This window comes from Lithobates pipiens, unplaced genomic scaffold (genome assembly GCF_037356315.1).
Source record: "Lithobates pipiens isolate NorthernLeopardFrog02 unplaced genomic scaffold, aLitPip1_a1.2 Scaffold_27, whole genome shotgun sequence".
NCBI lineage: Eukaryota > Metazoa > Chordata > Amphibia > Anura > Ranidae > Lithobates > Lithobates pipiens.
The window spans coordinates 127,898,265-127,970,353 of record NW_027507788.1 but is presented as its reverse complement, the minus strand read 5'-3'; positions in this window follow the sequence as shown (position 1 = coordinate 127,970,353).

Sequence of the window (72,089 nt, the reverse complement as noted above, 5' to 3'; positions counted from 1 at the left end):
ACATTCATCCGCCATTGTCGTCTTCCCCGTGGAGCGTTAAGAACTAGTGTAACCTCCTGTCAGAAACCATGAAACAGGCTGAAACAGAAGTACAATTAAATCACACTTGTTTATTAATAAAAAGGTTAATAGAAAGCATAGTCAGGCATAGCCAGAGTCCAGTAACCAGATCGGGTAGTCAGCCAGGGCAGAAGTCAGGGATCCAAGTAGAGCACAGCAAGCAGGATAGGAAGCCAGAAGGGATGTCAGCAAGCCAGTCTTTAAACAAAGGAGATGCTTTCAGTGATGTGACTAAGGCGAAGTGAGCTGGAAGGCTTTACGTAGGCAGGTCAGACGAGCATCATCAGGAACAGCTGGTAACTGTGGAGAGAGTAGAGAGCTGGCAATTGCCCGACAGCTGAGCGGCCAGCCCAGAGAAGAAAGGGCTAAGCCAGCCCTGACACCTCCAAAGGAGAATGATCTGGTATAGCTCCAGGGAGATATCTGACATCAGATATATACGGGAGACCATCTACAGAGGATAGTACTAAGTCTATTCTAGAGAGCTTCTTGTAGGTCTCAGAGTGACAGGAGTATTCTCTAACTCCAGGGTTTCTCTGTCTCCATACTTCTGTGGGAGCATAACTCTCCAGCCTGGAGGATAGGATATGGCGAGAGTCAGATACACTACCATGTCTGTCTAGAGCCCCATCTAACAAGGCATTAAAATCTCCCAGAGGAGGGTATTATGGCGCTCGCTGGGGATCCCAAAAAATATATTGTAATATGATCACAAAATGTTAATATAAAGATTGTATGTATTGGTCGTCTTTATATAGCCAAAGTATATCGATTTTTGTGTGAGTTTTGGGTATATCCACACACCAGTATCCTCGAAGAGAAGTTCAGGGTCTTTGTAGATCATCAAAGTGGTCCATAAGGAGGATCAGCAGTACAGGCTGTACCTTAAAGGGCTGCCAGTCTTAAAGCAAGAAGTAGCTCTAGGAAACAATGGAATAGAGAAAGAGACGGCGCCCTCTAAGTGCAGCAATAAAGTTGCTAAAATTTATTAAAAATGGTTAAAAAACACTCACATTAAATTAGTGGTGTACAGGCACATCAGGGATGTAATGTTTCATCCGTATGTCCATGGGGGCGACTCGCAGGGCTGTAAGGCAGGGTTTCAGGCATCTGACTTTATGACCGATGGTTGGTGTTTTGGTCTATTCCTTGTGTTCCTCGGAATGGTCAGAGCAGACAGGGTAGTGCTGGTAGCTGTAGTGCCTTTAGTCCGATGTTCAAGGAGTCGGTGTCCTCAGGAGACGGGCTGGGCAAAGCGGCGCTTCGGAGCATGCATGCTCCTTCATCAGGCTTTAGGTGATGTGTGTGTGGTGGAGGCGAATTTGAAGAATAAGTGGGAGGGGCAAAAAAAAGGGCGGGTAGTAACAGAGCTAATATATATCGGATAAGTGGAATCATACAGAGAATCAGTGTAATAACAGTGTAAATTATAAAACAGCAGAGCGTGCAGGGAGGTATGTCAGACATGCCGAAATGCGGCGTGTCTATAGCAGTGGCGCGCCGAGTGAAGGGGGGTTGTCATGGTGACGCGTTGTGTGCACTGGCTGGCGGGGATTCCCTGTGCGGCGTGCGCGTCATTGGGTGACGTAGGAGAGAGGGGAGAGGGTTGTCATGGGAGCGGAGCATGCGCAGTAGCGGGAGAACCAGTGAGACTGACAGAGAGGGGACGGGGAAAAGTCCGTCCGTGCGGGACATGCGCAGTAACGGCGGAAGAGGTAGAAGATGTGACAGGGAAAAGAAAAATAGAGAAAAAGAAAAAAGGGGGAATAAATAAAAGATAAATAATGAACGGAGCTAAAAGTAAAGATGGAAAAGTAATAAAACATAATAAATAATGAGGAATTAAATAATAAGCAAAATGATAATAGAAAAGAAGAATTTATAAAAATATATATAAAAGTATATAAACGTAATAAATAATAAAATATAATAAGATAATGATTAAACAATGAAAAATAAGAAAAAAAAAAAAAAAAAAAGAAGAAGAATAAGAGAAAAAAAAAAAAATATATATATATATATATATATATATATATATATATATATATATATATACACATATATATATATACATATATATATATATACATACATACATAAAGTGGTAGATAATAAATAAGTAACAAAAAATAATAATTAATAATAAGTGATAGAATAATGCGTAATAGGGGAGAGAAGGGGGGAAAGGGGGGGAGGGGAAGAAAAGTAGGGGCATGAGGTATCGGGGTGAGAGTGCGCATGTGACGCCATAGAAGAGTGGGAGGAGATATCAATACAATGGACATTAAAATCTCCCAGCAGTAGTAGTGGGCCCTGTGCAATTAATACAGCTTCCTTCAGAATATTATCTAGTATTTGGAAGGAGAAGGGGGGGGGGGATATATACACACACCAGCATTAAGCACACATTAAACTGACCGGTACAATGTGTGCTGCAGCCTTTTTGGTGACCAAAAAAGCAACTGCTCTAGAGTATGTGGAATATTCAGCGTGAAGTACTCTCAGGGTGTAAGCTTTTTTTAATGCCATAACTTTAGACCCTTGTAGATGTGTTTCTTACAATAGAATGAAATATGGTTTATACCTCTTAATAAAATCAAATATGAGAGATCTCTTAACCTTTGAATTTATACCACGTACATTCCATGACATTCATTTTATCTTACCCTCCGTTTATGTGTAGATGAGATAAATGCAGTATGTCTGGGGGAACCTCCTTTGAGCAAGGTCTGTTATTCATCTTGCGGAGAACAGAGCAAAGCACACCAGCAGCACACAGCACAAACCAGCATATAACATTAACCCCTCGGGTCCCACCCTGCACACAACCCCAACCTGTTGTGTGCCTGAATCCTATAACCAGAAGAAATGTAAGTGACCTGGGGGGGTCACAGGTCCCTAGTAATATCTAATACACTGAATAGCTATAGGCAGTGCATCTTGAAGGAGCTGGATAGAGTCCAAAACAGTATGGTGATAAGGAGAAAAGCAAAAATAAAAAATAACAAGTCTGTTCTCCTTCCCTTTCCCTCCCCCCTCTCAGTAGGAGACCATAAGTTAAAAGGGAAACTTTCTCTCAGGCAGTAAGTCAATAGGTAGTCTAACCAGGAACCAGCAGGAGAGAAAGAAAAAAAAGGAAAAAATCCGAGAGAGAAGAAAAAAAGGGGAATCCCAAACAGTTCTTTACTCTTTCTCTTCCTCTCCTATTTCTGTAACAGTTCAGAAGGTTGTTGTTTTAATTCTTGCATAGAACCAGGCGGGACAATTCACCAGATTAATGTAGTACCAGATAATATAACATGTATGACTAAGACCATGGGATGACACAAGTGTCTATGTTGCTAACTTTGCATGTGTACAGCAGTAAACTCCTTGTCCAATTAATGGTGCGCAACTGGGCTGCGGCGCCCCCTAGTATCCAACCATCATGAGGCCACCGTGGCGGTATTAAAGAAGGATACTTTTCCTCTATCAGCCACTCTCAATTTTGCCGTGTACAGCATACTATATGCTAGTTGTAAGTCTCTACGTCTTTTTTTACATGAATGAAGCTGGCTCTTTGCTTTTGTGTGGCTGCAGAGAAGTCTGGATATATGGAAATGCAGTTCCCATTGAATTGTAGTTCGCCACCTGTACGGGCTGCTCTGAGTATGCTTTCATGGTCCCTGAAGCGCAAAATACGGGCAATAATTGGGCACGGATGTGCTCCAGGGGAAGGGGATTTAGAAGGCATCCTGTGTGCTTTTTCTATGGTGAATACGCGTGAAAAGGTGGTGTCGGCCATATTATCTTTAAGCCATAGCTCCAAAAATTCCTCTGGTTGTTTACACTCTTTTTCATGGAAACCTACAAAGCGGACGTTGTTCCTCCTTTGTCTTCCATGTCTCCCAGCTTATCTGTATGGGCATTTACTTCTCTGTGCAGATTTTGTACTTTATCTTCCATACGGCGTACCACATCATCCAAGTCAGTAATCCTTTGTTCCGCTTCTGAGGCCCTTTCCCTAATGGTCTGTACATCCTGCTTCAGGAAAGACATTTCAGCCCTCATCCCATCAATGTATTCAGTCAAAGTAGTTTGGCAGGTGTAAATGGCATCTGTGATTTGTTTTAGTGAAGGTTCCTCTTCCCCCTCTGCTAGCACTATACCTTTGCATCTTTGTGGGGTATTCTGTCTACAGACAATCCTCTTCTCCTTCCTATCAGCTCCGCTCCACTGTGTACTGCTGGGGCCTTGGTCTGCTGCCTTGTGTTTGCCGCCATCTTGGAATCCTCATGCATAGTCTGACAGGCAGTCCGAGGCTGGTTCCATGAGTGCTGGCCCGTATTTAACCATATGATCTGCAAGGTCCAGCCAGTATAGGGGTATCGGTGCGGTGTAGGATCCATGTCTCTGACACTCAGGATGATAGCAGGATACGATGTCCCGGCCAGAGCTCCTGTACAGCGCTGCTCACTAGACATGTGCAGAGTAAAATATTTTGTTTCGGAATTTCGTTTTCGTCCGAAAACTTAATTTATTTAGTTACTCCAGAAATTCGTTTTTATTTATTTAGTTTTTCGTTCAAAAATTGCATTCGTCCGAAAATCCACATGAGTTACGGTCGAATCTGTCTTTAAGGCTTATGGTGTCTGTCGAATGTATAAAGAAGATTCGACGGAGCTAGTATGCTATATACTTTAGAACCCCTGTTAAAGTCTATGGGACGCCAACATTCAAAATCTAAAGTGCTAATTTTAAAGACTAATTTGCAAGTTACTGTCCTAAAAAGTGTTTGGGGACCCGGGTCCTGCCCCAGGGGACATGTATCAATGCAAAAAAAAGTTTTAAAAACGGCCGTTTTTTCAGGAGCAGTGATTTTAATAATGATTAAAGTGAAACAATAAAAGTGTAATATTCCTTTAAATTTCGTAGGGGGGGGTTGTCTATAGTATGCCTGTGAATGGGGCGCATGTTTCTGGTGCTTAGAACTGTCCCTGCACAAAGTGTCATTTATGCAGGAAAAAAAGTCCTTTAAAATCACTCGCAGCTATTATGAATTGTCGGCTCCCGTAATACAGAGAACACTCATTGAAAGTCATTGATAAAATAAATAAATTAATTAATTAATTTAAAAAAAGCGTGGGGGTCCCCCAAATTCAATTACCAGGCCCTTCAGGTCTGGTATGGATATTAAGGGGAACCCTGCATCAAATTTAAAAAAAAATTGACGTGGGGGTCCCCCTAAAAATCCATACCAGACCCTTTATCCGAGCACGCAACCTGGCAGGCCGCACGGATTCCGGCGGCCTGATGTTTCTTATATACGAAGGGCGGGGCCACCCGTCACCTGACCCCGCCCCCCTCTGACGCAAGGGGAAACCCGGGGTTCCCTGTGACATATGGGTGACCCCGCACCCCTCTGATGTAACACAGGCAGGTTTCCGTTACATCAGAGGGGGCGGAGTCACCCATATGTCACGGGGAACCCCGGGTTTCCCCTTGCGTCAGAGGGGAGCGGGGTCAGGTGACGGGTGGCCCCGCCCTCCGTATATATGAAACGTCAGGCCGCCGGAATCCTTGCAGTGTCTTCTCAGCGGAGACAGAAGAAGGATGGATTCGCTGCGCTGGATGAGATGAGACATCGCTGGAGAGATGACCATCCGTCGCTGGATAGCAAGAGTGGATTACCGCCGCTGGAACCTTTTTTTTATTTTTTTTATTTTTAATAAAGATATTTTTCAAAAGTGTGTTTGTCTTATTTAACTATTTTTTACACTTTCTTTGTGAAATGGTAGGGGTACTTTTGTACCCCCTTACCATTTCAAACAGGGGGGGGGGGGCGGGATCTGTGGGTCCCCTTGTTAAAGGGGGCTTCCAGATTCTGATAAGCCCCCCGCCCGCAGACCTCCACAACCACCGGCCACGGTTGTGGGGATGAGGCCCTTGTCCTCATCAACATGGGGACAAGGTGCTTTGAGGGGTCACAGACCCCAAAAGCATCCTCCCAATGTTGAGGGCATGTGGCCTGGTACAGTTCAGGAGGGAGGGGGGGCCGCTCTCTCATCTCCCCCTCTTTTCCTGCGGCCTGCCAGGTTGCGTGCTCGGATAAAGGGTCTGGTATAGATTTTTAGGGGGACCCCCACGTCAATTTTTTCTTAAATTTGAGGCAGGGTTCCCCTTAATATCCATACCAGACCTGAAGGGCCTAGTAATTGAATTTGGGGGACCCCCACGCTTTTTTTAAATTTATTTATTTATTTATTTTATCAATGACTTTCAATGAGTGTTCTCTGTATTACGGAGCCGACAATTCATAATAGCTGCGAGTGATTTTAAAGGACTTTTTTTCCTGCATAAATGACACTTTGTGCAGGGACAGTTCTAAGCACCAGAAACATGCGCCCCTTCACAGGCATACTATAGACAACCCCCCCCCCTACAAAATTTAAAGGACTATTACACTTTTATTGTTTCACTTTAATCATTATTAAAATCACTGCTCCCGAAAAAACGGCCGTTTTTAAAACTTTTTTTTGCATTGATCCATGTCCCCTGGGGCAGGACCCGGGTCCCCAAACACTTTTTAGGACAGTAACTTGCAGAATCTTTTCTCTCTGTCAAATATTTTTTCTCTGTCGAATATTTTCTCTATATAATCTTGGACTAATAGAGGTAAGGTTAGGCACATTCGACCACAGGTTCTATAGACAGATTGTTATTGTCAGAGTCATGTCGAATCTCCTATTCTATATCGAACTGTTGTAACAATGAAAACAAAAATAAAGCATTTATTTATGTCGGATCTTTCGTTTTTCGGATTTTGTGCTTTCGTTCTCGTTTGTCAAAACGAAAACGAAAATAGCTGAAATTCAGACGAAAATGCATTCGGACGAAAACGAATGCACATGTCTACTGCTCACATGTCTGCTGCTAGCTCCGCCCCCCCCCCCCTGTGTGCTCCTTTTTAAAGTGGATGTAAACCCGATTCATGAAATTTGAGCTGGGCACATATATCTTTAGTGTTTTTTATCTCTCTTAAAAGAACTATGTCCCGTAGCTGTTGTCTTCTCCGTTCTCCTGTTATCAGCCTGATAACTTCTGACAACCTCTCTGAGATGAATCCGTCGGATATTACAATCGTGTATGGGCTCCAGTGGACTTTTTTTTCCCAAAAAGCCCAAAGGAACTAGAAATAAAAGTTGTTTCAAATCTTTCCGATGGACTGGAGTCCAGTCTAAAAATCAGTTCATCTGTATGCTAGTCCGACAGACAAAAACCAACGCTAGGACAGCTATTGGCTACTGGCTATGAACGTCCGGTCGTACGTCATCACTTTCAAATCCATTTGACTTTGGTGTGCTTGTGTGTGGCTAAGTCCGTTCGTTCGGAATGTCTGTTGGAATCTGCCGAACGTCCATCGGAAACACCGTCGGACCTAGTCTGTCGAAAAGTCCGGTCGTGTATATGCGGCATAAGCCTGTCAACCATGGTCTAAAGGCCATGCAATGCATTATGGCTTTAAAAATATGGATTAAACACAAAAATATATCTTGCATAAACCTTAAACTCATTACTACCTGAGATACACAACACATTTTCAGGTGATTTGATTCTTCAGAATTTATGAAAATAGTCTTGACTCAATTAAGTTTACAGGAAGCCATAAATAGTGAATGGCATTCAATATATGCAAAGGATGAGATAGCCAAAGAGCTTTTCTTTCTACATACAGTAAAGATGCTTAAGTGTACCTAAACTCAAGAAAAAAATGTACTATATTGCAGATTTCTAAATGTAGTAGCTGCATTTATTTTCCTATTTAGGCTGGGAGTAAGACACTTCACGTCCTAGGGTGAAAATGCTCACTCTGAAGAACAGTGCACAGCAATTAGGGACTAGAGTTGGGTGTATGGTTTGGGCTCAGCAAAACTTTGTCAAACAACCAAATTTGCAATGCGCTCGGGGAGTGTTTGACCCCCCAAATGCCCTGCAATGCACTGTGCACTGCACAGTGCATTCTAAGCCCTAATTGGGCAAAGCTTTGCCCAATAAGGGTGCAGTGAATAGCTGTTTGTTAATGAGCAGGCTTTGAAGTCGGCTGCAGCTCCCTTAACAAAGGATGAATCATCAGCCATCAATAGGTTTTCCCGCTGACAGCTGAATTCAAAATAAAAAAAATGGCATGGGGCCCCCCAAAATCCATACCAGACCCTTATCTGAGCATGCAGCCTGACAGGCCAGGAAAGGGGGTGGGGCGATCAAGTGCCTGAACCATACCAGGCCACAGGCCTTCAACATGGGTGGATGTGTGCTTCACCATCAACTAAGGCAAACCGCCAAATCCTGGCATGCCATTTGACAGTTGTTATATAGGTAAGGGGCATGGCCACATAGTAACGTCACCTGGTGGCAATGCCCCCTTGTGACATCCTTGACCCGTGCATGCTTATTTTTAAAATGTTTCTATTGCCAGCAGTTTAAATACCATTTTATTCATTTTATTTGTACTTTAGAAATGTCAGTTTTGCTGTAGTAGGTTCTATCCACAGTACAGATGCGCCACTTTACAGCCAGACTAAGGGGACCACCCAGACACTATATTTAAATAAATAAAAGAAGGTAACAACGCTAAAATAACACACAAAAATTAATAGATAAACACTAGCAGCTAGCACAGTTCATTGATCATCAAACTTGAAAAAATATATAGTCCAGGGTGCAGCGCTTATGCAAATTCAATTATTAAAAAATTTAGAAAAATGCTTTAAGATAGTGAGAAGACATCCACCATTTCCAAGGAGTGCTGGAAAGCTCACACGACACCCATGTGTATCAAATCACAACTAGAGAAGAGCATCAATAAATTGTTAACACAATTTCCACTTTCTCTCGGATGGAAGGTTGATCACCAGGATACGGTCAATTTCAATTGATGTCGATCTCTTTCAATCACCATACATTAATCAATATGCAGCAATCAAAGCATTTCAGTAAACTTCAAGCGCCAGCAATCCAAATAGTTTACACATACTGTAGATAACCGCCTTCCGGCGGTGCAGCCTCTGCCGTGAGATGTCTGACATTCACACAGTGACATAACCACAAGGGGAGAACCGGAGAAGATTTGGTGCCGCTGATTCTACCGTTGACTCATCCGCCTCAGCCTGCCAACACGGCCGCTCTCACCATTCAAATTCCCCAACACGCAAGCAAGTGGGCAGTACTAGTGATTGCAGCCTAGAACACGCCTACACCCGTGTTGGCCGGGGCTTTCTGCGGGTGTAGGCATGTCCTAGGCTGCAATCACTAGTACAGTGGGGATCGAAAGTTTGGGCACCCCAGGTAAAAATGTGTATTATTGTGCATAACGAAGCCAAGGAAAGATGGAAAAATCTCCAAATGGCATCAAATTACAGATTAGACATTCTTATAATATGTCTAAAAAATTTTGATTGTATTTCCATCATTTACTGTACACTTTCAAAATTACAGAAAACAAAAAAATGGCGTCTGCAAAAGTTTGGGCACCCTGCAGAATTTATAGCATGCACTGCCCCCTTTGCAAAGCTGAGACCTGCCAGTGTCATGGATTGTTCTCAGTCATTGTCTGGGAAGACCAGGTGATGTCACTCTCAAAGGTTTTAAATGGCCAGACTCATCTGACCTTGCCACAACAATCAGCACCATGGGTTCTTCTAAGCAATTGCCTAGAAAACTGAAACTGAAAATAGTTGACGCTCACAAAGCTGGAGAAGGCTATAAGAAGATAGCAAAGCATTTTCAGATGTCAATATCCTCTGTTCGGAATGTAATTAAGAAATGGCAGTCATCAGGAACAGTGGATGTTAAAGCAAGATCTGAAAGACTAAGAAAAATATCAGACAGAACAGCTCGCAGGATTGCGAGAAAAGCAATTCAAAACCCATATTTGACTGCACGATCACTCCAGAAAGATCTGGCAGACACTGTAGTTGTGGTACACTATTCCACTATAATGAGATACTTGTACAAATATGGTCTTCATGAAAGAGTCATCAGAAGAAAACCTCTTCTATGTCCTCACCACAAAAATCAGCATTAGAACTTTGCAAATGAACTTATAGACAAGCCTGAGGCATTTTGGAAACAAGTTCTGTGGACCAATGAGGTTAAAATAGAACTTTTTGGCCAGAATGAGCAAAGGTACCTTTGGAGAAGAAAGGGCACAGAATTTAATGAAAAGAACCTCTGTCCAACTGTTAAGCATGGGGGTGGATCAATTATACTTTGGGGTTATATTGCAGCCAGTGGGACAGGGAACATTTCACGAGTAGAAGGAAAAATTGATTCAATAAAATTTCAGCAAATTTTGGATGGTAACTTGCCATCTGTGAAAAAGCTGAAGTTAAAGAGAGGATGGCTTCTACAAATGGATAATGATCCTAAACACACCTCAAAATCCATGGGGATTACATCAAGAGGCGTAAACTGAAGGTTTTGCCATGGCCTTCACAATCTCCTGACCTCAACATTATTGAAACTCTATGGATAGACCTTAAAAAGAGCAGTGCGTGACAGACAACCCAGAAACCTCAAAGAACTGGAACACTTTTGTAAGGAAGAATGGGCAAAGTACCTCAAACAAGAATTGAAAGACTCTTGGCTGGCTACTAAAAGCTTTTACAAGCTGTGATACTTGCCAAAGGGGGCAGTACAAGATATTAACTCTGCAGGGTGCCCAAACTTTTGCAGATGCCATTTTTTTGTTTTCTGTAATTTTGAAAGTGTAAATAATGGAAATAAAATCTTTTTGTGACATATTATAAGAATGTATAATCTGTAATTTGATGCCATTTGGAGATTTTTCCATCTTTCCTTGGCTTCGTTATGCACATTAATACACATTTTTACCTGAGGTGCCCAAACTTTCGATCCCCACTGTAGTGCCCACTTTCTTGCGTGTCAGGGAATTTGAATGGTGAGAGCGGCCGTGTCGGGAAGGCTTAGGCGGATGAGGTAACGGCACCAAATCTTCTCCAGTTCTCCCCTCGTGGTTACATCACTGTGTGAACGTCAGACATCTCACGTCAGAGGCTGCACCGCTGGAAGGCGGTTATCTGTCATCTCCATCTTACATTATGTGTAAACGATTTGGATTGCTGGAGCTTAAAGTTTACTGAAATGCTTTGATTGCTGCATATTGATTAATGTATGGTGATTGAAAGAGATTGACATCAATTGAAATTGACCGCATCCTGGTGATCAACCTTCCATCCGAGAGAAAGTGGAAATTGTGTTAACAATTTAATGATGCTCTTCTCTAGTTGTGATCTGGTAAGGAGATTTGATACACATGTGTGTCATGTGAGCTTTCCTGCACTCCTTGGAAATGGTGGATGTCTTCTCACTATATTTAAAAGCATTTTTCATCTTCATTGTTGCACTTTAAGTGCCATTAAAATCACTGCTCCTGTAAAAAGGATCTTTTTGTGAAAAAAAATGTTTTGCATTGATACATGTCCACCAGGGCAGTAGCCAGATACCCATACCCTTTTTATGGCCAATTACTTGCATGTAAGGCTTCAAAATGGGGACTCTTAATTTTTCAAGTTTGGGTCCCATAGACTTTAATAGGGTTCGCCATTCAGTTCAGAACTTTTTCTCTGTTCAGGAGTACTGGTGCAAACCAAATAGGGGGGTGCTCTATTAGGGATAGACTGAATACATCTGGGTTTGGGTGGAGTTGGTGCCTTTTGTTGTCAAACGCGGCGACTATGATCTTCTAATGCCATGTACACACGGCCAGAGTTTTCGACAGCAAAGGTCCGACGGAACTAATCTGTCGGACAATTCAACTATGTGTGTGATTCATCGGACCTTTGCTGTCAAAAAATCAGCCGGACTTTAGATTTAGAACACGTTTCAAATCTTTCCGAAGGACTCGAGTTTGGTCGAAAAATCCATTCGTCTGTATGCTAGTCTGATGAACGAAAACCGACCCTAGGGCAACTACTGGTTACTGGCTATGAATTTCCTTATTCTAGTCTGGTCGTACATCATCACAGTTGAATCTGTTGGACTTGTGTGATTGTGTGTAGACAAGTCAGTTTCGGCAGAATTCCGTCGGAACTCCGTCGGAACTCCGTCGAGAAGTCCTTCGGAGTTCAGTCCGACGAAAAGTCTGCCCGTGTGTACACGGCATAAGTGTTTTTTCCACTTTTATACACTTTTACTGATGTGGTTTTAATAAATAAACATTTAATACTACACTCAAAGGACTTCTTTCTCTGTCCTGTCTGTTGTACAGTATTGCTTTAAAACTGAGATTCTCTTCTCGGGGTGGACTGGAGGGGAGTTAGCTGTGCAGGGAGTGGAACAGGAAGAGATTCATCCAGCTCAGGATCGTTCATATATGCTGATTGCTTCTGATCAGGGTTATGAGTTCTGGTAAAGTAGAACATGCGAACAGGCAAAAAATTTATGCGAACACCATTTTATTGCCATAAAAAGTTTTTTGGGGTTCTGACCCAGGGGACATGTATCAATGCAAAAAAAAGTTTTAAAACTGAAGGAGCAGTGATTTTAAAAATACTTAAAGTGAAACAATAAACATCAAATATTGCTTTAAATTATGTGCTTGGGGGGTCTAATTAGTCTGCCTTTAAAATAGCGCATCTTTCCCTTGTTTATAACAGTACCACAGAAAAATTACATTTCTGAAGGAAAACATTTCATTTAAAACTGCTCGCAGCTGTAATGTATTGTCAGATCCCGTTGGGCCTGGTATGAATATTAAGGGGAACCCTGCGCCAAAATAAAAAAATGGCATAGGGGTCCCCCCAAAAATCCATACCAGGCCCTTCAGGTCTGGTATGGATTTTAAGTGGGACCCCACACCAAAATAAAAAAAAATGGCATGGAGTCCCCCCAAAATCCATACCAGACCCTTATCCGAACATGCAACCTGGCAGGCCACAGGAAAAGGAGGGGGGATGAAAGAGTGCCCCCCTCCTGACCCATACCAGGCCACATGCCCTCAACATGGGGAGGGTGCAATCCGGTCCCCCCAAAGCAACTTGTCCCCATATTGATGGGGACAAGGGTATCATCCCCACAACCCTTGCAGGCATGTTACATGTAACTGCTAATGATCATGTGATTGATTGTGCATTGATTCTGCCCAAACTAAAGCAAATTGTAGGTTCATGAATTTTACTATGCACTTGTAAAATCTGTGAACATGTGTGAACAGCCTACTGTGTATTTATATGGAATTTACAAACACCAACTAAGCTGTGGTGTGCCTAAAATAAATAAGCGATCCTCGCAAAAGATTTTGGGTTCATCCAACATCTGTTAGCTTGTTTGGAAGTTCAGCAAAAGGCTAAAATAAATGAATGTTCAGTGGAGTCTAACCTGCAGTAACACAAAAAAAGTTATACAGTAGTACTACCGCTGCTAAATGTGACGCTTCCCCTCAGACTTGTTGATGGGAAGCTAGCAGATGCTCATTGTTGACTTATCCACACCTTGCCCATTCTGCTGTCAGCAAGCAAAAGAGATATGGATTTTTAAGGGGTAATTTATGGTATAACAAAAACATGCCACCGCCCTCATCTATAGCTGGCTATCGCAGTAAGCGGCATTGGAAGGCTAAAACAGGTATCACCAATGTCTGGGGAATGCCCAGGAAAAAAACAAAGCCTACTTACCACCAGCTCGCAGAAAACCAAATTGGCCTGTCTAACAGTATGTGTTAAAAACAGGGGTTTAGTCTGCACGCATTTGAAAATGCATGCGTGAGCCACAGAGCCACGTCACAGCACCCTGGTATCTGTGGTCCTAACACTAAAATATAAGTGTCCCCGCAGTGGAGGCACATGCATTCTGATGGATAGATGAGTATGGCTTTCATCCAAATTCCATAGATTTTAAGGAAGAATCCCACATAAAAAAAAATTCAAAACTACAGGGTCCCCTAAAAAACCCACACCAGACCCTGATCTGAGTATGCAGCCTGGCCTGCCACGAAAGGAAGGATGAGTATGCTCTATCCCCTCCAGAGCCATACCAAACCACATGCCTTTAAACCATGTTAAGGAGGACAAAGGCCTCTTTCCCTCAACCCTGACCTTGTGGTTGTGGGGTCTGCAAACAGGGACTTATCATAATCTGGAAGCCCCCTTTAACAAAAAGGGGGCCCCCAGATATTGTCTATAAATGCTTGTTTTTGACAAGTTCTTTAACCACTTGCCTATAAGACACTTTCACTCCCTTCCTGCTCAGACCAATTTTCAACTTTCAGTGCTGTCACATTTTGAATAATAATTGCGTGGTCATGTAATGCTGTACCCAAATTTTTTTTTATATATATTTTTCCCCACAAATAGAGCTTTCTTTTGATGGTATTTAATCACCACTGGGTTTTTTTATTTTTTGCTAAAAAAAATGAAAAAATACCAAAAATATTTTAAAAAATAAGATTTTCTTAGTTTCTGTCATTACATTTTGTAAATAAGTAATTTTTCTCTTTCACTGATGTGCCCTGATAAGGCTGCACTGATGGGCACTGATGAACACTGGTGAGATGGCACTGAAGGGAACTGATGAGTTGGCATTGATGAGGAGGCACTAATGTAAAGCATTGATGGCACTGATAGGTGACACTGATATGCAGCACTGATAAGCACAAATATGTGGCACTGATGGGCAAGGCTGGACTGGGACAAACATTTGCAAACACACATAAAAACAGTATCCTGTGTACTTGCACAAGAGTGATGTCATCACGGACCGGCTATCCACACAGCAGGAGCACGCAAACCCAGAAGGAAGACTGGGTGAAGGGGGAAGCCCCCGGCAGCAGTGAGAGCATGCTGCTGGAGGGCTTCACTTCTCTGGGTAGTGTGATCCCACTTCCTTCCACCTTTCACAAGTTGGATCACACTACCCAGAGTAAAGGGACACTTTACTATTACTGCTTTGATTTTTGCCGTTTTTTTGGATTTTGCATATTGTTTGAATCATTATTTGAACAGAATGGATTTTTGATGTTATTTGATAACAATTTGATTACAATTAAATGTTTTAAGTTACAAAAATAAATATTAACAACAACTTTATCAATGCCCCTCAGCACAGCCTCATGAGTGCCCATCAAAGCAGGCTCATCTGTGCCTATCAATGCAGCATCGTCAGTGCCCATCATTGCAGCGTGACCTGTGCCCACCAATGCAGCCTCACCTGTGCCTATCAATGCAGTCTCATCAATGCCCATCATTGCAGCCTTACCTGTGCCCATCGCTGCAGCCTCACTATGCCCACCATTACAGCCTCACTGTGCCCATTGCTGCAGCCTCACTGTGTCCACCATTGCAGACTCACTGTGCCCATCATTGCAGCCTAACTATGCCCACCATTGCAGCCTAACTGTACCCATCATTGCAGCCTCACTGTGCCCACCATTGCAGCCTCACTGTGCCCGCCATTGCAGCCTAACTGTGCCCACCATTGCATCCTAACTGTACCCATCATTGCAGCCTCACTATGCCCACCATTGCAGCCTCACTGTGCCTGCCATTGCAGCCTAACTGTGCCCACCATTGCAGCCTAACTGAACCCATCATTGCAGCCGCACTGTGCCCATCATTGTAGATTCACTGTGCCCACCATTGCAGCCTCACTTTACCCACCATTGCAGCCTCACGGTGCCCACCATTGCAGCCTCACTTTGCCCACCATTGCAGCCTCACTGTGCCTATTACTGCAGCCTCACTATGCCTACCATTGCAGCCTCCCTGTGCCCATTACTGCAGCCTCACTATGTCCACCATTGCTTCCTCACTGTGCCCACCATTGCAGCCTCACTGTGTCCAATATTGCAGCCTCACTTGGGCAGAGGAAGAGAGAGGTTGGCTGGATCATGGCTGGGGGAAGGGAAGAGCCGAGGGATTACAGAGCAGTATAGCAAGCCAGAACAGCTTACATTACAATTGACTCCGCTCTGCTCGCTGTCATACAAAGCCCTGCCCCTCCTAACCCCACACCTGTAATAGACAGAATGCATCCCAGCATTGGACCTGCATTCTGTCTATCACAGGTGTGGGGACAGGACGAGGTGGGGCTGTGTATGGTGGTGAGCATAGTGGAGACAATTGTAATGTAAGCTGTAACAGTGGGCTATACTGCTTTGTAATCCCTCAGCTCTCCTCTTCCTCCATTCTCTCTCTCCCTGAGGCAATTGTGGGAGAATGGCTCCCGATCAACCCTGCCCACTAGCGGTGCTCACCTCCCGCTCCCAGGCAGCCCAGCTCTGAGTCCTCTCTCACAGAGACTGGCCCACTGAGCCATCGGCCCTCCGGGAAATTTTTGTTAGCCCCGATAGCCAGTACATCCTTGCTGATGGGCAGTGATAGGTTTAACTAATGGGCACTTATAGGTGGCATTTATGGGCAATGATAGGTGGCTCTGACGGGAAGCACTAGTGAGTACTGATGGGCGGTACTGATGAGCAGGCACTGATGGGCACTGAAGGGCAGCACTGACTTGCATCACTGATGAACACAAATTGGCATCACTGATGGGCAGAGATTGGTGTCACTTATGAGCACAGACTGGCATCATTGCTGAGCACTGTTGCTGCTGCACTAATAATTAGGGCACTGATTAGCTGCACAGGTCTCCCCTGTAAGGAGATGCCACTGATCGGCTCTCCTCTCCTCAAATTCTGTCAGTGATTGGACACAGCCGATCACCTGGGCAAAGAGCCTCATCATCTTCTCTTTACCAAGATTTGGGTCACACTTTGTCCCAGGGATCCATGCATACTAATTTCTCACAACTATTTTTCTTTTAATTGAGTATACATTTCACAATGAGTGCATTGTTTTCAGTTATGTCAACTCACAAATCTGCATTGAAAGACAGAGCAGCAAAGAACAACCACTGTCTAGCGATATTAAGTAGAATACAAACCTACAAATGTAATGACTAATATGGCTGCCACATGCACATTTACTATTAAAAATTATAATAGTTACAAACATTAAAACACATTGGTAAGATAATTTACATCAAGCTGAACTTGATCTTTTTACGTAAAAAAAAAATGGAAATACTTTACATTAATTTAACCTCTTCCAGATCGCCCATCACATATATACTGCGGCAGGGCAGCCCAGCTGTTCAAAATCACATACCTGTATGTGATTTTGTGCACTCGACCTGAAGGGTGCACACATGCCTCTCCTGCTGTCATTGGGCACAACAGGAGCCAATCAGCTGGTCCGGCGGCCATGATGCCTGCTGGGACCCACCAATCGTTTAGAGGAAAGGTAGACCGCTGTTCTGTTAGGGAGTAAAAAAGAGATCTTGTGTTTCAGCTAAACGGAAACACAGATCTCTCTTTTCATCCAGTGCATCCACTCCTCCCTCAGTTAGAAAGCATTCCTTAGAAGCACGCTTAACCCCTGGATCGCCCTGGTGTTAATCTCTTTCCTGCAAGTATCATTTATACAGTGATAGTGCATTTTTTTAGCATTGAGCACTATATTGGTGTCACTGGTCCCTAAAAAGTATCACTTATGCCACATACACATGATCGAATTGTCCGGCGGACCACAGTACGCCAGACAATTTGATTGTGTGAGGGCTCCAGTGGACTTTTTCATCGTAAAAGTCTGGCGGACTTAGAAAGTAGTTTTGACAGAAAATTTGTCCACCGGACTTGGCTTTCAGTGGACAATCCCTTTGTCAGTGTGCTAGTCCGGCGGACTAAGAATGATGCATGCTCTGAAGCAAGTACGAGAAGGAAGCTATTGGCTACTGGCTATTAAACTTCCTTTTTCTAGTCCCGTCGTACGTGCTGTACGGCGGATTGTTTGCCGGATTGTTTGCCGGACCAAGTCCGCCGGACAATTTGATGGTATGTATGCGGCATTAGTGTCAGATTTGTGCGCCACAATGTTGTAGTCTCACTAAAAATCATTAATCATCGCCATTACTACTAAAAACATTAAAACGTCCATAAATCTATCTATCCAATTTATCCCATAGTTTGTAGAAGCTATACATTTATGCAAACCAATCAATAAAAAGGACATCAATTTTATTTGGGTACAATATCGCACGACCGTGCAATTGTCAGTTAAAGCAATGCAGTGCTGTATCTCAAAAAATGGCCTGGTCATTACGGGGGTAAAACCTTCCAGAGTTGAAGTGGTTAAACAACTCTGTGGTAAGTCAAATAGTGTTGTATTTGTCCCCATACGTGTACAGGTTCAGTCTTTATAAGATTCTACTCTTATGGCAGGTGTTACATGCAGAGTGTGCCATTGTTCTATTTTGTGATGTAGAAAAATAGGGCATATTGCAGTAACAATAATAATTATCTATCAGGTTGGTACACATATTATCTAGCACAGTTTGTAGTGCTTGTCTGTCTCAGGATTATACTAATTATCTAGGGAATACACTTTTTTAGAGATAAGATCAATCTCTTAGCCATCTTCTTCCATTAACGCAGGCATGGAGTTTTCTGTACTTCATAGATCACAAAGAACATTCAGCATCAGTTCATCCCAGCTACATGGCATACAGTACCTGCTACATAGAAAATAACCCGGATCCCCTTTGATAACTGATCCATTTTCCCCTGATGAAGCAGACATTTTATTATTAATTTGCTTCCTGGTTAGAATGACCTAGGTTAAAGTAGACTTTTCCAAGATATATATTCTGTCTAATCCCATTACATGCCACAAGAAACAACAAAATAAATATGAATATACTGACTTTGGCATTTTAATTTAATCTGAATGTTTCTTGTTTCCTCCAATTTTCCAGTCTTGTTTTATTTGTGTTTTCCATTGGCTCATTGTATTCTCACAGTATTAGTTTCTAATGTACATAAATAAACTGACTGAAATGTTGATCATTATTCATCTCACTATGTATGTGTGTTGCAGATGCTTTATCTTCATATAAAGTGCTTGGGTTGCCAGTAATTTAACTGTCAAGTTTTCCTTATTTAATGTAATAGCATCTAAGCGTCATATAAAATCATTGATCTGCTACTGTAATATAGGATTCACTGTGACTGAAGTCAGAAATCCCACCCACACCAGCTTCACCCTTTAATTTCTGGGGCTATTTTTGCATTTTTTGCACATGCTTAAAAAATCATTTTAGGCCTGAGGGATTTGTTTCAAATGTTTATAATTCTAAAAAAGAGCCGCAAAATAAACAATATTGAACTAAAAAAATAAAGTTGCATTTACCAAAACATCAATGGTTGTAATATAAATAAGTTGAAGTGCCAGCGTGCTATATAATCAATTACAGAACACCCATATGTAGCAAAATCCAAGACCAGATACACAAATACACTGTTATAGTGACACAGTTCTCAGCTATAAATTCATAAAGTTCATATAGGTTTAAATAACTCCTCTTTATGAGTATTCAGACGAGAGTGCTCGAACATCCAATCACTAATAATTCTCCAAAGTGTGACACCAGAACCACCACAGTATGGATGTTACTAAATACTGTGGACCCTCAGACGCACATACAGACAAATACCCTAGCAGGGGTAATCACAGGACTCTCCCACTCCTCTGGATTGAAAGTGTAGGCTGTACTCCATATCTCGATAATGCTCCAATGGGACCGCAATCAAAGGAAGGAAGCTCCACATTGTAATACCACAATGGTTGTTTATTAAATAAAAATAATTGTACTAACATATTAGAAGATCATAACTCGCAATTGCAAAAAGCAGCCAGCCGGGCGGCTGGCAATTATTTTTTTATTCTCAGATTAATATTGTTTATAGCGCAGCTCTTTTTTAGAATTATTGGATCTGATCTGTGAAAAAATATCTTGCAGCAGAGCTGCTGCTTCTTCTTATCAATTGATAGCAATTTTGTATAACACTACTGTCATTTTCATTTTCACCCATTTTTATCATTATGATGTATTAAAAATTATAAAAAGACTTCCAATTCTGGTGCCGCATGGAGAGGGGGTGATCTGCACAACACCAAGAAAGACTGCCTAAAAAATGATCCATATAAGCCATAGCTGCCCGTTTTTTGCCCTGACATCCACACTACCAGCTGCACATTACAGTGGGGGTCGAAATGGACAGCTTAAGGACGAGATCTCGCACTATATCTCACTAACACCCCAGGAGGCTCCAAGACACTACAGCTGAAATAAACTTTAAGATGACTGCTGCTAAAACACAGCTCTGAATCACTGACTCAGAAGGCACAGAGGAACGAGCTCCCAGCACAGAGCCATGCAGCACAGGTGAGGACAATTCACACAACAAAATAGCACACACTGTAGTGGATTAACTTACCCCTTGACATTCAGGCACACACACAGAAAATCAATCAAGCAGAAGAGAGGATCTCCACTCTAGAAGATGAGCTGCAGGAAGCCACTCATACCATATCACAGCAGAGCAAACTGCTGCACCACCTGCTGGACAGAGTAGAAGATTTAGAAAACAGATCCAGGAGAAATAACTTGGAATAATTGGTCTCCCAGAATCATTCAAACCTAATTTCCTGATGAATATTCAAGATATGTGTGGCAGAAAGAGCACACAGAGTGGGACCCCTGCTATAAGATCGCTCATCCCCAAGACCTGTCAGTCCATTATCTCAACTACATGGAAAAAAAACAGCCATACTGCAAAGCTATAGAAAATCAAAATCACTCTTAGTGGATGGCCATAGGTTACTATTATTTGCAGACTACTCCACAGAAGTAGCGTGCTAACGCAAAGCATTTTCCCCTATATGCACCACTTTATTTCAAATGCGCATAAAATTCACCTTGGCCTTTCCAGCAATTCTATGTGTACAATCCCTCATGGGAAACAACATGCAATTTAAATTGCCTTCTGATGCTGATTTTATAAACTCTCTTGCAGCTGAACCAATTAGCCCTACAGATAGTCCTAGAAGCAATAATGGCTCCCCCCACCAAACAAAAGTCAAACCACTAACCAACAGTGCAGCTCTAGAACACCTGCTAAACGCTACAAATCTATGGGTCAGCCAACATCATCGTCCAAAGGTAGATGAATGATCAGCAAGTATCTTTATCACTCCTTGTCAGGAAAGGTTTAACCTGCTGGTGGCGTATCTCTTCTATGGGCCGCAGTTCTGGTGTCCACCTGCGGGTGTCTCCCGGAAGCCTGGACCCGACATCATCTCCTGCAATCAGGCATCCTCTGAGACTGATTGCAGGAGGTATGTATATATATCCGGAAGATGATTGCACTCATCACCCTGTTATTCTATCCATGTGCCCTGATCTGTGTTTGCTGAATCCTGTGTGTCTGAACCCTGAATTCCTGAATCCTATGCTCCTAAACTCTACATCCATTTCTGGACCCCTGCCCTGCAGCCTGATCTCGTCCTACCTGCTCATTCCATCTCCTGTTAGCCTTTTCCTGCCCTGTCTTGCTCCCAACTCCCACTGCTTGATCTCCTGTGTATGTCCCTGGTTCGGCTACGATTTTGGCATTCTCTATCTGCTGTATATACTTAGTTTATTTTTTGTGGGTTACTGTTTGGCTATTTGATTTGCTTTGCACAGTTTGGTATGTTGGAGGTGCGTTTATATCTTTGTCGTTCACTTATTTTTTAAATAAATTATATTATTTTCCACTACTTGTGTCTGGCATTCTCTGGTAGTCCACACATTTCTGGTCCCCTCCATACCTATTATGGGTGCAAATCACATCCTTTTTCTGAGGCTTCCATGCTCAGTAAATAGGGTCTTTTGCCTTTATATTATGTTATTTTGACTTGTTTAGAAGGGTATTTGAGGTCTTTTGAACACTTTTGAGCTCACTGCATATATTTGTCATTCATGTTATAATAGCCAAGCCATTAAAATGGGTAAGACGAACGTTTCAATATTTTTCATTAAGCAGAGCTCACTGGTACTTTAGATCTGTTAGGTGATTTTTCTCATGTGGAAAAAAGAGAAGTGCCTAATGTTTTTCAGTCCTGTTATTGTTTCTGTTATTGTTTAGTTTTTCTTCTTTTTATCATTTTACTGAAATGTACATAAAGCGGTAAACCAACCAGAAGTTACACACAAAATAACAATTGAAGGCTTAACACTACCATCTTTTGTCCCTACTATACCCAGATGTAAAGTTCATATAAAATGAAAAAAAAAATTAAAGTTCTGCGCCACCTAAAAAGAATACGTGCACAGATTGCTCTACTACAAGAGACTCACATTTCAGAAGCAGATATCATATGCATGTGCAAGTTATGGGTAGGAGAAGTCATTAGCTCCTCAGCCTTAGGGCACAAAGCAGGAGTCGCCATCCATTTACACAAAAATGTGTCCTATAAATTAAACTCAGTAGATTCAGACACTTCTGGACACATATTAACCATACATTTATCTATATCCTCTCAAAACACTGCAATCACTAATGTCTATGCTCATAACTCAACTGGAAAAGCTTTTTTCCAAGAGCTATCAGAATGGGCACTGAAAATTCCATAAAATAGACTCCGCCACCCTATGGGGTGCTCATAAAGCATTTAGTAGGGGAATCCTAATGCAACTGAATGCTCAATTCAGGAAAAATAAAACGAAACTCATTGAGAAACTTACTGCTGACATTAAAACATTAGATTCCCAAAACCAATCTCATCCATCACAACAACTGAAAACTAAACTACAAATATTACGACAGGAACTCAGAATGGCTTTATTGGATACATTTGAAAAACATACTAGAAAACTTAAAGCTAAATATTACCATACTAGCAACAAAGCAGGAAAAAACATGGCACTTCGGATCAAAGGCAGATATTCCAAATCAAAGATTCCATATCTATACCACCCTATTACTAGAGAAAAATTGCAAGACCCCCAAGACATAGCGAATGCATTTAGCTGTTATTATAGCTCCCTTTACAATCTTAAAGATGATTTTCAAACTCCCACACCTACCTCAAAGATAATAAGTGATTTCTTAGATACTATTAGTCTCCCATCATTAACTACTGATCAAATCTCTGATCTTAATGTCCCATTTTCAGTGGAAGAAATTACTAGAACTATAGACTCCCTGCCCAACAATAAATCTCCGAGCCCAGACGGAATGATAGGAGAATACTATAAATTACTTTGAGATATACTGGCTCCCCACTTATGCTCACTTTTTAACGAAGCGGCATCCAAATCAGAATTTCCGGCTGAGATGCTTCAGGCCTTGATCATAACACTGCCGAAACCAGGCAAAGATCCCAACGCTCCCCAAAATTTCAGACCGATTTCATTATTGAACATTGACATCAAAATTACACGCCAAAGCAATAGCGAATCGACTGATGAACTACATACCAGACCTCATTCACAAAGATCAATCTGGCTTTACTAAAGGTCGACAATCTTCAGATGCAACAAGACGTCTGATTGATATTATACACTTCACTGAGAGACATCAAACGCCTTCTCTGCTCCTTTCTTTGGATGCAGAGAAGGCGTTTGATAGGGTCCATTGGGGCTATTTACAGTCAGTGCTTTTAAAATTTGGCTTTCATGGAAATATTTTATCGGCAATTTTTGCACTGTATAAGGGCCCCTCAGCGAGAGTATACACAAATGATATGATGTCTAGGCCCTTTGGCATCTCGAATGGAACACGACAAGGTTGCCCCTTATCTCCTTTAATATTTAATTTAGCCATCGAACCTCTAGCAGAACGTATACGATCTGACACAAAACTATCTGGTATAAAAATTGGGCAAATAGATAATAAAATAAGTCTGTTCGCAGATGACATAGTGCTTATAGTGTCTGATCCTATTTCATCTCTCCCGAATCTCCAAAATATACTAACGACATTTGGAGCAGCATATTATAAAATCAATGAAACTAAGTCCCATATTTTAGACCTAGGATTAGATAACACAACCAGGCAGTTATTGTCTAATAAATACCCCTACCACTGGAAAGACGAGGGGATTTCTTACTTAGGAATCACTCTCACTAACAAAACAAAACAGTTATTTAAAACAAACTTTTTACCATTTAAGAAACATTTTGAAACAGATCTGACAACACTTAGTAAATTCGAATTTACATGGGCTGGTCGCCTGGCAGCTTTCAAAATGATGACCTTACCAAAATTATTATATCAACTCAGGTCCCTTCCAATATGTATCCCTAAATACTACTTTAAATCCTTACAAAGCAGTTTGGGAAAATATCTATGGAATGGCAAAAAATCCCGTTGCGCATACCATATACTAATTAAACATAGAAATATAGGTGTGCGACCGTACCTGATCTACAGGATTATTATGACGCAACTCTTTTGACCCAATTGCAAGAATGGTTCTTGCCTACTCCTAAAACTTTATGGGGACAAATTGAGAAAGACATCACACGACAGCCTAATATGCAATTCTGGTTACTTAGTAGGAAAATTAAGTCCACAATTACAGCTCAATACCCACCAACGGTGAAAGCGACGCTACACTCTTGGCAGAGAATCATCACATACAAATGGGATAAAACTCCAATCACGGTGTTAAACCCTCCTCTAACAATTATACCAACATTAATTCCTGGCGTACAAATACACGACTGGAATTTGGGTCGGGATATCAAACTTGGTTCCTTCTTCCAACAGGGCTCATTAAAGTCTTTTTCTCAGTTAAGTAATGAATTACAGCTTCCGAATTCTGAGCGATCTACATATATTCAAATAGAAAAGTGTCTGCTACACAATCCACAACTCAGAGCTTCAATCCCGGTTAAAATATGGTCTTTCCTCAATAACCATGCCACCTCACAGAAAGGAGTAGCTACAATATACCCAATTCTAGGGGAAAAAAAACATACCCAGCAAACTACCTTCCTTCCTTAAATGGGAACAAGATTTGGGGCAAGACTTTTCAATTAAACAATGGATGGCTTCCCTACGAAGCATATATAGGGCCACTGCATGTGTTACACTATGGGAACTGGCACAAAAAATTGTTCAAAGACAATACCTGACTCCACATATCCTAGCAAAATTCAAGGGGAACTCGTCACCTAATTGCTGGAGAAATTGTACCCAATTGGGGACCCTATTTCATATTATGTGGGACTGCCCAAGCTTACATAACTACTGGCAGGCAATCTCCCATTTACTCACTTCCGTAACAGGTATTGTCCTTCAACTTTCACCAGAACTAGCCATTCTGAATATGAATTTACATACGATTCCCAAACAATATCGTAAAGTAGTAACACATATACTTTTAGCTGCGAGACTATCCATAACTAGAAAATGGAAAACATTGACAGAAGTTATAGAATTAACCCAACTCCACCACTCCTACGAATTGTTATTTCCTAATGACAAATCCCTATATATTAAGGAACAACAACTATGGGAACCTTGGAGTACATGGTACAAAAATTATACTTCCACAATTTAGATAATGTTGATTCTTTAATCATATAGAAGAAAGAACTCCTGTGCGTTTTAATATTTTTTTTTGGATGGCTTTAAAAATAATTTCATAACAAAGTGACAAATATATCACATGTTTGTTTATCTGAATTGAGCTGCGGAGTAATAATAGATCTTTATTTTCCTTCATAAAAGATAACTACTGTGTTTGAATTTCCTTTAGGATGTTGGCCTAGGTACTCCAAGACACAGATAGATCCCTGTGAGGGGTGTCTTGGGGTCCAGAAGTGGCCATTATCCATATCGCTATTTATAAATCTTACAATAATTATATTACGGACTTTATTATACAAATTCTAAGAGACTTACTCTTGTTCGAGTCCCTTTATGACTATGAATATTAGATACTTGGGAATACAACTTTATTCTTTATTGTGGATTATTTGTTTATATGCTATATTGTGCTGAGAAAACCCTGTCACTACATTATACTGTGTTATGTTACTTTTATTACTATATATTATTTTTTTTTGTTTTGTAACCCTTGTTGTAACTAACTCTGCTAAAAATCTCAATAAAAACATTTGAAAAGAAAATTCCATAAAATATACGCATAATAGGATGGGATTTTAATTCAGCAATGGATTCAGACAAATCATCATCTCGACGCCTAATATTGGGAACGAATAACCCAATACCTTCCAACCACACATTTCTGAATCAGACGATGCCCCTACTCCATCTATCAGACATATGGCATCTATTGCACTTTTCTTTTACATCCACACAGTTCTTTCTCAAGAATCGATTACTTGTTCTGCTCCCAAACAACAATACCATTGATCAAAAATTCTGAGATTCATGATATAGTTTTATCTGACCACAGCCCTATCCAGTTGTGGCTGGTAAAGTTTTAGGATGGGGGGACGCCAGATCCGCCCCTCCTTTTTGACTCCTCCCACTTATAAGATCCACTCTGTCCCCTGTATTCCACTTGCTTCCACCCATAGTGTCAGGAGTATACAGCCCCCAGCATCACAGGACAGAGTATACAGCCCCAGCAGCACAGGACAGAGTATACAGCCCCAAAATCACAGGACAGAGTATACAGCCCCAGAATCACACAGGACAGAGTATACAGCCCCAATTTGTGAATAAAAAGCTCCGCTCTGGCCTTACATTACACTGAGCTGCTAACGTCACTTCTGGTTTATCACTGGCACAGTGAAGCCGGAAGTGACGTCGCAATTCGGAGGGAGAGCACCGCCCATGTCCTAGGGCAGTGGCAATCAAAGAAAAAGCACCCGTAGCAATACTAAGGGGTGGAAGTATTCTGGTGCAATGCATTGTGCCACAAGGCAGGTCAAAACCCTGAAAATGAAGCGTCTTGTCTTAATATAGACGTTGCGCTTCCCATAGTGGCACAATCATGGTCTGTGAGGAGATCATTAGGCCTCTTGGCTCAATTTCCAACCAGCTAACTTTACACAAAACTTTGCTCGGTTCTAATTTTACTAGAAGGTTTTAAACCTAACTCAACTCAATTCAAATCCTTCAGTGAAATATCAACAGAGTATGATTTGCCAAATCATCATGAACCCATCTTCAGACAATTAGTATCATTCTTCAAACAATGCTTCAATCAAAAAATAAATCTCTTTCAACCTTTAATTATCGACCAAGCCACTGAGCATTCAGCATACTCTATATCAAAATGATATGCTCTGTGAATTAACAGTGTGCATCAGCAGTGTGTTCAATGGTTTCGTTTAGGTTCACACCTATGTGTTTTTTTTAGTGCATTTGCAGTTTGCATAAACGCACTACAGTACATTTTAAATGGTTTCCTATGGTGCATGTTCCCATCTATGCGTTTTGTGGCCGGTGAATTTTTGGAGTGGGTTGGGGACTTTTCTTCCACGTTTTTCATGTAATAGACTTCAATGGAATTGCACCAGAAACAGTGTTGTGTTTGTGAGGCAATGTTTTGATGTGTTTTGTGGTTTTTATTTTTCTGCTAAACACTGTATATAACTGGTTGCTTTTGTTATAGTTTTTTTCTGTTGCATCGTGCATGAGTTGTAAATGGTCTTTTCTTCATGAATGTTGTCTTTTTTCTTTATTGTGCTGTACCCATTTGTAAACTATTTAAAATTAATAAAAATAAATTAAACCAAGATACAAGACAGGCCAACCCCTTCATTTCATTTTCCTGTCAGACATGTGATGCATACAGCGGTGGCAGTAATTGGGTTGGTGAGCTGTTGTGTCAAAAACTTGAAATATGCCATTGCTGAACCACTTTGCATGGCATTATTTACTGGAATTAACATTTAATGTAATATTTTTAAATAAATTAAAATCTCCAGGCAAGTTTTTTGAAGATGAGCAATAGCATTTTTCCTGTTTCTTTTCATAGAGACTTCCTTTAATTCACATGTTATATACTTTTCCCATTGCTAAGTTTGTCATTGCATAGCACTTTGCTATGTAAAGTGCTGGGGAGGTAGTTACGGCGCTCACCTGCTGTCGTTTATACACCTAGTCCATATGAGGACCTATCTAAAGCCAAAATGTGTATCTGAATAAATGTACCTATCACCCAAAAGGTGCTCAATTTTAGTTTGCTTACCCAATATATTGAAAAAATATACAAATATTACAATATATAAAAAAGTATCCTAATATAGTCGCTAACAAATAGCAGTAACCTTATATAATCGCTAACAAATAGCAGTATTAGAAAGTGCCTATGTGTATTCTGAGAACCACAATTTATGCTAAGGTTACTGCTATTTGTTAGCGACTATATAAGGATTTTTTTTTATATATTGTAATATTTGTATATTTTTTCTATATATTGGGTAAGCAAACTATAAATTGAGCACCTTTGGGTGATGGGTACATTTATTCAGATACACATTTTGGCTTTAGATAGGTCCTCATATGGACTAGGTGTATAAACGACAGCAGGTGAGCGCCGTAACTACCTCCCCAGCACTTTATGTTTTCTCTCAACCTGCCTAGGTGGGTTATATAAGGTAGTGGCAGCCCCCCCCCCCCCTCCCCGTCATTCAAGGGAATTTTTTTTTTTTTTCCTTTTATATTATTATTTATTCTGCATGGTCCCACTCACTTTGACTTTACCTAACATTTTTAATACAATCTAGCTTCCATAGCGCACCTTACCCCCCTCCTTTTCCACTTTGCTATGTACACCCCAAATTATTAGGTATTTTTGAGTTTATTAAATGAAAATCCACTCTGCACTACAAGTGTACTCGCTGTAAATCTGAGAAGAAGCACTGCTGACTTTATTGGATTTTATCCAATCATGTAGAAGCAAAAATGCTGTTTTTTACTTTCCTTGCATGTCCACCTGGGATCTTAAGCGACCACACTTCCAAGTGCACTTGTAGTGCAAAGTGGATTTGCCTTTAGAAAATAAACCCCAAGTCCAAGATACCTAATAATTTGGGATGTACACAGCAAAGTGCTAGAGTGCAATTTATTTAATGGGGACACTATTTAGATTGACCTGTGTGTCCCCAAGAAAAACATTGGTAGGGTTTTACCCTCACTTCCTGTTTGGCTATGTGACAGGAAGTGAATAAATTTGAAGGAAAAACTGGCAAAATTAGTGAGGTGTCTTCACCCTATCAGGGGTGCAGACATCCCCAAAAACTGACAAGACTTCAAATCCCTCTGCACTTTATCCCCAAGCAAAAAATAAGAAATCATTTTGTTTGGTTTAACTTTGCAAAGACACATTCCTAAGTTCAACTGTGACTCATGTCAATGGCCCATTTAAACCTTGTTAAATAGAAAACACCAGTTGTCTTTTACTAAAAACATTTGTTCAGTCCAGTCCTGGAAATCTGCATCTGCTTTACTATTATTCGCCAATAAAGTTATGGGCCTGCATCTAGATACATGTCCCCTTGGTGCATATCTGGTTCCTGGAAGCTGTGGCTAGCACACAGGAATGACATCACGCCCCTCCAGGAAGTTGCTTGTACTCCTGCTAATTTCTCCCACCACCATGCCCCACTCACTGTTCTCTGAAGAAGAGATGATCCTTGTTTGCAAATTAAGATTATTTTTTATTTATTTTTACATGGGGTGGTGTTTGTGTGGGTCATGTGTGTATGTCTAAATTATTTAGCCGCAAAACACACACCAACTTCCTGTGCACAGATTCACTTCCGGACCAATGTATATTGCTTCCTGCTTCCGTGTGTGTGGATATACAGTAAATATAGATATATTTATACATAGATATATCTATAGATGTAGGTTCTTGTGTCCACCAGTAGAGAGAATTCGGGTAGATGCCACACTAGACATGTGCACATTGAAATATTTTGTTTCGGAACTTAGTTTTCGTCCGAAAAATACATTTATTTAGTTACAGTAGATGACCGCGATATTGTGTCAATCTCGCCGCTTCTAGCCACCCTACAAGCTCCGTCGCGGGAGCCAGCACCGAGCTGGCTCGCATCGGGAAAGGAAAAATGTTTATTTTCATTTCCCGATAAGCGACAAGCATCGCTGGCTGGGTTGACACTGGTGCGGGGATCCGAATTGGATTCCCGCCAATACCAGGCACTGTGTTTGGTATGCATCATAAGGGAGAACTCCACGCCAAATGTAAAAAAAAACGTTGTGGGTTCCCCCTTGGGAGGCATACCAGGCCCTTAGGTCCGGTAGGTATTTTAAGGGGAATCCCCTTCGCCGAAAAAAACGGCGTGGGGTCCACCCCAAAATCCATACCAGACCCCTATCCGAGCACGCAGCCCGGCCGGTCAGGAAAGGGGGTGGGGACGAGCGAGCGCCCCCCTCCTGAGCTGGAGCAGGCCGCGTGCCCTCAACATGGGGGGTGCCTTGTCCCCATGTTGATGAGGACAAGGGTCTCTTCCCGACAACCCTGGCTGTTGGTTGTCGGGGTCTGCGGGCTGGGGGCTTATTGGAATCTGGGAGCCCCCTTTAATAAGGGGGTCCCCGGATCCTGGCCCCCCACCCTATGTGAATGAGTATGGGGTACAATGTACAAAAAAAACACAACACACAAGGGTTAAAATAGTTTATTGCACAGCTCTGGGGGTCTTCTCACTGGACTCCTCCGCTATCTTCTGCTAGCTCTTTTACTAGCGGAGGAGCCCGGCTTTCTTCTTCGTCGCCGCCCTCTTCTTCCGACTTCGGGGGTCTTGTCCCCCTCTTCGTTTCATCTTGCCAGGCCACCGCTTCTTCTTCCAGCTCTTTTACTAGCGGTGGCCCGGTCTTCTGTCAGCACCGTCTACGCCGCCACCGCTGCCACCGCCGCCTTCCGTTCTTCTTCTTCTTCTTCTGGAGATGTTTACTCGACGCTCTCTCTGGCCGCAATGCCAGGGATGCGGTGCATGGCGACTTATATAGGGACAAGGGGCAGGGGCACCGGTTGATGTCACATGGTGACCCTGCCCCCTTACGATGTCACAGCCCCAGCATCCACTGGGAAGGTGACATCGTAAGGGGGCGGGGTCACCATGTGACATCAACCGGTGACCCTGCCCCTTGTCCCTATATAAGTCGCCGCGCACCGCGTCCCTGGCATTGCGGCCGGAGAGAGCGTTGAGTCAACATCTCCAGAAGAAGAACGGAAGGCGACGGTGGTGACGGCGGCGACAGAAGACCGGGCCACCGCTAGTAAAAGACCTGGAAGAAGAAGCGGTGGCCCGGCAAGAAGAACCGAAGAGGGGGACAAGACCCCGAAGTTGGAAGAAGAGGGTGGCGACGAAGAAGAAAGCCGGGCTCCTGACCGGCCGGGCTGCGTGCTCGGATAGGGGTCTGGTATGGATTTTGGGGGGGGACCCCACGCCGTTTTTTTTCAGCGAAGGGGATTCCCCTTAAAATCCCTACCGGACCTAAGGGCCTGGTATGCCCCCGAGAAGGCATGCAGGCTTCATGAGTGAGGCGACATTATCACCTCGCTCTGGCTGCTATAGGAATGACATTTTCCTTTTGCAGCCAGCGCAACGGGATCGCGCTGGTTAGAGGAGCCTGTCACCGGGAACCAGCGCAATATTGTCACGCTGGAAACACAATATCGGCGGCACCTACTGTACTCCTGAAATTCGTTTTTATTTATTTTGTTTTGTTAAAAAATGCATTCTTCCGAAAATCAGAAATAATTAAGGTCAAATCTGTCATTGAAGGCTTATGGTGTCTGTCAAATGTTTTAAGAAGATTCAACGGAGCAGCTAAACTGTACGAAGCTGCAATCGTACATTTCCAGTCGAATGTTCCGCCTACAAGCTATAGTAGAATTCTAATGTTGTATGACACTAGTAATAATTATATTTATTAATTATTACTACTAGTCAACCAACATTAGAATTCTTCTATAGCCTATGGGCGGAGCATTTGACCATAAATGTCCGCTCGCAGCAACTGCTTCGTCGAATCTTCATGTCGAATCTTTTCGCTCTATGGCGAATAATCTTGGACTAAAAGAGTTAGGTTAGGCACATTCGACCTTTTTTGCTATCGTCTGTGGAATCTTTTCTCTCTATGGAGAATAATCTTGAACTCATAGAGCTAAAGATAGGCACATTCGACCACAGGTTCGATGGACACAGATCGCTATTGTCAGCGTCATGTCGAATCTCCTATCTATATCAAACTGTTTCACAACGAAAATGAAAAAGAAGCATTTGTTTATGTCGGATCTTTGGGTTTTCAGATTCTACACGTTCATTATCGTTTGTTAAAACTAAACGAAAATACCCAAACTTCGGACGAAAATTCATTCGGACAAAAACAAATGCACATGTCTATGCCACATTCCCAATTCTGGAGGCATAATAACCGTCTAGCACATGGGTCTTCAAACTACGGCCCTCCATTTGTTCAGGAACTACAATTTCTACCATGCCTAGTCATGTCTGTGAATGTCAGAGTTTTACAATGCCTCATGGGACACGTAATTCCGCAACAGCTGGAGAGCCGTACTTTGAAGATTCATGATCACTATAGCATGTTTTGAAAAAAGTTGTGTTCTCATGTGCCTTATATAAAGCCAAAGAAATATCATTTGGAAAATACAAAGTGGGTAATGGCACATCTACATTGCAAAATTGGCACTTAAAATAGTCATGCACTATGCAATCTGATTGGCCAATCTTTGTACAACTCGATATTTAGACAAAATAGGTAATAGGAACACGCACTTGAACAATTAATTTAAATTATAGGTGATAAAACAGACTATTTCACTAAATCTATTTAAGATCTAACTGATTGCAGTGTATGGTCACCTTTAAAGATCAAGATCTGAAAAAAAAATATTTATTGGGTTTAGAAACACTTCTCTGTTGTTTGTAATGTATTGAAAGACTTGGGTTAAAAAAAAAAAAAAAACACATTTGCAAAGATATATTAGAAGTCATAGGAATGAGATTAGCATCAAAAGGGTTAATTAACTGAGAACACCTACTAATCACCTAACAAGACACACCCAATGAGAAGAAACTAACCAATTATATTGGGCATGCGCTATTATCAATGAGAAAAATGCAGTTACCCTAGCACCAGTTGCAGTTAACATATGCGGTATTTATTATCGCTATTTTTGATTCAATGTGCGCTGGTTTGAATGTTCGATTAATGACTTTTCCAGTGCACCAATTAATGTATGAACTGGTACAGTGCCTTCTTCTTAGTGAATGACCCTCAATATAAGTCTTTCTCTGCATGCAAAAAAGGAATGTTTTTTTTTTTATAATAGTAAATCTTATTGTACTCCAAGGAAAAAGTAGTGACAAAATTAAATTTGTTGCTATTTAAGTCGCTATGATGGACATGGCACTCGAGGCAGAGAAGCAGGAGGAACAGGAGGACTTCCTTTCCTCTCAAGGCCCGCTTTATAAAGACACCAATTTTATGACACCACACAACACACAGGAGGAGGAGGAGGAGGATTCTGGCAGTTTTGGAGGCATTGAAGCAAAGGAAGATATATGTTAACCCTTAACAGATGATTTTCCATCCCCAATACCCTTGGGAGTAGTAGGTGGGAGGAGGCAGTTCCAGATACTGTAATCCTCAGTGACCTCGAGGAGTCTACTTCTCATGCCTCCGCAAACCTCCGGTGCGTGAGCTCCTTCATTCTTCAAAGCCTACGAGAGGACCTGAGAATACGTGGCATCAAGGAGAAGGATCGCTATTGGTTGACAACCCTCCTTAACCACTGTTACAAGGGAAAAGTCTTGGAATTCATCCTCAGTCTTGGACGCTTTAAAAAGTATATGTAACTCTTTTCCAGACTCTCGTAGGTTACAGTCTTGTGGAAAACATAGTTCTGAGGCTTCTGTTGGTCAGGAGATGAGCGGTGGAAAAGGGGGCTGTCTCAGTAATGCATTTTAACATTTTTTTAGTCTTCGGTGCCCAGGACTGTCAGCTTCCATATCCCATCGGCAGCGTCTGCATCATATGAATGGAGATTATCTAGGGATCAAAAACAGACATGGTGACTTTTCCAGTTGATGATCCAGTGGGTTACTGGGTCATGAAACTAGATCACTAGATCATTAGACAGAACTTTTCCAATACGCAATTGAGCAGCTGGGCTGCCCTGCATCCAGTGTGCTTTCTGAATTGGCATTCAGTGCTGCCGTAGGTTTTGTGACAGATAAGAGCCCCTGGTAACCCTAGAAGACGTCAAATGAAGGCTGACAAAGTGGCGTTGGGTGGTGTTTGAGATACATCATTAGGGATGAGCCGAACACCCCCCGGTTCGGTTCGCACCAGAACTTTCGAACGGACCCCACGTTCGTTACGAACGTTAGAACCCCATTGAAGTCTATGGGACTCGAACGTTCGAAATGGAAAGTGCTAATTTTAACGGCTAATATGCAAGATATTGTCCTAAAAAGGGTTTGGGGACCTGACTCCTGCCTCAGGGGACATGGGTCAATGCAAAAAAAAGTTTTAAAAACGGCCGTTTTGGCGGGAGCACTGATTTTAATGACGATTAAAGTGAAAAAAAAAAGTGAAATATTCCTTTAAATATGGTGCCTGGGGGGTGTCTGTAGTATGCCTGTGAAGTGCCACGTGTTTCCCGTGTTTAGAACAGTCCCTGCACAAAATGACATTAAACGGAAATAACACCATTTAAAACTGCTTGCGGTTTTAATGTTATATCTGGTTCCTGCAATATGGTTGAAAATCATTGAGAAAAATGGCATGGGTAGCCCTCCCTGCCCATTACCAGCCTATTTGGGTCTTGTACGCATATTAAGGGGAACCCTGTACCCATATTAAAAAAAGGAAATGCGTGTGGCCCCCAGGCCCTATATACTCAGAACAGCAGTATACAGGCGGTGCAAACAAGACAGGGACTGTGTAGGTTTGTTGTGTTAAGTTGAATCTGTTTGTCATTTTCAACTGGTACATTTTTAAAGTGTAGCTCCAGTCAAAAAAACTATTTTTAAGCTTTTTGGAAAACATAGGGAAGGGTTATCACCCCTGTATAATTTGTTTTGTCATCCATCTTTTTTCATCTCACTTGCTGCTGTCTGATGTTTGTAAGTTGGATGTTTGAAAGTAGGGGCCTGCAGAATGGTGGAACAAGGTGTTGGTTTTGCCACAACATTGTAAGCCCTCAAAGTGACTCTTGGTGGGCGCTGGAGCACCCTGCTGTGAACGATTATATCAAGAATTGTAATTACATGCCATTGTTGAACAGTGGTAGAAAAATTGACCTTTGGTGGTTGTGGTGCTGGTGCCACAACACTATAAGTCCTCACCGTTACTCTGGGTGGGCACAGGAAGGGGCCCTCCTGTGAAATATTATATAAAGAATTGTAATTACATGTCCCTGTTAAACAGGGGCAGAAAAATTTGGCCTTAGGCACTGCTGCTGGTGCCACCACACTGCAACCTCTTCCATATACTCTAGTTTTTTTGCTGGAATTAGCCCTGCTGCAAAGTATTGCATCAAAAATTGTACTTAAACGCCCCTGTTAAACAGGGGCAGAAAAATTGGGCCTTAGGCTGAGGTGAATATCGCGGTGTATACTGCGGTCAGGGCTCGCAGACAATAACCAGAAAACAGCAGAGATAAAGGGGTATATACAGATGTATACTGTGCTGTGCTGGAGGCACACACAACTTCCAATAACTCCTGCAGATGGCAATTGGGCTCAAATAGAGAACAGCTATGTAGGTGGATTATAGCGGTATGTACTGGGTACAGAGCACGCAAACAGCACGCACTATCTCCTAACACTACTGACTGCAAGCTCTATTATTAAAGATGGATCACTAGCTATATAGGTGAGGTGAATATCACGGTGTATACTGCGGTCAGGGCACGCAGACAATAACCAGAAAACAGCAGAGATAAAGGGGTATATACAGATGTATACTGTGCTGTGCTGGAGGCACACACAACTTCCAATAACTCCTGCAGATGGCAATTGGGCTCAAATAGAGAACAGCTATGTAGGTGGATTATAGCGGTATGTACTGGGTACAGAGAACGCAGACAGCACGCACTATCTCCTAACACTACTGACTGCAAGCTCTATTATTAAAGATAGATCACTAGCTATATAGGTGAGGTGAATATAGTGGTGTATACTGCGGTCAGGGCACAGACAATAACCACTACACAAGAGCAAGATAGGAAATCAGCCAAAAACGATCGGTGTGTACTGTGTTGAAGGTACACAGAACACCCACAGCTTCAGATGCCAACACACTACACGAGGCCGCCTCAAAGGCGGCCTTATATAGTGTGGGGCGTGCACTACACAGCCTGAGCTATGATTGGCCACAGGCAGGATGCCTGTGGCCAATCATGGCTCTCCTGGCTGCTGGCGCTGCGATTGGCCAAGCATGCGGGGTCACAGTGCATGCTTGGCCAATCATGAGCCAGCAATGCACTGCGCCATCGCAGTGCATTGTGGGCCGTGCACGCCACACGAATTTTGACGCGAACGGACCAAGAGTTCGGATTACGCCGAACGGACGAACAGCCAATGTTCGAGTCGAACGTACATTCGACTTGAACGTACGTTCGACTCGAACACGAAGCTCATCCCTATACATCATTATCAGTCAGCTGGAATGCAGGTGGAGCACGATTGCTATACAACACATGCTGATCCCTGTCTTCTTTGATGTAAGTGCAATGCAAGCTTTTTATTAACCTCCCTGGCAGTATTCCCGAGTCTGGCTCGGGGTGAGATTTCAGTACCAAAATTGATAACCCCGAGCCAGACTCAGAATTGCATCGCAGGATCCATGTAGAGGTTGCTTACCTTGTCCTCTGGATCCTGCAATGTCTCCCCGCTGTGATCTGCGAGCCGATGTGTCTCGGTCAATCTGTCAGTGCCAAGCTCCATTCCCTGTGAGCGTTGCAACACACGGGGACGGAGTTCGGTGCCAAATTCAAAATGTAAAAAACACAGCATAGATACAGTATACTGTAATCCTATAGATTACAGTACTGTATCAAAAAATTACACATCCCCTTTGTCCCTAGTGGTTTGTCCAGTGTCCTGCATGCAATTTTATATTATAAATACTAATCTTTCTGCCAGGAAACTGGAGATTGTCCATAGCAACCAAAAAATTGTCTGTTTGTGGGCGTGGCTTGGCGCGCGGCGGGGATGGCAGCATAACTGAGGAGCTCCGTCGGATCCGTGGCCCTAGCACGTCTAATTGCACTGCTTTTTACCCAAAGATGAACAAGCAGCACCGGAATTCCCACCACACCCGCTCCCGCCGCTCCGGGATCGCAGGCAAGGAGAGAAACATCTCTGATCTCTTCAAACATCAGGCAGCCGCCCTGACGGCCACGGAGGGAGACAAGATGGCGCCGATGCACGCCGAGGAGGACTTCAGCGAGGACTCACAGTCGGCGGCGGAGGACGCAGGCAGGAGAGGTACCCGCACTAATCATCCCCTCACTTACGAGGACATGTCCGGCTTTGCGGCGGACATTAAAGCCTCGTTCTCTGCCGCCATTACAGACCTTAAGACCAGCTTTCTGGCAGGGAAACAGAGAGACAAACAGATTACCAGATTGGACAGGGTGGCCAGTGCTCATGCTATGCATTTTATTGAGATGAATAGACATTTAGAGGATTTGGACAATAGGGGAAGGTGCAACAATATTAGAGTGCGCGGTATACCGGAGTCAGTTATGGCTGAGCAAATTCCCGCAGCACTGCAGAGAGTTTTCAATACTTTACTGGACAGGCCGGAGGACACAGGTATTGAATTTGTTAGGGCCCATAGAGCCCTCAGAGCCTGAGGCCGGGATACACTACCCCCTCGGGACATTTGCTGTTTGCAGAGCTTCTCTCTCAAGGAGGATATTATGTCCAGGGCACGCAGGAATGAGCAGATCATTTTTAATGGGGAAAATATCAAACTCTTTCAGGACCTTTCGCAAATTACCCCGAAAAATCGCAGGGCTTTGCGCCCACTCCTGGAAAAGCTGCGAGAGAAGGAGCTACGCTATGCATGGCGCTTCCCCTTTGCTCTGTCAGCCACGCACGGGGGTAAACAATACATCCTGCGTACCCCTGAGGATCTTCCAGAGTTTTGCACAGCGCTCCAAATTGAACCGTTGGATCTACCGGACTGGTACCAAGAATTCTACCTACCGCCCAAAGAACGGAGCCCGCCTCATTCTCCTCTGACCTCTCCGGAGAAACACCACTCTAAGAAAATGAGACAGGGCCGCCATGAGACAACGGTGTCGGGCACTCCCCGGGGTCGCCCACATTCCTCCAGGAATCTGCTGGAAGACTAACAGGTCTGAGTAAAACATAGGGGTGCTTTGGCATGCCCACTTTGGCTCATGGTTTCTCCTCTGGATCCCATTTGACTTACTGGAGGATTCCTCAGGATTCCTATGTTTTCTTTTTGTTTTTGTTTTTGTTTTTGTTTCTGTTCTGGTTTTAGTCTCTGCTTTTGTTTCCCACATTTTACCACTCCCTTTTGTATTTTTGGTTTCTTTTTGAGTGGACTACCAGCGCTATTGTACTTGGCCCTACCTCACAATGGATTTCCTGCTTGTAAGGGACTATGCAAGATTGGTAGATGCTATACTGGCCTGACAGCAAAATGGAGCCCTTACCGGGCAGTGACAGGTCGCATCCCACTGTTCTGGGTGGCTATACAGGACTGCATGGAAGATCACCCTAGTTCCCAAAGATCACTGAAGGGCTAGTGGGCAGGGGGGGTCTTTCTTTCTTATGGATCCCATGTGCGCCACTTTTGCTGGGGTGGTCCTGTGGCGCCTCCTTAGGGAGTGGCACACGATTCATCCCGGGCTTCTGAAGGTGACATTCTCACTCAGCTCACACTGAACTAGAATAGTGTTTGATGCCTCTACTGAGCTCTCCCACTAGCTGCTCCCCTTGCTTTAGCCAGGATGGGACACCAATGCAATCACTACTGTTGTAATTTATTTTATTTTTTTTCTCCCTCTTCAGTGCAATTTAGACAATTGAGCACTCATTGGCTCAGTTGGGCCATGACCCGACTTTCCGTTTCTGATTGTTACAGTTTTAGTTGTAAGATTGTTTAACCTCCTCAGGCTGTGCAGGCACACGTGCAAGTTGGTGTGTGTATCGTGCACAGTAGGTGCTGCTGTTCTCGTTGGGTGTCTACATTGACCCCACAATAGTGCCTCGGGTGGATCCAGTTGGGCCCACCCGTATACACTAACTTTGACCCTCCGGGACGTATTATACGTCCGAGGAGGGAGTGACTTATACCCTCCACTCTTTTTCTGTCTTGCTCTTCTATTTCTACCTATCTCTCCTGCTTTTTTCTCTATCCACAACTTGGGGCTATAGAGTGATAAGATTTGATTTGTATGACAGTCTGTTCGACATTGTTTTCCTTTGAGGCTTGATTACAGGAGCAGACGACCCTCTCTCTCTGAGTCTTTATAATGGCATACACCGATCTGGGCGGCAAGCCCACAGTTATTTCCCACAACGTTAAAGGTCTCAACATTCCTGAGAAGCGATCCACCCTATTGCGAGAGCTCAGAAAAGGTAGGCCAAGCTTTGTTTTTCTTCAGGAAACACACTTCCAGACAAATAAGGTGCCCAGGCTTGCTGACTCCTTTTTCGTGGAAGCACATCACGCCACCAGTGAGACTTCTAAATCTAAGGGGGTCTCGATCCTGGTGAGCAGGGATGCCGATTTTGAGCTCTCGGACAAACTGGTGGACCCAGACGGGAGGTTTATCTTCCTCAAGGGGTCTTGTAGAGGGGCTCCTCTGACACTAGCGAATGCTTACTTCCCCAATACTGCCCAGCTTACATTCTGCCACAAATTGATTGATGAGCTGACTGGTTTCAGCACGGGTTGCTTGATCCTAGGGGGGGATTTTAACGTCCCCTTGATTCCGACTGAAGATACTTCCAAGACGACAGTTGCCTATAGAGTTTTTAAAAGACTCAAGCAGCTTATACACTCGTTGAAACTGATTGACACCTGGCGCTACGTGCACCCCGAGGGTAGAGACTACTCCTTTTTCTCCATCCCCCACAACCGACACTCGAGAATTGACTACATTTTCATAACACAGAGAGACATACCTTTATTGACGGGAGCCAATATAGGGATACAAACCATCACTCTCCCATTTCCATTACTCTGAACTTATTTACACCCCCACCCAAATCGAATATGTGGAGATTGAACTCCTCCTTGTTGACAGACCCAGAGGTGCTCTTCCATCTTACCTCTTCATTAGTAGACTTCTTTAATCGCAACACCGCCCCGGATGTCAGTCCCATGATGATTTGGGAGGCCCACATGTGCTTTATAAGGGGAGAACTGATCCGAATAGGCACACACAAAAAGAAGGAAAGAAACAATGAGATAAAAAGATTAACGGATAAAATTCGCTCTCTAGAAACCCTTCATAAACAGTCCCTTGCAGTAGACACCGCAACCGCCCTATTGGAGTTTAGAAGGTCCTTAAACAAATTTTAGACACCAATACTAGGAGATTCCTTTTCTTTAAAAAAAAGATTTATTACGAACACGGAGACAAGACAGGTAAGATACTGGCCAGAGCATTGAGGACCCATTCGACACGATATAACATCAAGGGCATCCAGAACAGGGAAGGTCAAATTGACAGGGACGCGACTAACATAGCACGACACTTTCATGAATACTATACAAATCTTTATAACCTCCCTTCACAACACAAACCGCCAGAAGTGCAGGCCAACAGATCCCAAGCCATAAAAGATTATTTGAAGTCCGCCAATCTCCCTACACTTAGAGACGACGATGTTGCCCTGCTAGAAAGACCTATTGACGCGACGGAGCTTCGATCGGCTATTAGAGACCTGAAACCTGGTAAGAGCCCTGGTCCTGACGGCCTTACGGCCATTTACTACAAGATGTTCACTGACTTACTAATCTCGCCTCTCCAAAATGCCTTGGGCGAGCTGACCGGACGAGACCATGTCCCAGACGATTTCCTAGCTGCGTATATTACGGTGTTGCCCAAAGAAGGTAAGGATCCCCTGATTTGTTCCATCTACAAGCCGATTTCCCTACTCAACATTGACGTTAAGCTTATGGCCAAAATCATAGCCAACAGGCTGAGACCCCTACTTCATGACCTGATAGGCCCTGACCAGGCAGGGTTTATGCCTGGTAGGGAGGCCAAAGACAATGTGACGAAATCTCTGAACCTACTTCATTTGGCCCGCCAGCGAACGATCGAGGGTCTTCTCCTGTCGACTGACGCGGAGAAGGCCTTTAATCGAGTAGCATGGGACTATATGCTGGAGACGTGTAGACATGCGGGTCTAGGCCCCAATATGTTAGCATGGATATCGGCCCTCTACAAGAACCCGTCCGCAAAGCTTAAGATTAATGGCACGCTCTCAGATACAGTCCACATAAGAAACGGCACGAGACAAGGGTGTCCCTTGTCCCCCTTACTCTTTATTTTATCATTGGAACCATTTATTAGGCACATCACGTCGAATGACTATTCATGGTTTCCAGATCAATCAACGGGTGTTTAAAGTAGCGGCCTACGCCGACGATCTTTTGTTTTATTTAACTGACCCGCATGTCTCCATCCCGTCACTAATGAAGGAGTTCTCCATTTATGGTTTCCTCTCCAACCTCAAAATAAATTACTCTAAATCTGAAGCCATGAACATCACGCCAAGTCCAGAATGCCTGACTAGGACCCAGAATAACAGTCCCTTTAAGTGGGACAATTCGGCCATAAAATACCTAAGAATTTGGTTGACACCTCATTTATCTTCAATCTATGATTGCAACTTCCCCCCCCCCCTCCTTAAAACCATAGATGGGGAGCTACAGGACTGGCATCCCAGACATTTTCCTGGTTCGGCAGGGCAGCCATCTGTAAGATGACAGTCTTGCCGCAAGTTCTCTATCTACTCCGCACTTTACCCATTAAAATACCCCAAAGTTTTTTCAAAGCCCTACATGCTTTACAGATGAGATTCATCTGGGCACACAAGCCCCCACGGCTGAAATCCACTCTTTTGATTGGACCTAAAGCCAAAGGAGGTCTGGGTATCCCTGATTTCAAAGGCTACTACCAAGCCGCGCATATAGCCTGCATAATAGATTGGCACTGTCACCATCAATTTAAAGACTGGGTCAACATTGAGAGTGAGGCGAGCGTGATCCCCCTCCGCTTCTCACTCTGGATACCCATATCTAAATATCCCGCAGCAGTGAAGGCACACCCGCTTATTGGCACCACACTTAGAATTTTTCATGAGCTTGCTAAACATCCCAAATTTTCCACCCCCTTGAGCCCTCTCACCCCTTTGCTTGACAACCCTGACTTCCCGCCTGGGATCAACAACCATTTCCTGAGGCCAACAGATGTGGGGAAGCCACTCCTGGCAATGCACTGCTTTGCTGACGGAAAGATGAAAGACTATATGCCTTTCAAAACAGACAATGGGACTCCACGCATGCCCCTTTGGTCGTATTTCCAGATATGTAGCTTTGTCAATTCAGCAGACCGTAGGGCCCATTTTACAAGAGGCCTTACGGAACTGGAATCAGTTTGCTGGAAGGGCGATCCTGTTCCAAGAACTACATCGGCCTCATACGCATGGGTACAAAACCTGAGATCACGAGACGACAATAGACTCAGAGAGAGGTGGTTAGAGGAACTGGGAGTCGCGATCACTGATAACCAGTGGGAAAAAGCCTGTATCCTGTCCCACAAGTGCTCTCTAAGCACACGAATGCAAGAAACAGCTTATAAGATACTATCTCATTGGTATGCAACGCCGGTGAAAATCCATAAGTGGTACCCACAAACGTCTGACAGATGTTGGAGATGTGGCACTGAAAGTGGCACTTTACTCCACATCTGGTGGCAATGTGAAGGGTTGGCACCATTTTGGTCCAAGGTAATTAAGACGATCGCTCAGATCACAGAGACCAGGCTCAGATTGGATGCAGCATGCTGTCTATTACATATTTCAAACCTTTCTTTTCGGAAGTATAAAAACTCGCTTTCAAGACATATGATAAACGCTGCCAATTCCCTCATCCCTCTTTTCTGGAAATCAAAAACTATTCCCACTTTGAAGGATTGGCTGAATAAGGTGTCTTACATTTCTGAAATGGAGGACACGGCAGCCCAGTCCAAAACGAACTGGTAGCCCGCTATCACAAAACCTGGTCTCCGTGGTTTGCGTTCAAATACTCTCAGGCTTACGCTGTGTTGCAGCTACAAACTTGACCTGTCGGAGTATCCTATGGGAACTAGGGGCTTGAAGGGTCGTGTAAACCTGGACACATGATAGTCAATATGCTAGATTACCTGATCTCCTACCTAGAGTCATTTTGCTATCGTTGGGGGAGGTCCTTGCTGTACTTCCCCCCACACTCCTGCTCCTTCTTTCTTTCTCCTTCTCTATCCTCCTTTCTTTCTTTCTAATTGCCCTTAATTTCTTTTCCATGGACCACAATGAATGGGAAACTCCATTAGTACGGTGTTTGAATTTGTATAGCTTTATTTAGCCTTAATTATTCGGCTAGGTCCGGACACCTCCTGATATGACCACAAATTGATATGTTTTACCTTGTGTAGACAATGTTCTTATCTTGTATGCATTTCTTGTATTTTCATTACCCGGTATTGTATATGTGGTATTGGACAATTTCTGTTCTAACATGTTTTGTATTTTGCTAATAAACTAACTTTAATGACAAAAAAATTGTCTGTTTACGTCAAAAGTGCTTTTAGACCAGCAATAATAAATTAGAACCGCTTGCCGAATTGAGCGATAGTGATTTGTGGGGAAATTCATCATCAAACACTAAAAGTAATGACAGCGACAATTCTGCAACTGAGCACATTTCTGTGTTTTTGATTTGATTACATTATTTTATATTTTTTATTATTATTTGTTATAATTATTTATAGTTATTTATTATATTATAATTTATGTTTTGTGTTTCAAACTTTATTATACTCGGGATGCCTACTATAATCTTGTTTGAACAGATTTAGGTGAGTTATTTCTAAGGCCGCGTACACACGGGCGGACTGTTCGCCCAACTTTGTCCGCTGAACAGTGTTTGGGCGGACAGTCCGCTCGTGTGTGGGCTTTCAGCGGACAGTTTCAGCGGACAGTTGGACGGACAAGGTTTTTCGGAATTTCCGAAAAACTGTCCGCTGAAACCTTGTTTCAGCGAACAGCCCGCTCGTGTGTAGGCTTGTTCGTCAAACCATGTTGCGCGCATGCTCAGAAAGGATTTTCACGCCGAAAGCTATAATGCAGTGTATAGGACGTCGTATTTTGCGTCCCGTCGTACGTGCCGTTCACGTCATCGCGCACGGTTTCAGCAAACTGTTCGTTCGTCGTGTGTGGGCATGTCCGTCCATGCTAATTTTGAGCGGACTGTTTGCTGAAACTGTTGAACGGACAAAGTTGGGCGAACAGTCCGCGCGTGTGTACGCGGCCTAAGAATTACAGGCCTGCAATATAAAACGCCAAATTTCCATGCAAAATAATGGTACCGCCTTCAGCACCTAAAATCTGAAATAATCATACTGCCAGGGAGGTTAAAATAAATGATTTGAAATATTGCACCATGAGTGTGTTCTTTCCTCTCCCTCTCTATATGGCAACAATTGAGCTTTGAATACCTTATCTACATATATATTGAATGGATGACAGCAGTGGTTTGAATTAATTTCTGTGACCTTATGTATGACAACTTGAATTTTCCCATATGCGTAATTTGATTCCCATAATAGCGGTCAATTAAGTCTGGTGAGTGCATAATGTGTCTACATAGTGGTGGAGAGGAACCTTTCCTATACTCACTGAGGCCGCGTACACACGGGCGGACTGTTCGCCCAACCTTGTCCGCTGAACAGTGTTTGGGCGGACAGTCCGCTCGTGTGTGGGCTTTCAGCGGACAGTTTCAGCGGACAGTTGGACGGACAAAGTCTTTCGGAAATTCCGAAAAACTGTCCGCTGAAACTGTGTTTGAGCGAACAGTCCGCCCGTGTGTGGGCCTGTCCGCTGTACTTTCGAAATGAGCGGACTGTTCCCGCTCGGAAAGTCCGCCCATTTCGAGCGCGTGTACAGGTAGGCGGGGCCCGCGAAGGAGACGTCGCGGGCTCCGCCGCCTGGAATGGGCTTAAAGGGGAACCCCAACGCCGAAAAAAATCGGCGTGGGGGTTCCCCCAAAGTCCACACCAGACCCTTGTCCGAGCACGCTACCCGGCCGGCCAGGAAAGGGGGGCGAGCGAGCGCGCCCCCCCTCCTGAGCCGTACCAGGCCGCGTGCCCTCAACATGGGGGGGTGCCTTGGGGAAGGGGGGGCCGCGCGGCCCCCCCACCCCAAAGCACCTTGTCCCCATGTTGATGAGGACAAGGGCCTCTTCCCGACAACCCTGGCCGTTGGTTGTCGGGGTCTGCGGGCGGGGGGCTTATCGGAATCCGGGAGCCCCCTTTAAGAAGGGGGCCCCCGGATAACGGCCCCCCACCCTATGTGAATGAGTATGGGGTACAATGTACCCCTACCCATTCACCTGTGAAATAAAGTACAAAAAAAAACACAACACAGGGGAAAAAATATTTTATTGCACAGCTCCGGGGGTCTTCCGTCTTCGGGGGTCTTCTCGCCGGACTCCTCCGCTATGTGTGTGTAGCTCTTTTACTAGCGGAGGAGTCCGGCTTTCTTCCTCCCCACCGCCGGCCTCTTCTCCCGACTTCGGGGGTCTTGTCCCCCTCTTCGGTTCTTCTGCCGGGCCACCGCGCCTTCTTGTAGCTCTTTTACAGGCGGTGGCCCGGTCTTCTGTCGCCGCTGCCTTCCGTTCTTCTGTCGCCGCCTTCGGTTCTTCTGCCGGGCCACCGCGCCTTCTTGTAGCTCTTTTACAGGCGGTGGCCCGGTCTTCTGTCGCCGCTGTCGCTGTCGCCGCCTTCCGTTCTTGTTCTTCTTCTTGTTCTTCTTCTTCTTCTTCTTCTCCAGGCGATGTTGACACGTCGCTCCCTCCGGCCGGAATGCCAGAGCCGCGCTGTGCGGTCACTTATATAGTGACAATGGGGCGGGGTCACATGGTATATGTCACATGGGTTGGTCACATGGGTTGATGTCACATGGGGACTATGACATCGTAAGGGGGCGGGGTCACCATGTGACCAACCCATGTGACATATACCATGTGACCCCGCCACATTGTCACTATATAAGTGACCGCACAGCGCGGCTCTGGCATTCCGGCCGGAGGGAGCGACGTGTCAACATCGCCTGGAGAAGAAGAAGAAGAACAAGAAGAAGAACAAGAAGAAGAACAAGAACGGAAGGCGGCGACAGCGACAGCGGCGACAGAAGACCGGGCCACCGCCTGTAAAAGAGCTACAAGAAGGCGCGGTGGCCCGGCAGAAGAACCGAAGGCGGCGACAGAAGAACGGAAGGCAGCGGCGACAGAAGACCGGGCCACCGCCTGTAAAAGAGCTACAAGAAGGCGCGGTGGCCCAGCAGAAGAACCGAAGAGGGGGACAAGACCCCCGAAGTCGGGAGAAGAGGCCGGCGGCGGGGAGGAAGAAAGCCGGACTCCTCCGCTAGTAAAAGAGCTACACACACATAGCGGAGGAGTCCGGCGAGAAGACCCCTGAAGACGGAAGACCCCCGGAGCTGTGCAATAAAATATTTTTTCCCCTGTGTTGTGTTTTTTTTTGTACTTTATTTCACAGGTGAATGGGTAGGGGTACATTGTACCCCATACTCATTCACATAGGGTGGGGGGCTGGTATCCGGGGGCCCCCTTCTTAAAGGGGGCTCCCGGATTCCGATAAGCCCCCCGCCCGCAGACCCCGACAACCAACGGCCAGGGTTGTCGGGAAGAGGCCCTTGTCCTCATCAACATGGGGACAAGGTGCTTTGGGGTGGGGGGGCCGCGCGGCCCCCCTTCCCCAAGGCACCCCCCCATGTTGAGGGCACGCGGCCTGGTACGGCTCAGGAGGGGGGGCGCGCTCGCTCGCCCCCCTTTCCTGGCCGGCCGGGTAGCGTGCTCGGACAAGGGTCTGGTGTGGACTTTGGGGGAACCCCCACGCCGATTTTTTTCGGCGTTGGGGTTCCCCTTTAAGCCCATTCCAGGCGGCGGAGCCCGCGACGTCTCCTTCGCGGGCCCCGCCTACCTGTACACGCGCTCGAAATGGGCGGATTTGCCTCCGCCTTACGTGGGCGAGTCCGTTCATTTCAAAAGTTGAGCGGACTGTTTGGCAAACAGTTCATTGAAACAGTCCGCTCGTGTGTGGGCAAGTCCGCTCATGCAAATTTTGAGCGGACTGTTTGCCGAAACTGTTTGACGAACAAGGTTGGGCAAACAGTCCGCGCGTGTGTACGCGGCCTGAGGATGTTATTCACGTATGGGATTTTTATATGAACTTCACAATTTTTATGTATCCGTTATAATTTAAATGAAGATGTATTTTTTATTTGTTTATTCACTATGGTGATATGTAATTGATGACATAAGAGTGTGGTTCCTTTGTTTCTTTTCAGACTCCATGGACCGAGTGACATTTATCAAAATGAATCAGTCCTGGATCAGCAGCAGCTATCAATTCCCTGATGCCGATGTCATTGATTAAGTGCTTTCTGGATATGGAATCTCTGAAAGACTGTCTAGGCTGCCTAGCTTTGTAGGTGTTGATTTCATGTAGAAGAAATGTTTTGGTATGGGTTTCATGGGCACAATTAACACCCAAGTATCAATTTTTCTGCACCTGTTTGACAGGTCCATATCATTGCAATTTGTGACAGAAAGGCCAATTCTTTTGATAAAGAGTACTTCTATAGGGCTACAGTGTGAAGGCACCACCAATGCCCAAAGACCAATTTTTCCACCACTGTTTGGCTGGGGCATAGCATTTCAATTTTTGACAGCAAGACCAATTCTTGCTTTCATCAAGAGTACCTCTATAGGGTTATGGTGTGAAGGCACCAACCAACACCCAAAGCCCAATTTTTCCACACCTGTTACTTCTATCCAACATTTGCAAAAGAGACACCAGAATTTATCTAAAAAATCTCTAATCTTGTTCCGTGTGCAGTAAATTGTGGCCTCATCATACAAACATGCGCCCCTTCCCAGGCATACTATAGATACCCCCCAGCTATGAAATTTAAAGGAATATTACACTTTTATTGTTTCACTTTAATCATTATTAAAATCACTGCTCCTGAAAAAACGGCCGTTTTTAAAACTTTTTTTTGCATTGATCCATGTCCCCTGGGGCAGGACCCGGGTCCCCAAACACTTTTTAGGACAGTAACCTGCATATTACCCTTTAAAATTAGCACTTTAGATTTCTCCCATAGACTTGTATAGGATGTTCCGGCTTTTCGAATTTGCTGCGAACAGCCCAAATTGTTCACTGTTCGCTGAACAGGCGAACAGGCAATGTTCGAGTAGAACATGAGTTCGACTCGAACTCGAAGCTCATCCCTAACTGTGAGCATGAGCTGGGAGACCCTGGTGGCCGTGACCTGGAACAATTATGCCCAGGGGTTGTACCTCCCCTCTGTCCATCCCAGAGACCCAGGCCATGTCAGAGTATGTTGTTGAGAATCTAGAGAGAGGTTTCATCTGGAAATCCTCATCGCCTTCAGGCGCAGGGTTCTTTTTCATTGCCAAAAAGAATGATACCTTGGGACCCTGCATTGACTATCGAGGATTAAATGCGGTGACTATCAAAAATTGATACCATTTAACCTTAATATCTGAGCTATTCAACAGGTTGAAGGGTGCCTCCATTTTCACCAAGTTGGATCTCAGAGGTGCATACAATCTGATTTGGATATAGGAAGGTGACGGATGGAAAACTGCGTTTAACACCAGAGATGGGCATTACGAATATGGCTGGTTATGCCTTTTGGTTTGTGTAATACCCCAGCTGTGTTCCAAAACGTTGTCAATGAGATCTTCAGGGATCTGCTGTACCAGTTTGATGTTAACTAGCTGGATGACATTCTCATCTTTTCAGAAAATCTCCATGTCCAATGAAACAATGTCTGCATTGTACTTCAGCGCCTTAGAGAGAATAATCTGTATGCCAAGCTGGAGAAATCTTCCTTTGAATGTTCTGAGGTCCTGTTTCTGGGGTGCTTTGTCTAAAGTTTGGGTCTTTGTATGGATCCTGGAAAGGTCTAGGCCATTACCAACTGGCTTCTTCCTGCTAGCCTCAAGGCCACACAGCACTTTCTTGGCTTCGCAAATTATTATAGGCAGTTCATAAGGAATTACTCTTCCATTGCTGCGCCTATTATTGCTTTGACCAAGAAGTGTGCGAATGCCAAGGACTGGCCTCCTGAAGCTGCCACTGCATTTCATGCCCTGAAACAGGCCTTTGTTTCTGGAGCTCTCTTGAGGAGCCCCAATCCTGGGGACCCATTTTTTATTGAAGTGAATGCTTCTTCAATAGGGATGGGAGCTGTGCTTCTTCAATCCTTTGAGAATCGACGTCAACCATGTGTGTTATTCTCCCAAAAAAATTCTCAGGCAGAGAGAAATTATGTTATCGGTGATCGGGAACTTCTTACAGTTAAATTAGCATTTGAGGAGTGGCATCATCTCTTGGAGGGCTCCCCTCACTCCATAAAATTTTTTACTGATCACAAGAATCTACAGTACCTACAGAATGCTAAACATCTGAATCCCAGACAGGCTAGGTGGATTATTTTCTTTTCCCCTTTTAATTTTACAATTACGTATAAACCTGGTCCCAGCAACAGTTGGGCTGATACACTCTAGGTCATTTGACACTTTGAACGAGGAGTCCACCCCTGAACTTGAGCTGATCGTTCCGACCTCATGTATTGTTGCCCATTCTACCACCCTGGAGTCAAAAATTCCTCCTGGCAAGACCTTCATCCCCACTGAGCTAAGAGCTAATATCCTTGGGGACATGATTCCAAGGTGGCAGGTCATGCTGGGTTCCTCCGATCCTTCCTGCTCATCAGTCATCACTACTGGTGGCCTAATCTCTGCTCGTATGTAAAAGACTACGTTAAGGCTTGTTATGTCTGTTCTCAGTCTAAATCCTCCACACAAGACCCTGCTGGTCTTCTCATGCCCTTGCCCATTCCTAAGGAGCCCCGGTTTCACATTGCCATGGATTTTATCACTGCTCTCCCACTGTCAGAGAATAACCCTTTCATGACTAAGCCTATTTTCGGCATTTGGTGTTTACAAGTTAAAATCCATATTTTTTGCTAGAAAATTACTCGGAACCCCCAAACATTATATATATTTTTTTAGCAGAGACTCTAGAGAATAAAACGGCGATTGTTGCAATATTTTATGTCACACGGCATTTGCGCAGCGGTGTTTTAAACGCAACTTTTTGGGAAAAGGGACACTTTCATGAATTAAAAAAAAAAAAAAAAAAAAAAAAAAACAGTAAAATTAGCCCAATTTTTTTGCATAATGTGAAAGATAATGTTACGCCGAGTAAATAGATACCAAACATGTCACACTTTATAATTGCACGTACACACGTGGATTGACGACAAAGTACGGTACCTAAAAATCTCAATAGGCGACGCTTTAAAAAATGTTTACGGTTACCAGGTTAGCGTTACAGAGGAGGTCTAGTACTAGAATTATTGCTCTCGCTCTGACGATCACGGCAATACCTCACATGTGTGATTTGAACACCGTTTACATACGCGGGCGCGACTTCCGTATGCGTTTTCTTTGCTTCGCTAGCTCGCGGGGACAGCGGGCGCTTTAAATTTTTTTTTTTTTTTTTTTTTTTATTTATTTTAAAATGACTAAATTGTTTTAAAAAAAATAAATAAAATTTGATCACTTTTATTGCTGCCACAAGGAATGTAAACATCCCTTGTGACAGTAATAGTTGGTGACAGGTACTCTTTATGGAGGGATCGGGGGGTCTAAAAGACCCCCCACCCCTCCTTTACACTTCAATGTATTCAGATCGCCGAAAACGGCGATTCTGAATACCGTATATTTTTTTAAAACCGGCACCATTGGCAGCCGAGTAAACGGGAAGTGGCGTCATGACGTCGCTTCCATGTTTACTATGAGGAGACTGGAATGAAGCCAATTACAGCTTCGTTCCAGTCCCTCCCCAGTGGCCGGAGGCAGCGCAACTTGAATCGGTGCTCCCGATCGAACGGGAGCACCAGTAACAGCAGCGGGAGGCAGCGGGAGGGGGGGGACGTCCCCTCCCGCTCCTCCGGCATAACAGCCGAGCGGCTTTTAGCCTCATCAGTTGTTATGGCTGGAAAGCCAATCGCCTGCTGAAGAAAACGGTACAGGGATGATGCCTGCAGGTGCAGGCATCATCCCGGTATACCCCCCGGAAGCCGAGTACGCAGATCTGTGTACGCTCGGCGGGAAAGGGTTAATACAGTCATTTGAGTGGTAATCGATTGGTTCTCCAAGATGGCTCATTTTGTTTTACTTCCTGGTCTTCCTTATGCTCCTGCCTTGGTTCCCATTTTTGTTTGAAAAATGTTCTGCCTCCATAGGGTTCCTTCTCATATTGTTTCCGACAGGGGCGTTCAATTTACATCTCGTTTTTTGGAGAGCCTTTTGCAAATCCCTCAATATGGTCTTGGATTTTTTCCTCTTTTTAACACCCTCAATCCAATGGACAGACTGATAGGGTTAATCAGGAGTTAGAGGTCTTTCTTTGCACATTATTCTCTGCTCATCATGACGATTGGTCCTCTCTACTCCCATGGGCAGAACTCTCTCACAACAATCATGTAAATACCAATTATAAAATATCTGTGGGGGGGCGTGGCCTAAAAATTGAAGCGTGAGGACCCTTAGCATGGAGCTCTGCAATAGCCAGCCCGGAGAACAGCCCATTGACTTGGCAGAATTCGCAGAGAACTACATGCCCGGGGAGCGCAGACATCCATGGGGCACGAGAGGACCGGGAATCACTCATTACTTCCTCTGCCAGCACAGCATTTCTTCCCCCGCCACGCCGGCCAAGATGGCGCTGCAGTGGGTCTCCTCTGCGAATGATGCTGCACACCAGGGGAAAGGCGCACCAGCGGGAGCCGCCGCATCCAGTAATCAGACCTCCCAGAGCGACAGGGCTCCCTCTCCCACCCTATCACCTGCATCACCGAATATGGACTTACAGCTTAGCTCTGCAGGTGGAGGGGGACCTGATGGCATTGCCGAGGGCGCCTTGCCAGACATTGTGGCGGGCCTACCCTCTACGCAGGATCTATAGGAGACGGCGGCCTCCATTGTCAGCGCTCTCTCCAGGGAACTGCATGACCTGCATCAGTAAGTGGACACTGTAGAGGAGAGGGTCACTTGGAATCCTCTAGCTCCTCATCTGAGACCCGTATTGGCTCCCTTGAGTCGAGACAGCAGGCCCTCCATCGCCTTTTGGTGGATGTGCAGCTGAGGTTAGACAATGGAGAGAACAGAAGTCAGAGGAACAACTTGCGCCTCTGTGGCATTCCAGAGGCTGCCATGGGACCAGACCTCTGTGCCAGCTGAACCAAGTCCTGGGAAAGCCATCAGACTCAGAGCTGGAATTGGACAGGGTGCACCGGATTCCGGGACCAAGGGCATCATAGACACCCCCATCGGCTCCAAGGGACCCTGCAGTTGCAGACTCGCCGTGTGATGTACTGTGCAGGGTGCATTTCTTTACCATGAAGGAGGAGATCCTGCGCCTGGCCTGGGAGAGTGGGGCCTATTGACTTTGATAGCGCGCTCATTCGGATATATCCAGATATTTCTAGGCAAACGAGAGCCATGCGAGGTCTCATGCGTCCCCTTATCGAAGTGATCCGTGCTGCTGAAAACACCTACCGTTGGGGACACCCCTTTCACCTGATTGTGAAGAGGAGAGGTGCTGAGTTCCACCTTCGTATGCCTGACCAGCTTCCGGACCTGTTTGAGTTTCTCGACAAGCCTGCAGTAAACGTTCCTAATTGGTTTGATTATTTGCTATCACAGGAGGTGCTTGGGCCACCTCTGCCCAGACTGCAGCGGGTCCGTCAACCCCGCTCCCGTGCGCCTAGCCGGGAGAGCATCAGACCTCATCTGATGTCGTCGGATGACTAATTCACCTCCCCACCCCAGGGTCGGGTAAGGTGCTGAGGTTGACATACCGCCAGCTCATTGATGAATACTCTGTTACCCACATACACCTTTTGCAGCTGATGGACTGGGTGGAAATAATCTGACTGATCTTGCTCTGGTGGGTACCCACCTGCTTACTCATGGCCGAGGGCCATGGCTTCTTTTACAGACTACCATTGTGTAGGGGGGTGCTGGGGGGTACTAAGGGGAACATGTTGGTATGTTTTTTCTGGGGGGTGGAGGGTGGGTGGGGATCTGGAGTTAGGCACTGAGCTCCTACACTCTTGGCTATACCCAGTTGCAATTTTGTTTCCCTGGTCCCTCACTCCCTCCTGCCTACTGGGTGCCCCCGGAATCTGGCTTTATAGGCTCTCTCCTTGTGCCCTGTTGCCCGGTGTGTCGTTCCCTGGGCCCCCCCGGACAGTCTTGGGTCCGCTGCCCCCTCCCCGTGTCCCCCATGGGTGGCTGAGACAACTGTGGTCCGCCTTGAGTGGGGAGTTGGTGGCCTCTCTATACGCAGGCTGCAGGTGCTCCTTGTGGGAGGCTGCTGCTGTGAGACCATAGCATTTGGCACTTAGTCTTACCACACAAGGTACTGTTAACCTTTGACAATTATGAACACTCTGTTGCCTGTATGGGGTTTGTTGTGCTACACTCTTGGCTGTACCCAGTTGTATCCTTGCTCCTCTGGTCCCCCCTCCTTCCCTGCCCACCTCCCCCCTGATTGGGTGCTCGGGGGTCTGGCCTTGCGGGCTCTTCGCTCGAGCCCTGTTGCCAGGTGTGGAGTTTTCTGTACCCCCCAAGCACAGTTATGGGATTGCTGCTGCCTCTCTGCATCCCCCACAGGCAATTGAGATAACTGTGGTCCGCCTTGAGTGTGAAGTTGGTGGCCTTTTTGCATGTGGGTTGTGGGTACTCCTTACGGGATGCTGCTGTGGTGGGAATATAGTAATGGGCACTTAGTCTTAATGCACAAGGCACTGTTAACGTTTAATAATCACAGTTTTGTTATGTAATTTACACGTTTGTTTAGCATAAATGTTTTTAGTATAAGGTTCTCTGTGGTTTGGTCCCCTGCATCTCCGAAAACATTGAGAATTGATTTTCACAGATTCTTTGCTGGTTGTTTTCAAAAGTCCTGACGCTCCTTTCACCCCCCCATTAGGGTAGGCCTCTGTGTGGACACCTCGAGTGGCCAATAGGGGACCACAGAACTTATACCACAGAAACCATTCATCCTTCCCCTTTCTCTTTCACTTTCCTCCCCCCGCCCCCCCTCCTCTTTGTAGTCCCCCCTCCTCCCTCCTCCTCCCCACCTATCCATCATTACTACCTACCTGTTTCTTCTGCTCTTTCTATCTGCGGTGGGCCCCTGCCATGGGTGGGGTCCCTGGGCCCGGGACCTCTGCATTTGTTTATTTGTGGTCGCGTTCCTGCCAGAAGACGTGATGGGTCTCCTCAAGGTCACCTCCCTGAATGTGCGTGGGCTAAACACACCGGAGAAGCGTTCGCAGCTCATGACTGACCTGCGTAAGGGCAAGACTCAGGTGGCGTTTCTACAGGAGACGCACTTTTGTTCTGGCGGCACGCCTAGGCTGACCAACGTGGCCTTTCTGCTGGCCTACCAAAGTGTATCTCCGATCTCCAAGTAAAGGGGGTGAGTATCTTGGTGGCAAAATCAGTACCGTGGTCATTTGAGGTGCAGTGAGCGGACGCACGGGGTTGTTTCCTTCAGCTGAAGGGGAAGGTGTTTGGCATGCAGGGTACCTTTGCCAATGTTTACTTCCCCAGCACGGACCATCCGCAATTTTTGCAGAAACTCCTCCCTGAACTCCTTTACGCAGACTGGAGTGCTCACACAAGACAAGTCTTGCTCAGACTAGCTTCCAGAACCTCCTTAAGGCCCGCGAGGAACTCCGCATGCTTTTATTTCACAAAACAAAACAAAAACTGGCATGGGCGCGGCGTACCATGTACGAATTCTCGAACAAGCCAGGGTTATTGTTGGCCAGGGCTTTGCAGGACCCATGTACAAAGACCTATATCCCCCATATCATGGTCTCGTCTGGCCAGAAATTGAGCATTTCTGCTGATATAGCGAAAGAGTTCCAGACCTTCTATGAAGGCCTCTATAATTTGGACAAGCCATCCCTTACTGACCTCCGCACAGGAGACAATCAAACCCCCCAGTCATACGTAGCCTCCTCGGGCATGCCTTCTCTTCCTAGGGAAGTCCAGGACGAGCTAGAGGAGCCCATCACAGCGGCAGAGCTGGGGGTGGCCCTAGCCGCCTCAAAGCCAAGAAAGGCCCCTGGCCCTGATGGCTTCACCCCGGCCTACTATAAAACTTTTTTTGACACACTGGCACAACCTCTAGTCTCTGCTCTTAACTCCATCACAGAGCGGAATCCCTTTCCAGTAGACTGCTTGAGGGCCCACATCTCCCTCATTCCAAAGGAGGGGAAAGATTTGCTGCGATGCGGAAACTACTGACCGATTGCACTGTTAAACACCGACCTGAAACTCTTTGCCAGAATCCTGGCCAACAGACTACTCCCACATGTCCCAAGTCTCATTCAGAGACACCAAGCAGGCTTTGTCCCACTGCGAGAACCACGGGACAACACCATTCGAGTGCTAAACCTGATCCACGCGGCCAGAACCTCTAAGCGGGCCCTTCTCCTGCTGTCTACAGATGCGGAGAGGGCATTTGACCACATGGACTGGTCGTTTATACGTGCCACCTTGGAACACATTGGACTGCGGTCATCTATGGTAAGTTGGATACTGTCCTTATACTCAAACCCCACTGTGGCGGTCAAAGTCAACGAGACAAGATCTGATTTATTTCGCATTAGGAATGGTACTCGCCAAGGCTGTCCCCTGTCCCCTTTGATTTTCATCCTATCCTTGGAGCCCCTCCTGTGCCATATAAGGGGGAATACTGGCATTATCAGTTACCCTAAGCCCTCGGGAGTCCACAAGGTGGCCGCATTTGCGGACGACCTGATCTTTTTTCTAACCGACCCCCTTATCTCTCTCCCTAGCCTGCTCCAGTCCTTAAAAGACTATGGAGCCCTCTCTCTCTTCCAAATCAACCTAACCAAATTTTCCATTCTCAACATAACGGTGGGCAAGGATGTGGTACAGCGCTTGCGGGCGGCCTTCCCACTGAGGTGGGCGACTGACCGCATTTGCTATTTGGGAGCAGATATCACCCCCGATCCCTTATAGACTTATACGTAGCCAATTTTGTGCCACTGCTGGATCGTCTTAAGATGGACACGCTCACGTTGACGTGGTTTGGCCGCTGTAGTACCCTTAAGATGACCCTACTGCCGAAGATATTGTATCTGATGCAGGCGTTACCCATCCGCCTACCCCCCGCTTTCTTCAAGCGCGTGGATTCCATGTTCTGTGCATTTATATGGTCGCATTGCAAGCCGCGCATTCGATTAGAGCTCCTACATCGGGCAAAGAACAGCAGTGGGGTTGGCCTCCCAGATATAAAGGCCTATTACAGAGCGGCCCACCTCACCAGGAAAGTGGATTGACATTTCCATGCGGAAGCAAAACACTGGGTGACCATGGAAGGGGAGGATTCAGGGGACACGATCAGGAGCCGGCCCTGGCCACAGCACCCTTGCCAAGGGACATAGTGGAACACCCCACGCTGGGTAGTACCCTGGTAGTGGCGAGGGAAGCCTTTAGAAATTCCTCAGTGTCTCCGGTGCTCTCTCTGATGGTGCCAGTCTTGGGTAACCCGAAGTTTGTGCCGGGCTTTCAGAGACCCCACTTCCAACGATTGGCAGCAGGCGTCAGGCAACGCTTATGCGACTTCTTGGGGCCAGACGGCCAGCTCGCTCCAGAGGCGGGGGCATTGGTGACGGACCCCTCTCTGGACTTTTGGAGCGGCCTTCAGCTGTGGAACATTTTACGCAGCTGTTTGCGGAAGCCGGGCATCTCCCACCAGCTCATGGAGCTGGAGTGCATATGCCACCGTGGGGGACCAGTGCGGCACTGTCTCTCACTTCTCTACTCCTCCTTAACCCAACCAGCAGAGGGTTCCATCCCCCCTTTCGTGTCTAAATGGGAGGCACCCATCTTACTGTCGGCCAAAGGAAGAAAATCCTCCATTTCGCGCAGAAATCGTCCATTGCCACCAGAGTCAAGGAGACATGTTACAAAATAACGACCAGATGGTACAAAGTACCTACTACTCTCCATCGCATCTTTCCGCAGGTGTCGGACAGTTGCTGGCGATGCGGTGATGAAGAGGAGACGATGCTACGTGTCTTTTGGATCTGCCCTAAGCTCGCCTCCTTTTTGGCGCGAGGTGACCAGCACAATTGGCCACCTGACCAATGTATCATTGGAGGGGAACCCGGCGGCCTGTTTGCTGCACCTGACAGGACGACCCATGAAAAAATACAAGAATTCCCTCACTATCCAGCTCTTGAATGCAGCGAAGGCTTATATTCCCCTGTGTTGGAGATCGGAGAACCCACCGGCGAAGTCCTTATGGTTTGCCAAAGTGAATGAGTTAAGGGGCATGGAGGACCTTACTGCTGCACTACACTACAGGGAGGAGGCCTTCCGGGGGACTTGGAGACCCTGGCAACATTTAATCTACACAGATACTTACCTCCAGGAGTTGGCTCAAAACGCCTGATACAACGGGCTTGCCCCCCCCTCGCCTCTCCCCCGGGCAGGGGATGTCCTCCTGCTTCCCCATTTCCCACTTCCTCTCCCCCTCCCCCTTAGTATACCCCTGTATTGACAGTTTCCGACTATTCATGAGTATCTGGCCGAGTAATGGAAATAATCTGGAATTAAAGTACTACTTTATACCTCATGCTTAGGCCCTACTACCATTTTATACTATATAGAAAAACTATATAGAAAAATTTTGACCATGTTGATATATCGCATGACTAGGCAATGGTCATTATCAGACCTGGGTTGGATATGGTGATGTGAGGACAGCCTCAGAGGTCCCGCATACCATCAGCATTGCCTGGCTGGAAGCTTATCCTATTATGTCCTCACCTAGGTACGGGGTTGTCCAATTTAATTTGCTGACTAAACGCTACAATGTCACTTGTTCTTTGACCTCTCATATGTCTGTACCAATGTTGACCATGCCATTGTTATGCTTTATTTTCCTTAAATAAATAAAAAAATAAAAAAATATCTGTGGAATAGTAAGAATACAAAGGCATCAAGCCACCCCTAGCGCTTATGGGAAAAACATCCAATATTATAATAAAATCTGGCAGCTACTATAATCACATTAAACATTAAACAAATATGCTAAAATATAATCCCGTAGGGGTGCACCGAATGGGTTTTTTGGTGCCGAAACCGATACCGAAAATGAAAAATACACTAGGCCGAAAACCGAAACCGATACCGAAACAGCACCGATACCGAAAATTACTGTTTTTAAAAAATATTTTTATACAGGAGGTGGTCAGAGACTGGCGACATGGTACAGGAGGTGGTCAGAGACTGGCGACATGGTACAGGAGGTGGTCAGAGACTGCATGCATGGTTCAGGAGGTGGTCAGAGACTGCATGCATGGTTCAGGAGGTGGTCAGAGACTGCATGCATAGTTCAGGAGGTGGTCAGAGACTGGCGACATGGTACAGGAGGTGGTCAGAGACTGGCGACATGGTACAGGAGGTGGTCAGAGACTGGCGACATGGTACAGGAGGTGGTCAGAGACTGGCGACATGGTACAGGAGGTGGTCAGAGACTGGCGACATGGTACAGGAGGTGGTCAGAGACTGGTGAAATGGTACAGGAGGTGGTCAGAGACTGCATACATGATTCAGGAGGTGGTCAGAGACTGCATGCATGGTTCAGGAGGTGGTCAGAGACTGGGGACATGGTACAGGAGGTGGTCAGAGACTGGGGACATGGTACAGGAGGTGGTCAGAGACAGGGGACACGGTACAGGAGATGGTCAGACTGGGGACACGGTACAGGAGATGGTCAGAGACTGGGGACATGGTATAGGAGATGGTCAGACTGGGGACATGGTACAGGAGATGGTCAGAGACAGAGGACGTGGTACAGGAGGCATCCCCCATTGCAGGCCAGTGTCCCCCATTGCAGGCCAGTGTGCCATTTTGCAGCCAGTGTGCCATTTTGCAGCCAGTGTGCCCCATGCAGCCAGTGTGCGCCATTGCAGCCAGTGTGCGCCATTGCAGCCAGTGTGTGCCATTTTGCAGCCAGTGTGTGCCATTTTGCAGCCAGTGTGTGCCATTTTGCAGCCAGTGTGTGCCATTTTGCAGCCAGTGTGTGCCATTTTGCAGCCAGCCTGTGCAGGGAAGAGAGCCGCCTCTGCCGCCTGTTTGTTTACAGCGCCGGGAACATCACAGCTTTCATTTCAATAGCTGTGTGTTCCCGGCCGCACGCCGTCACATACAGCCCCTCCCCCTTGTCCGGGCACTTAGATAGACAGATCATCCACAGGATTGGACGGATGATCTGTCTATCTAAGTGCCCGGACAAGGGGGAGGGGCTGTATGTGACGGCATGCGGCCGGGAACACACAGCTATTGAAATGAAAGCTGTGATGTTCCCGGCGCTGTGATAAAACAGACGGCGGAGGCGGCTCTCCTGCGCTATGCACCCCCCATGATGGGCGTCACCAGGGGCGGGGGTGGAGCCCTGCCCCCACCCAGGCCACGCCCCATTTTTCTGCTCCATTATCGCCCGTTTTTCTCTTTCGGCAAATTGCCGAAAAGGGCATTTTCGGCCGATATGTTTCGGCGGCCGAAATTTCGGTGCATCACTATAATCCAGCATTAGCAGCTCCCAAAATCCATTTAACAAGCATCCATGTTAGAAGCCCTCCAAATATTCAACGGACTTAATCATATATGAAAAATAAATAAATAAATCAATGAAAGTTCATCCATGTGCTTCCATGCAATCTGTATCTTATATATCGACCGTCTCCACACCCCGTGAATTAATGATGATAGTAAGCCTGTATGATGATCCCTTCACGGAGCAGCAAACATCGGTCCTTCCATCTATGTGGCACTCATGACAAGAAAGCACACATACATAGCGTAATTCCGCAAGATGTATTCAATCAATTACCCCCGTTACAATTTACACTCACAAGAAAAGTATTTAAAACAAGCGTTACAATGTAAGCAGTCCTGTCACATTTGTTTTTTTTGCTCTCACCGCCTAATAGATTCCTCTCACGACGGTGGAGTCTTTCAATTCTATTTGGGATGATGTTCATGATTCCCTATGGGCAGCTACTAACAAATTCAAAGGTTTTGTCGACCGCCGCAAGCGTAAACTGCCTTCTCTTCAGCCAGGGGACAAAGTCTGGCTCTCCACCAGGAACATCAAGCTCAGAGTTCCTTCTATGAAGTTTGCCCCAAGATTCATTGGTCCGTACACTATAACCTCTAAACTGAATGTGGTTTGTTTCAAACTCCAGATTCCTAAAAGACTCAAAAGCTCTAACTCCTTCCATGTTTCCCTTCTGAAGCCTTTAGTCCTAAATAAGTTCTCTCGTCCTCCTCCTACCGCGGCCCTGGTCTCTGAGGATAATCAGGAGTACGAGGTTAGTCAAATTCTGGGTTCTGGGCTCTGTAGAGGCATTCTTCAGTACCTCGTGCATTGGAAAGGGTTTGGTCCTCAGGAGAGGTCTTGGATCACTGCATCTGAGATCTTTGCGTCTCGCCTGTTGAGGAGGTTTCATATGAAGTTTCCCTCTAATCCTGGGCCCAGGCGGGGGAGGGGGGCCTTGTAAGAGGGGGGTACTGTCATGGTTATCCAGTAATGTTTGTCTGTCAGCTTACCTCTCCGTGTGTTCAGCTTAAGAGGTCAGCCACTCTCACTTGGCTGCTTAAGTAATCTCTCCTCAAAGTATGTTACATAGTTACATAGTTAGTCAGGTTGAAAAAAGACACAAGTCCATCCAGTTCAACCTTAAAATGGCTCCACCCCAGCCCCTATCATGGAAATCTATATTACCTGTGTACTGCAAGCCAGCCCTGCTGATCAATATTGTTGTTTTGGCTTCCATGTTCTGATTGCTCTGTGTCCTATGTCTGATCCTGTTTACCGAACTTGGCTTGTTCTTGACTGTTCTCGTCTGCTTCATATCCCAACCTTTGGCATGTTCTTTGACTATCTCTATCTGCTTGTTGCCCTGACCTTTTGGCTTATCTCCTAACTATCCTTGTTGTTCCAGGCAGCTGCTTCCTTTCTATCCTCCAGTAGACTACTGTGAGTGTGAGCTGGGAGACCCTGGCAGCTGCAACCTGGAGCCAGACTGCAAAAAAAGTCACCATCAGGGGCCCCGGTGAACACCTGCTGGCTCTTAAGCCTCAACAATCCGATCGGATTTTACAGTCACGGGAAATGTGTGATGACAGGCTGTTGGCGGAAAATCCGACCGTTTGTATGCTCCATTCAACAATTGTTGTCAGATTTTCCACAGACAAATGTTGAATAGCAGGTTTTAAAATTTTCCATGGACAAATGTCTGTTGTCGGATTCTCCAAGCGTCTTTATACAAGTCAGTCGGACAAAAGTCCATAGTACAAACACGCATGTTCGGAAGCAAGGACGAGACAGAAGCGGTCGGTCTTGTAAACTAGCATTTGTATTGGAGAATTAACATTTGTGACGTCGCAAATTATGAAATCTTGAAATTTACCGCACATTCTCTTCTTTAATGTGATAATAATGAATCTGCTTTGCTAGTGATACTGATGAAGTTATTTCAAATGTAGCACTGACTCCCGAAGGAGCGGCTGATTTGATTTAGACCTGCACTCTAGTAACAACACCCCCCTAACTTGCCTCAATCCCCTTGACATAGCTGTGGTGCAATACAGTACAATATAATATATCACAATATACAAGAGAAAAAGAAAGGGGCCAAGAGAGGGGCTGTGGAATCACCAACCCCTGGGACTTTTAGGGTATCAAATCACAAAATCAGAAAAATAGATAAAAAGATATAAATTTCATTCATATTATACAAAACAAATAATATAGCTTATACATTCATAAAAACTATTTTGCCCATTATAGCGTAGAAAGGCGTTTCAGGATTACCCGACTTTTGTCCATACAAGAAAAGGAAAAAGCTGCGATTTTCAACATGTTTCGCCCAAATAGAGCTTCTTCAGGAAAAAAAATTTGAGCAGCCAGTAAATTAACACTAAAATAATAAAGGTATACAATGAATGTTAAGATAAATTACTGCAATTAAATAGAGTAAACATCTCAAAAGTACAAATTAAAATATTAAATTGGTCTATGGAAGAAAATGAAATGGAAAGAAATAATATAATGTAATATCAACGTTTGGTAGATACATATGTTAGGTTTAGTTATAGTTATAAATTAAATATAGGTACAAAGTACATAATAATAAGATCTCACCAAAGTCGCCAGAGCTCCCTGTATCGATAATGAATTCACATACTATCATTGGAAAATCAGTTAGGTTTGGGTATAAGCCTATACTGGCTCATGACCAAGATCAAGAAAGTATGTCGCCGTTTGGGTCTGTAGAGAGGGATAAATGATAAGTAGTAAATGGAAAGTATCTGGCCAGAGATAAAATAAAAAGCCAGAGAAGTTTGAGCAGAAATTTGTAAGGAGAATGGAGTAATATGGGTAATCAAATAAAGAAAGAGTATAGGCAACAAAGTCAATAATAGTTACCTGAGAAAGTTGAATTGAATCAATACAAATGGCACACGGTTGTGGAGGTATTGAATTGTATGTCAGGATGGTCCGTGGACTAAAGCATTTTTATTTGGAAAATCATATTGGTACTGAAAAAGGAAAAGAAGCAATAGAAAGAGTAAATGGAGTTAGTTGACCCTAAAACGCCTACCCTATATGCCTTACCTAAAATTCACAAACATGCACAAGACCCTCCTGGTCGCCCCATAGTATCCGGCAATGGCTGTCTCACTGAACCAGCCAGTGCCCTCATAGATGACTTCCTTCGTCCCCTTGTAGAGGGCCTCACCTCTTATTTGCAAGATACTAGGGATCTACTAAGAGTGTTGGATGGAATGTGCATTCCTGAAAACTCCTGGCTCGTCACTCTCCATGTGGAGGCCCTCTACAACTCCATACCCCACGATTTGGGGTTGGGAGTTGTGGAGGGCTTCCTTTCCGAGACTGGCGAAGCACAAACCAATTACAATCAATTCATTTTGAAATTACTCTCTTTCATCTTGAACAATAATATCTTCATTTTTGGACGCTCCCACTACCTCCAGGTGCAAGGTGTAGCTATGGGGACCAAATGCGCCCCCTCCTATGCTAACCTCTACCTGGGGGGGTGGGAGCGTCATATTTTTCATTGTGAAGATTTAGCTGGATACCTCTGCCTGGTCCCTGTCTAGCGGAGATATATAGATGACATCTTTCTCATCTGGACGGGGACTGAGGCAGAGCTGTCCACATTTATGGAATTGCTTAAGATTAACACATACAATTTAAAATTTATGATGGAAAAGAGCCGGTCTAGTTTAACTTTTTTGGACATTCAAATTTATGTAAACCATAAGAGTGAGATTGGATCTACCCTCTTTAAAAAACCATTGGCAGCTAACACTGTTCTGCATGCCTCTAGCTCGCATCCCGGACCACTAGTGGCTAGTAGAGATGAGCCGAACACCCCCCTGTTCGGTTCGCACCAGAACCTGCGAACAGACCTAAACTTCGTGTGAACTTTAGAATCCTATTAAAGTCTATGGGACTCGAACCTTCACAATCTAAAGTGCTAATTTTAAAGGGTAATATGCAAGTTACTGTCCTAAAACGTGTTTGGGGACCTGGGTCCTGCCCCAGGGGACATGGATCAATGCAAAAAAAAGTTTTAAAAACAGCCGTTTTTTCAGGAGCAGTGATTTTAATAATGATTAAAGTGAAACAATAAAAGTGTAATATTCCTTTAAATTTTGTAGCTGGGGGGTATCTATAGTATGCCTGTGAAGGGGCGCATGTTTCTGGTGCTTAGAACTGTCCCTGCACAAAGTGTCATTTGTGCAGGAAAAAAAGTCTTTTAAAATCACTTGCGGCTATATTGTCGGCTCCCGTAATACAGAGAACACTCAATGAGTGTTCTCTGTATTAGCCGACAATTCATTCATTCATTGATAAAAAAAAAAAAAAAGCGTGGGGGTCCCCCTAAATATCCATACCAGACCCTTCAGGTCTGATATGGATATTAAGGGGAACCCTATATCAAATTAAAAAAAAAAAAATTGACGTGGGGGTCCCCCTAAAAATCCATACCAGACCCTTTATCAGAGCACGCAACCTGGCAGGCCGCAGGAAAAGAGGGGGGGACGAGAGAGCGGCCCCCCTCCCTCCTGAACCGTACCAGGCCACATACCCTCAACATTGGGAGGATGCTTTGGGGGTCTGTGACCCCTCAAAGCACCTTGTCCCCATGTTGATGAGGACAAGGGCCTCATCCTCACAACCCTGGCCGGTGGTTGTGAGGGTCTGCGGGCGGGGGGCTTATCAGAATCTGGAAGCCCCCTTTAACAAGGGGACCCCCAGATCCCACCCCTCCTGTTTGAAATGGTAAGGGGGTACAAAAGTACCCCTACCATTTCACAAAGAAAGTGTCAAAATGGTTAAATAAGACAAACACACTTTTGAAAAATTCCTTTATTAAAAATAAAAAAAATAAAAAGATTCCAGCGGTGCTAATCCACTCTTGCTATCCAGCGACAAATCTCCGAGGTCCAGCGATGGATGATCATATCCAGCGACGGGGGATCTCTCAGTCCAGCGCTGTCTATACATCCTTCTTCTTATTGCGATTTTTTTTACCAAAAATATGTAGAAGAATACGTATCGGCCTAAACTGAGGGAAAAAAATGTTTTTTTATATATTTTTGGGGGATATTTATTATAACAAAAAGTAAAAAATTATGCGTTTTTTTTCAAAATTGTCGCTCTATTTTTGTTTATAGCGCAAAAAATAAAAACCGCAGGGGTGATCAAATACCACCAAAAGAAAGCTCTATTTGTGGAAAAAAAAGGACGTCAATTTTGTTTGGGAGCCATGTCGCACGACCGTGCAATTGTCAGTTAAAATGACGCAGTGCCGAATCACAAAAAGTGGTCTGGTCTTTGACCAGCAAAATGGTCCGGTCTGAAAGTGGTTAAAGACACTTTGGTCAAGAGCCACTATGTCCCCCCAACTCCTACAACTTTTAAATTACAACGTGGATCCAGACCATGTCATAAATGCAATTTTTGTAGGTATATCCTTGTGTCGGATTCAATTCTACTGCCAAACAAACGCCTTTACAAACCAAAATTTTCAGTTACTTGTACATCTGTGGGAATTGTATATATCATGACCTGTGAATGTAGCACCTACTATGTGGGCAAAACTAAGCGGCCTTTCTTTCACCGCATCAGGGACCATGTTTCCCTGGTGCGGGGAAAGAAGATGGAAACTCCAATTAGTCGCCACATGGGATTATTTCATAACTTCGATGACAGCAAAATGCACTTTTTTGCGTTAGAACACGTTGTGCCAGGAGATAGAGGGGGCAACTATAATCAAATTTTATTGCAGCGTGAGGCTCGCTGGATCTTTGACCTCAAGGCCACTGATACACCTGGCCTAAATGAGGCTTTCAGCTTCAAAACTTTTCTCCGAGATTTAACAACCTTTTTATCATAATATACTTCTGGGTTAAATCTACTGGACACTATTTTTTTTTTTATATGTTGTTGCTGTAAATCTTTCCTAACTCGCCAGCACTCCAGTAATTATATTCAATATTGGAACCTAATATTTAAATTTTGAAACCTTATCTCCAACCTTTTATTTTCTAGATTTCATATTGAGTAGATATGTCGCCTTTAATTTAAATTGGGTCTGTACGGGCGCCCCGGGGACACCAGTGTTTTGTTGGCTCTGTTAATCAATCAGAGCCTTCACCCGTGTGTCCCCCAATTTTTTGGGCATAGGGTTCCCATGGATACCTCGGTTCTTGAGTTCCTTTTTATCACGGTTTTATTTTCGTTGATCTTTATAAGCCTCTAATAATTTCCTAGCTCAAATATAGCTGTTCTATGACTCACAGGCCAATCTTCTCTATGCCAATCTAAGCATACATAGCAACATCAAACTTGATTCATATATATTGATGCTTAAATCCTGGTTGTGGACATTTTCTTGCATGGCACGATTGTTGTCTTGTAGAACATGTTCACTTACTACCAGACAAGCCTGTCAGACATAGACTAATTGTTAGGATTCTTTCAATATGGCCGCGACGGTGCTCTTATGCGACTCACGTCATGCGCAATACTCCTATTTATTGTTAAACAAGTCCTGTCGGTTATAGATTACTATCAGGACTTTCCAAAATGGCCGCTACGGCGTCCTTACACAATTTGCGTCATGCGCAACGTGGTAACGCGGCTTGCGCATGCGCACGAACCAATTTGGTTCCGAGGCAAGATGGGCAGCCCTTCCCCTTTCTCCGCCCGCAGCTCGGCAGTGACGTCAGACGCCGCCGAGCTGGAGAGGCTTAAAATCTTCCATCTCAATCAGTTGCCTCTTGGCAATTGATGAGATTGGACGTCCCGAGTATCCTTGAAATTCTTTTTACCGCAAAAGGTAGGCGATTCCACAATAGATGCCACCCATTTACCTTTGATCGCTCTCTCTTCATAATTGCCTAAGTCAGATCCTGTGGGGATCTTTGCATGGCACACTCCATTTACTCTTTCTATTGCTTCTTTTCCTTTTTCAGTACCAATATGATTTTCTAATTAAAAATGCTTTAGTCCGCGGACCATCCTGACATACAATTCAATACCTCCACAACCGTGTGCCATTTGTATTGATTCAATTCAACTTTCTCAGGTAACTATTATTGACTTTGTTGCCTATACTCTCTTTATTCGATTACCCATATTACTCCATTCTCCTTACAAATTTCTGCTCAAACTTCTCTGGCTTTTTATTTTATCTCTGGCCAGATACTTTCCATTTACTAAAAAAAACTCAAGATACACTATCAATGACCTTCCGATTAGTATATCATCCCAGCGCTCAAACTCCCCCTCCCCCCAGCTGCCACTTAAAAAATTAAATATATCTCTCAGAAGGTGAAAAAAAGCAAACCTACCACTTACAATGCAAAAAACACCTTGTGGCGCTACAAAAAAAACTACACACCGTTAGATAGCAGTGTACTATGATAACCAAAACTACACAACGTGAAAATTATAAACACATGTGCATAAATAAATATAATCAACAATAAAATAAATCGTGATTAAATAACGAAAAAAATGCAATCAAAAAAATAATCGCACAAAAGTGATACAGTGAATATGTGACAAAACATACATAAGGAATGAACAAAATGACAAATAGTGCTCTAATGAAGATGTGCAGTTCCAAAATAAATTAGATTGATCTTCAATCAAAAAGTTCAAAAAAAGAAGAATTCATATTCAAGTGAACATTCTGTAACCAAGTGTCCATCAAACGCAGAGCCTCCACCGCACCCTTGGTGTTAGTGCCCCCCTTGTTTAGAACACTCACCAGCAGTATTGCCCAGCACTCTTGTGTCGGGCAAAAAACGCTTATAGTATATACAGATGATGACTAATTCTCCAGCCACTTCTTATGAAAACTTCGCAGGCAGAGGATAATCACTTAATATCTCAGAGTTACCTCAGGGAGACAAAAGAAACTTCCCATAGTGCAACATTGCAAAACTATTTTTAATCTCAATAAAACGTTCAATTAAAATCACTCACATGGATCCAATTAAAAACAGGCACTTCAAATAGACAATCCACTGGTCAATTCAAAGATCCTTCACTCATAGGCATTGGTGAGTACACTGGAAGCAAGCTAAGTTCATATCACATAGCACCGTCTCTACACAAGGTATCTGTGTGGTACCTGACAGCAGACAACTCAATTTGAAAACAGCGCCAGATAGTGATATCCAGTCCTTCAACTTGTGTGTTCTCCTTCCTCCGCCTTCTTTCTAGTCTTTTACTGTGTGTGCTGGTCGCCATATAGCCACGCCCCCCGACATGTTTCGTCCAATGGACTTCCTCATGGGTTTGGCTATCCAGCTGTACCAACCCCCCTTTTATTTGCAATCTCAGGCGACCAGTCCCTCCCAGTCCAGGTGACCCCTCCCCCCTATGTCCTCCAATTGGTTGATAGGCTCTTGCAGTGGGTGGTTCATAATTCGTTCCTCCCCCAACCCCTCCCCATCTCTGTGTGTAAAAACACTCCCAACTTCCCCACACATTACTCTCATAACGATCAGGAGAGTATAACACCACATCTATTAAGGAAGGCACCTCAACCTACCCTTCTAAATGGCTTCCTAATCATTCCGTAGCAATAGATGGTTTTATTCCGTCGGCGCGCATGCGCAGACTTCCGGGGAAGCTCGTATACTTCGTCAGCTGATTGGCTCAGTCTAGGCACCGTCGTCATCACGCTTACCCTAGCGTACCTCCCCGGACCGCCCACTCAACCCGCGCCATCATGCTACACCCAGGTATCACTCGTGAGCTGCGCACGTGCCAATCACTGCACCTAGTACTAGCGTCCTTCCCACAGACATTTTCCATTTACTACTTATCATTTATCCCTCTCTACAGACCCAAACGGCGACATACTTTCTTGATCTTGGTCATGAGCCAGTATAGGCTTATACCCAAACCTAACTGATTTTCCAATGATAGTATGTGAATTCATTATCGATACAGGGAGCTCTGGCGACTTTGGTGAGATCTTATTATTATGTACTTTGTACCTATATTTAATTTATAACTATAACTAAACCTAACATATGTATCTACCAAACGTTGATATTACATTATATTATTTCTTTTTTTTTTTTTAACCAAAGATTTTTATTAGGTTTTGCATTAAACAAGTATACAGCATTTGACAAAGATATGTGTAACGTTGTTATACATATTGAAAGCAGTGTTCCACATACTTACATGAAAAAAAAAAAAAAAAAAAAAAAAAAACATAAACAATAGTATCCTATTAGAGCTACAATAGATTGATAACCACAGATGGCCCACTAGTAGGCCTAGCCCGTCACCCCAAACGGGTACACACTGTGAGCAGGCTTAGGGCTGGAGTAGGATTACTTGAGTATTAGTATCCTTTGACCTTACCGAGGGTCAAGGGCGGTGATACATGTAAGTACTTAGCTCATTTGTGTGCTCAAAATGGACGGCAAAACTTGTCCATACAGCATAGGGAAAACGGTAACCAGGGAACTTCAACACAAACAAAGATACCTAGTCCTCCTTGGGCACTACTCCTGGGTTAACATGAATGCTATTACCTCTATTCATACTTCAATTGGATGTTACGCATTTCAGGTTCAGGCAACTTAAAGTCAAGATACAATTCAACATGACTATCCATGAATTAGATCACAAATGTGGAGAGACATGTTTGGAAGAGTCCCAAGCCTCCCAGTATTTATGGAAACTCAGGATTGCCCCTTCTTTATAAGCCAACATCCTTTCCATAAGGTATATGTTGTTTACTCTGGTAACAACCTCCTCTAGAGAGGGGGGTATGGGGGTCTTCCAATGTCTTGTCAGCGAAATTCTGGCAGCAAAGAGGATATTAATCACTATTTTCCGCATTACTGGAGGGAAGTGTTCTATCGAAAGGCTAAGAAGAGCCAAACCTGGCTCTATCGTACAGTTAGACTTTGTGATGTCTCTGATCAGGGATTCCACTTTTTTCCAATATGGGGCGATAATTTCACAACTCCATAAGATATGATAAAGATTCCCCATGTGCTGGCAGTTTCTCCAGCACATAGGGCCTATATCTGTATGCATTTTGTGGAGGCGTAACGGGGTGAGGTACCATCGGTGTAATATCTTCTGGGCATTGTCCCAGTGATCTATACACGCTGAGGATTTCCCATTATATTTTAGCGCCATATGCCACTGCGAAAGTGAGTAGTCCTTCTTCAATTCTCTTTCCCAGTGTAACATACAGGGCAGTTTAGTGTTTAGATACAGAGGGTTTGCTAGTCTATAGAAAAGTGAGATCCCCTTTCTACCATTAGAGCTCTTGTTTAGGAGGAAATCCCATAGTGCTTGTGGGATTTCAATCGGATTAGGAGTGCTGGTCACATTGAGGTGCTGAATTTGGTGTAGCTTATACCGGTCAGCTAGGTCTATGTGTTCGCCGATGGGCGCAGTGTAATGATTGCCTGTTTGCTTCCATTTCTGTGTGGAGAAGTCGGGTATTAGGTATTGGTAGGTTGCTAATGGGATTTGTAGTCTGCTTAGTGGTACGTCAGTGACTTTACTTTGAGTCAGGCCCGACCATGCCCTAATTGAGGCTTGTATAGTAGGGTACTCAGGGACAATTGGTTTGTGATGAATGCTAGCCGCCATAGCTAGAGCAGGGTAGACATGCCCAGGGGTGACCGTACGTTCTATGTTTGACCACTTATTGTCGGATTGACAGGAGAACCAGTACTTCATTTGGTCCAATATGGCTGCGTGATAGTAATCCTGGGCGTTAGGGAGACCCATACCACCAAGGTATTTTGGCTTATAGAGTTTCGCTAAGGCTAGTCTAGGTTTTTTACCTGCCCATATGAATTTATTCAGATGTGTGGATAGGTGAGTAAAGAATTTGCACGGTATAGGGATTGGTAACGTCCTGAAGTGGTACAGTAGTTTAGGCAGTACTTGCATTTGATAAGCCGCTATTCTGCCTACCCAGGAGAGGTGTAGTTTAGCTATTTGATTCATTTCTTCAGTCAGTTTATCTAACAAGGGAGGATAGTTGTGCAAGTATATATCAGAGGCAGAGGGGGAAAGTTGTACTCCCAAGTATGTGATCGAGGGAGGATTCCAGTTACACTGGAAGACACTTTTTAGTTTGGTTAGTGTACTTGATGTCAAGTGCAATCCTAGGGCATAGCATTTATTAGTATTAACCTTATAATAGGATACCCTCCCGAAGTTGTTAATCAGCTCTTGAATTTTAGCAAGGGACGTGACAGGGTCAGTAACTGTGAGGATGACGTCATCAGCAAAAAGTCCTATTTTATGGGTTTCTGCACCTATCCGAATACCTTTCACTTCCGTCGCTTCCCTGATACTTTCTGCTAGCGGTTCTATGACAAGTGAGAAAATTATGGGAGACAGTGGGCACCCTTGTCTTGTACCATTAGTCAGATTAAAGGGGTCTGAGAGAAGGCCTGAAGTATAGACACTTGCTGATGGGTTAGAGTACAGGGACATGATAGCTGTATGAATTTGGCCCGACAATCCAAATTTTTGAAGGGTTTTAGATAGATATGGCCAGTGTACCCTATCAAAGGCCTTTTCTGCATCTAAGGCTAAAAATACACTAGGAATTTTATTAATTTCAGAATATCGCAGGAGATCGATCATGCGTCTTGTTCCGTCAGGTGCTTGCCTACCCTTAACAAAGCCTACTTGATCTAAACCTAGCAGGGTAGGGGTAACATTCATCAATCTATTTGCCAGTATCTTAGCATATATTTTTAAATCGGAGTTCAAGAGTGATATCGGCCTAAAGTTCTGGGGGAGAGAGTTGTCTTTTCCCGGTTTAGGGATCGTGACTATGATAGCTTGTAGCATTTCTTTGGGAAAGGAGCCTGCGGATATGGCAGAATTGAAAACTGTCTCAAGTTTAGGTGTCAGGATAGTCGAAAATGCTTTATAGTATTCAGCTGAGAAGCCATCCGCCCCTGGGGACTTATGCATGGGCAACGACTTAATCACTGCGGTCACTTCCTCACAAGTGATGGGGGAGTTTAAAGCATTCAATGTAGGGATATCTATTTTAGGTAGTTTCAAAGTGCCAAGGAAACGATCAATTTCCGTGTCAGAGGGTTGGTGAGTGTCCTGGCCCTG